The sequence below is a fragment of the Myotis yumanensis genome, unplaced genomic scaffold (assembly GCF_028538775.1).
Source record: "Myotis yumanensis isolate MYYU_CA2020_CCGP unplaced genomic scaffold, mMyoYum1.0.hap1 SCAF_1, whole genome shotgun sequence".
Taxonomy (NCBI): Eukaryota; Metazoa; Chordata; class Mammalia; order Chiroptera; family Vespertilionidae; genus Myotis; species Myotis yumanensis.
Window position 1 is genome coordinate 117,486,682 of NW_027223752.1, and position 61,061 is coordinate 117,547,742.

Consider the following 61,061-nt stretch of genomic DNA (forward strand, 5'->3'; position numbering starts at 1 on the left):
AGACTCTGAGCTCCAGATCCGGGCAAGTCTCTAGGGACCCAGACTCAAACGGGAGAAGTGGGAAGGCAGCTTTCTCTCCGAGGTTTGTAGCGGTTACAGAGCTGCTGGGGACAGAACTGAGAGCAGCCATAACTGCTCGTCCCGCCCGCCCTGTATATCCTCGGGGACCCGCCCCGCCCAAGCCCTGCCCGAAGGCATTTGCCGGATAGCCTCAGGCAAAGGCTAGATTAGCACTGCCCTAGAGATTCAGCACAGAAGCTCTCCCACTGCAGACACAGCTGACTCTCATAGCCAGTTAGCCTGGAGGTCAATTCACCCCTAGTATTGCCGACAACAATTCAGGCTTAACTACAACAAGACTGTGCACAAAGACCACAAGGGGATGCACCAAGAAAGCATAAAAAATGCGGAGACAAAAAAACATGACAGAAATGGAGGATATAGAGCTAAAAAACGCACTTTTGAGGGCTTTCAATAATTTGTAGAAACTGCTGATAAACTTGATGAGAGCCTCAAGAAATCTAATGAGACCCTCGATGTTGTGATAAAGGACCAACTAGAAATTAAGCATACACTGACTGAAATAAAGAATATTATACAGACACCCAGCAGCAGACCAGAGGAGTGCAGAATCAAGTCAAAGATTTGAAATATGAAGAAGCGAGAAACACCCAACCAGAAAAGCAACATGAAAAAAGAATCTGAAAATACGAAGATAGTGTAAGGAGCCTCTGGGACAGTTTCAAACGCACCAACATCAGAATTATAGGGGTACCAGAAGATGAGAGACAGCAAGATATTGAAAACCTATTTGAAGAAATAATGACAGAAAACTTCCCCCACCTGGTGAAAGAAATGGACTTACATGTCCAAGAAGCGCAGAGAACCCCAAACAAAAGGAACCCAAAGAGGACCACACCAAGACACATCATAATTAAAATGCCAAGAGCAAAAGACAAAGAGAGAATCTTAAAAGCAACAAGAGAAAGAGACTCAATTACCTACAAGGGAATACCCATATGACTATCAGCTGATTTCTCAACAGAAACTTTGCAGGCCAAAAGGGAATGGCAAGAAATATTCAAAGTGATGAATACTAAGAACCTACAACCAAGATTACTTTATCCAGCAAAGCTATCATTCAGAATTGAAGGTCAGATAAAGAACTTCACAGATAAGGAAAAGCTAAAGGAGTTCATCACCACTAAACTTGTATTATATGAAATGCTGAAAGGTATCCTTTAAGAAGAGGAAGAAGAAGAAAAAGGTAAAGATACAAATTATGAACAACAAACATGCATCTATCAACAAGTGAATCTAAGAATCAAGTGAATAAATAATCTGGTGTACAGAATGAACTGGTGATTATAATGAATCAGGGACATAGAAAGGGAATGGACTGACTATTCTTGGGGGGGAAAGGGGAGTGGGAGATGTGGGAAGAGACTGGACAAAAATCGTGCACCTATGGATGAGGACAGTGGGTGGGGAGTGAGGGCGGAGGGTGGGGCGGGAACTGGGAGGAGGGGAGTTATGGGGGGGGAAACAGAGGAACAAATGTAATCTGAACAATAAAGATTTAATTTAAAAAAAAAGTTTGAGGACCCCTGCTCTAGAGCATGCCTGAACTGCATCCAGCATGGCCAGGGGTGAACATGAGGAGGGGCGGTGAAGGATCAAAGAAGACAGACAAGAGAATACAGTTGGGACCAGGTGGGATCACTGTGCCTGGATGAGGAAACAATGAGCCAAAGTTTTATTTTATAGTCAGATCACACAAAGCAAAACAAGGGGATTGGCCAACATGTTTACAATGTTCTTGCAAGTTTCAAATCTGTTTTGTTACTCAAGCCTTGTTTTGGCAGCACTTGCTGCACCTCCCATAGCCCATTAGCTACCTAGGAACAAGGGAGGACTATAAGGTCAAGCCTAATTGTGCTAGGAGGGCTCTGCCCTCCAAGCTGGGACTTGTATGTGGCTCTGCCACAGGTCAGTCCAAGGCTTGACCCTATAGCCGCTCCCTACACATGCCCACACCCCTCTTTTCCTCAGATGTGTATTTTTGCTCTCTTTCTTCTAAAGTCTAAGGGTCCGGACAAAGCTTGCAACCAGAGGAATAGCAGGCAGTGGCAGCTCATCCTGGGCAAATACTTTGAACCTGTTTCTAAGAACCCTTCTTTTGTCTAACTTTTCAGTGAGCTGAAAAGCAGCTCCACCTAAGCTCACTCCTTGTCTCTTCTATCTTATTCTCTTCCTTTGTTACACTGTCCCCAGTTTTAATAAATGTACTCCCCAAATCACCTGGACTCTAATTACAAAATCTTTCCTGCATGAAGTCAAGAACCCACACATTCCAGACCATGCTAGGGCAGATACACCTCAGTCCTTGTCCTTTTCTGGTGACAAGGTTACACCCCTAACCATGGTATTGTTCAAGGGTCAACTGTATTAGTCAAATTTACTATATAATAAAGATGTAATTGACCATCACGCCCTCGCACAAGATGGCCGCCCCCATGTGGGCACAAGATGGCCACCACAAGATGGCTGGCAGGGGAGGACAGTCGGGGGGGACCAGGCCTGAAAGGGATGGCAGTTGGGGGGGACCAGGCCTGAAGGGGAGGGCAGTTGGGGGTCAGGCCTGCAGGGAAGGGCAATTGGATGGGACCAGGCCTATAGGGGAGGGCAGTTGGGGGCAACCAGGCCTGCAGGGGAGGACAGTTAGGGGTGACCATGCTGGCAGGGGAGGGCAGTTATGGGTGACCAGGCCAGCAGGGGAGTGGTTAGGGCAATCAGGCAGGCAGGTGAGTGGTTAGGGGCAATCAGGCAGGCAGGCAGGCAAGTGGTTGGGAGCCAGCAGTCCTGAATTTTGAGAGAGATGTCCGACTGCCCGTTTAGGCCCAATCCCAGGATCGGGCCTAAACAGGCAGTCGGACATCCCTCGAGGGGTCCCAGATTGGAGAGGTTGCAGGCTGGGCTGAGGGACACACACCCATGCCCCCCTGCATGAATTTTGTGCACCGGGCCTCTAGTCCTATATAATAAAAGGCTAATATGCAAATCGACCGGATGGCGGAATGACTGGTCGCTATGACACGTACTGACTGCCAGGGGGCAGACGCTTAACACAGGAACTGCCCCCTGGTGGTCAGTGTGGTCCTACGGGGGGAGCACCACTCAGGCAGAAGCCAGGCTCATGGCTGGTGAGCACAGCAGCGGTGGCGGGAGCCTCTCCAGCTTCCGTGGCAGCGCTAAGGATGTCTGACTGCCAGCTTAGGCTCACTCCCATGGGCCTAAGCAGGCAGTCGGAAATTTCCTGAGGGTTCCCGGACTGCGAGAGGGCATAGGCCGGACTGAGGGATACCCACTCCACCGCCAAGTGCACGAATTTCGTGCACTGGGCCTCTAGTCTATCCTATCTAATAAAAGAGAAACATGGTAATTAGCCATACGGCTGCTACCCTTCCCATTGGCTAAGCAGGGAGATATGCAAATTAACTGCCAGCCAAGATGGCGGCCAGCAGCCATGCACTGAAGTGAACAGGGAGGCTTGCTTGCTCCAGTGACTGCGGACTCCAACGTTCCCCGCCTGACTTGCCAGCCTCTCAGCTGCAACTCTAAGCAACTATGTTGCAAATATAGAAGCTAAACAAAACCCCAGAAACCTGCGTTAGTCAGCCAGGCTTCAGCCAGCTGGACCGCAACATTGTATCAAATACAGAAGCTAAACAAAGGCCAGAAACCTGCTTTCAGCAGCGAGGCCTCAGAGCTAAAGCTGGCCCAGAATTAAAAAAAAGAAAAAGAAAAAAAGGAGCAGTTGGGAGCTTCAGTCACCCGCCAGCCTGAAAACGGCCCTCAGCCCCTCAGCCAGGCTGGCCAGGCACCCCAGTGGGGACCCCCACCCTGATCCAGGACACCCTTCAGGGCAAACCAGCCAGCCCCCACCCGTGCACCAGGCCTCTATTCTATATAGTAAAAGGGTAATATGCCTCCCGGCACCGGGATCAGCGTGACAGGGGGCAGCGCCCAAACCCCCTGATCGCTCTGTGGCTCTGTGTGTGACGGGGGCGGGGCCACAACCTCCCTATCTGCCCTGCTCTGTTCGTGACAGGGGAAGGCGCCCCAACCCCCTCATCAGCCGTGCTCTGTGCCTGATAGGGGGGAGCTCCCCAACCCCCTGATCGCCCTGTGGCTCTGTGTGTGACAGGGTGCAGTGCCCCAACCCCCTGATCGGCCCTGCTCTGTGGGTGATAGAGGGCGGTGTCCCAACCCCCCTCCCCCAACGGGCCCTGCTCTGTGTGTGACTGGGTAGAGCCATAACCTCCCCATTGGCCCTGCCCTGAGTGTGACAGTGGCAGCGCCCCAACCCCCTGATCGGCCCTGCTCTGTGTGTGACAGGGGGCGGTGCCCCAACTCCCCTGATCGGCCCTGCTCTGTGTGTGACAGAAGGGAGCTCCTCAACCCCCTGATCGGCCCTGCTCTGTGAGTGACAGGGGGGAGCTCCTCAACCCCCTGATCGGCCCTGCTCTGTGCGTGACAGGGGGGAGCTTCTCAACCCCCTGATCGGCCCTGCTCTGTGCGTGACGGGGGGAGCTCCTCAACCCCCTGATTGGCCCTGCTCTGTGAGTGACAGGGGGTGACACCGCAACTTCCCTATCGACCCTGCCTTGAGTGTGACAGGGGGCGGTGCCCCAACCCCCCAATCGACTGTACCCTGAGCGTGACTAGGGGTGGCATCGCAACCTCCCGATCCGCCCTGCTCTGTGCATGACAGGGGGCAGCGCCCCAATTCCCCAATCGGCCCTGCTCTGAGCCCGACCAGGGGCTGCACCTAGGGATTGGGCCTGCTCTCTGCCACCAGGGAGCAGGCCTAAGCCAGCAGGTCATTATCTCCTGAGGGGTCCCAGACTGCGAGAGGGCACAGGATGGGCTGAGGGACCCCCTCTTCCCGCCGAGTGCACAAATTTTTGTGCACCGGGCCTCTAGTATATATATAAAAGGCTAAGTGACCATCCAATTGTCCGGTAGGTATGATGCTTACTGACCATTAGGGGGCAGATGCTCAATGAATGAGCTGCCAAGCTGTGGTGACTTGGCAGCGGTGGTTCTTGGGTGACACACTCTGGAACCAGAGAGGAAGGAGCCCAATTCCTTGTGGGTCCCATGATTCCACCTTCGGTCGTGGGTTATGTTGTTGCTGGGGCACTGTTGGCCCCAAAACTGGTTTACTGTACACTTGCGTTTGTGTTCCACACTTTACAGAGTGCCCTCTTGCTGTCCGGGACCCCTCAGAGAGCCAGTTTTGGCCCAATCCCACAGGCCAGGCTGAGGGACACCACCTGCGGAAGGAACCCTTCTCACTTCGCAGATGCCCTTTGAGCCGCACTACCGCCCCAGGTGTGGCTGGCAGGGGAGGGACCGAGGGAAGTTGGCTCCAGGGCATGTCCTGCCTATCTAGCCCATTCCTGTCCAGCCCCGCCGGCCACCTTCTAATTAATTTCCTTTCAATGTGCATGAATTCTTGCACCGGGGCCACTAGTATTCTAATAACAGTGAATAATGTCAGGGGGAGCAAGATTTATAAGTGATCATTTAGTAAGTTATGTAATGTCTAATCACTGGGTTTATACATCTGAAACTAATATAATCTTGAATGTCAACTGTAATAGAAAAACTTTTAAATGATTAAAAAACATTTACAGTGAATAGTAATGGTACACAGGCAACAAGATAACGAGGAATTTCATGGTCTCCTGTTGTAGTGGTCTTGTGCTCTGTTGTCAGTGGTTGTGTCTCTAAGGGGTTCTGGGAAAGGAAATTACTCTGACAATTCAAGGGTATGTTATCCTAGAAGTGTAAGTATAACGGACAGGGCTCACTTAAGGTGAAGCTTGACCTTCCATGACCTATCCAGTTTGAAGTTCTCGATCAGACCATCCTGTGTGGTTACTTTGGGTTACTTAGTATGCCAGGCCTGCCAAGTAGCCCCCTGAACGTGTCCCTTCTACTATGTCCCCTCTTTTCTCCACAACCCCACTGTCGGAACAGACGGTCAGAGTGCTTTCCAGCACACCGCAGCTGCCTGGGGCGTAAATGTATTAAACGTAAGAATTAAAAAACCCTGAGCTGTTTGACTTCCATTACAAACCAGAGATGTTTGGAATCAGCAGGGCCTCAGGAGGCCCTTCTCGATCTCCATCTGCCGGCCTGACTTCCAATACCCTCCAATACCCAGAGGCAGCTGCGGACTGCTCACTCCTCCCAACCGCACGGGGCGCCAAATGCCAACGTCTCTTTTGGAGGGCCCTCCGCGCACCCGCAGAGCCCCTCTTGTTTGTTCACGCACCCACCTGATATTTACGGCGTACCCCCACCTCCTCCCAATCGCACCCCCTGCCCCACCACCCACCCAACCAGCCAGCACTGCGCAGGCTCCGCGAGCCAGGCGTCCCCAGCAGCTGCGCGCCCAGGGGGCAGGCCGCATGGTGGTTGGTCCGGAGCGGGCCACGTGGTCACGAGATCGCCATGTGCGCATGCGCAGAATAGTCCAGCGCGCCCGTGACGGAACGACGGGGCGGGGGGGAAGCGCGACCTCGCCCGCCCGGCTCGGCCCCCGCCCCTCGCTCTGCCGCTCCGCCCCCGCGGGGCGTCCCGGGCCGCTCGTCCCCTCAGTGGCGGCCGCGCGCGGCCCGGGGTCGCCGTGAGTACTCGCGAGGCCGACCTGTGAAGCGGCTTCCACGGGGAGGGGCGGGGCGGCTGGGACGCGTGAAGGGTGCGGGGCCCGCCGCGCCGGCCGGGGTAGAGAAAGTGAGGGGCTTGAACCGGGTGGCTCTGAGGGGCTCCCCTCGGCTGGGCAGGCTCCGCTCCAGGCCGGGCGGCGGGCCACACAGTTCAGGCGTAAACCTTCTTCCCCGGGAAGCAGGAGTCCTTGGGGTCTCCGGAGGAGACAGGCTCCCCCACGGGAGGCCTCCGGGCCTGTCCTGGAAGCGCGGTGGCGGCTCGTGTTTGGGGGGCAGACCCCGCTTCCTCCCTCCACCGGGTACCCGAGATAGCGTTGTTCTGCGAGGACCGCCCTCGGTGGGGTCTCCTCCGCACTCTTTGTTCGGTGGCCTCGTCTTTCTGAGAAAAGAGCACTCGATATGGAGCAGAGTAACCCCCTTTCCCAAGACCCCAAGCTGGGAGTCAGCCCCAGAGTTAAGCGTTGCGATCGTTGACTAGATGAAGCTGTCACACCGAGAGCGCCTGTGGACCAGGGGAGGACCTTTGTGATCCAGACTGAGGTTTACTTACATTCGGTCTGTTCCCAGGAAAATCCATAAAGCATTCTCTGTTAGCTGCCGTCCTGCGAACCACGCTCGGAGCTGGAGGACGCCCCTCGACACTGCTCACACACATTTGGCCCCGCTTCTTTTGAAAAGGGTCCCTCCTTTACGTCCTCTAGATGAATCGGGTCTTTCTTGCTTAACTCATTATGAACCCCTTAAATTAGTTAAAATCACATCATGTAAAGATAGATATAATTAAGACCTGTCAAATATGCTTAAGTTTCAGTTCCTCAGTGGTTCTCAACCTTGGCTGCACCTTAGAATCACCTGGGAATCTTTTTAAAATCCTGATTTCTGGGCCTCATCCTCCGGAAATTCTGTTTCTTTGTTATGGGTGAGGCCACAGCATTAGTAACAAAGAAACAGAATTTCCGGAGGTTGAGGCCCAGAAATCAGGATTTTAAAAAGCTTCCCAGGTGATTCTAAGGTGCAGCCAAGGTTGAGAACCACTGCTCTATACTAAGCAAGTTGCTTAACCTCCCTACACCTGTAGTCTATGTATAACATGAAAGCTTTGAAATAGGTTATCTCTCAGGTTTATTCCTCTTGAAAAATATCTGAGTCTGAATTTCATGACTCACCACTCCCATTCCCCCCCTCCTTGACTTTTAAACCCATTCTCCATCTCTTGAGAGGAATGGGCATTGGCAGTAGAAAGTGGCAAGTATCTTTCACTGAAACAGCCTGGTTTGAAAAAGATGGTAGTTTCTGAATTGTTTCTTCCTGGACAAGAAAAATCCTCTCTGAACTACCTTTTCTCCTTGTGTTAACAGCAGAAACCAAGCAACAACAGCCCTTGGAGAGAGGCTGTTTCTTGACTTCCACAGTGACAAAGACCTGGAGGAAGTTAGTACTTCTGACCCACTCTGCCGTCATCCTACCACCCAGCCCAAGACAGCCTAGGCTGGACATTAGTGCCTCCTCCTTTGTTCCTCTGTGATCATCCAGATTAGCATCTGACTGTTTATTTTCAAGTCTCACAAACCCAGCCCCCAGATCTTCATATTCTGGTTCTCAGCTGCTCTTAAAGGTGAATGGAGTCTTGCTTTTTAAAATCCTTTTTGAATGATTTTGTCTATGTGTAGGTGCATTTAGGTGCTTAGATATATTTGCCCTTTGACTTAAGTATCCAGTAGACAGTTGATTAATTGATTCATTCATTCATTTAATAAATATGTGTTGAGAATCTGGCAATAGAGGCAGTGAAAACAGTCAAAACCTATGCCACCACAGACCTTACTTTGTGGTGGAAGATAAACACAATAAACATTTTGTATGTCAAAGCATGATAAGTGCTGTGAAACAAAATAAAGCAGGGCAGGGGGATAGAGTGTGCTAGTATGTTTGTGTTGGGGTTTTGCTGTTTTATATAGGATGGTCAAGGTGACCTTAGAGTAGAGATCTGAAAGAGTGAAGGAGCAAGCCATGTAGACATATGGGTGAAAAGCATTCCAAGAAGTGGGAACAGCAGGGGACAAAGGCCCTGTGGTGGGAATCTGGTTGGTATGTTTGAAAAATAACAAGGATGCATTTGTGGAGTCTCAGAGATAATCTTCCTGTTTACATTTAGAGTTGACTTTTTAGGGAGAGCCCCGGTAAGAGTCCAAGAATAGCCTCTGATTTTTTTTTTTTAAGACGTTGAGAGTACAAGAAACCCTCATGTACCCGTCACCCAGCTTCATCCATAATTGGCATTTGCCATTCTTATTTCATCTATCCCTCTCTTTTTTTGTGCTAGAGTGGTATTTTAAAGTAGATCTCAGAAATCAAGCTATTTCATCTTTAAGAACCTCACTTTCAATTTCCTTTTGCATATTGTTTTTTTTTTATGTTTTCCTATATAATAAAGAGGTAATATGCAAATTGACCATCATGCCCTTGTACAAGATGGCCACTCCCTTGTGGTCACAAGATGGCCATCAGGGGAGGGCAGTTGTGGGTGATCAGGCCAGTAGGGGAGGGCAGTTGGGGAGGACCAGACCTGCAAGGGAGGGCAGTTGGGGGCTTCCATGCCTGCAGGGGAGGGCAGTTGGGGGTGACAGGACCTGCAGGGGAGGGCAGTTGGGGGCGATTGGGCCGGCAGGGGAGCAGTTAGGCGTCGATCAGGCCGGCAGGGGAGTTGTTAGGGGGTGATCAGGCTGGCAGGCAGAAGCGGTTAGGGGCAATCAGGCAGGCAGGCAGGTGAGCGGTTGGGAGCCAGCAGTCCTGGATTGTGAGAGGGATGTCCGACTGCCGGTTTAGTCCCAATCCCACAGGGATCCCAGATTGGAGAGGGTGCAGGCTGGGCTGAGGGACACACCCCCCTCCCAGTGCACGAATTTCATGCACTGGGCCTCTGGTAGCCTATATAATAAAAGAGAAACATGTAAATTGACCATCCCTCCGCTACGCTCACCAGCCAATTAGGAGTGAGTATGCAAATTAACCTGACAAAGATGGCGGGTTAATTTGCATGCACAGGCACCGGGTGGAGAGCAGAGTGGGAGAGCTGGCGGAGAGTGGAGTGGCTTGGGGAACTTGGCTCCCCAAGCTGCCAGGCGGAGAGCAGAGAGGGAGAGCTGGGGGCTTGGAGGACTTGGCAGAGTGGGAGGCCATGGGACCGAGACAGAGCAGGAAGGGAAAACTAAGAGCATGGGAAGCACCAGGAATTCTGGGAATAGTAGTTCTGGTGGCAACACCAGGACCAGAAGTGGAAGCCCAGAGCGCGCGGAGCACCAGGAATGCTGGGAATCATAGTTCTGGTGGCAGACAGATCTAGACACTAGAGCAAAGTGAGCCTGGAGCACTGTTGCGGTTGGGGATGGAGGGAAAGCAAAGGTGAGAGACATAAGTAAAATCAGACTATCTAGGAAAAATTAAAGGGAAGATATCCTAAAACTTCCAGGAAATCTCCACCAATGAAGCAAAGAAAAAAAAAAATGCCTCTATTATTCTGTGAGCAACAAACCAAACTGAGTTGGGGTCTCAGACAATTTGCTCATCTGATTGCAAAGACAGACAGAAACTCCCAGATTGGAGAGGGCTCCCCTGAGGGCTCCTATATTGGAGAGGGTGCAGGTCAGGCTGAGGGACCCCCACACCCCCCAGCCATTTTATATATATATATATATATATATATATATATATATATATATATATATATATATAATAGGCTTCCAGTACATATATATACATATTGTCTAAAGTTTTACATATGTCTTCCTTTTCCCCAATTGACACCCCCCCCCCCCCCCCCCCCCGCCAGCCATTTCCACCCTGGGCAAGCCCCCACTGCCCCAGTGTCTCTTTCCATTGGTTATGATGCATATTGTTTTTGATGGGTCAGGCAGTGTTGGCTGGGGGACTGCTATGCTGTTTGTGTTGGCTTTGTGCCTTAGGTTGCCATAATGGGCCAGTTACCAGGCTTAAGTTGGTATCTGACAGAAACACCACAGGTCCTTGGAACACAAGGATTTAGAACAGTGATTCTCAATTTTTATGCACCAGAATAACTTGAAGGGCTTGTTAAAAAAAACAGATTATTGGCCCTAGCTGGTTTGGCTCAGTGGATAGAGTGTTGGCCTGTGGATGGAAGGTTCCCGGGTTCGATTCCAATCAAGGGCACATGCCTGGGCTGTGGGCTCAATCCCCAGTAGGTGGCGTGCAGAAGGCAGCCAATCAATGATTCTCTCTCATCCTTGATGTTTCTATCTCTCTCTCCCTTCCTCTCTGAAATAAAAATATAGTTTAAAAAACAAAACAAACAGATTACTGGCCCCCCACCTCTGGAGTTTCTAATTCAGTAGATCTCAGTAGGATTCCTTGGATTTGCATTTTTAACGAGTTCCCTGGTTGTACAGATGCTACAGATCTACAAAGCCCATTCAAAAACCTCTGATCTAGAAACCAAGAAGGTTCAACAGAACCATATTAGAAACCAAGAAGCCCTCTGTTTAAGGTTGGAGTGGGTGAGATATACAAGCAAAGCCAGAAAGGCCCAGAATAGTGGTTCTTACTTTTTTGAAAGGACTACGGGTTCTTGTTTTTCTGAGCATTTATTGGGATTATTATTGCATTTTGGTTTGGGAAAAAGTGCCAAGATGAGTCCAGGGCATTATTTTTGCCATAACAGCTCAGACTGTGCCCACCAGAGGGTATTCAGTATTGTTGAGGACTTTTTAAGTTAGCTATGATTGTCATATAAAGGTTTCTAGTGATACTGATGTTTAATAAGAGATAATGATGACTTGTAGAAGTAATTGGGGGTAAAAACTTCCCGAAGAATCTGATTCTGATGGAAGTTGGTACTGTGAAAAATGTCCCAAATGAACTGATGTAATAGAGTAGCATAAACATCTGGTTGTCTGCAAGGGTTGGTACAGTGTTATGAACTAGAGCAGGAACATTCTCCACTCCCAACTCTCCAGCTTAAATAGAACAGTAATGTCTTATGTTTCTATAGGGCTTTCAGGGTTCGTTATCTATAAAGATCAATGTGTACAAGTGTATGCACATGCATGCAAGTATGTCTCGGTGTATAAGTGTCTATACATATCTATAACTAGAGGCCTGGTGCACGAAATTCAGCCCAGCCTGCACCGTCTCGAAGTCCAGGAGCCTCAGGGGATGTCCGACTGATGGCTTTGGCCCACTCCCCGTAGGGGGGAACAGGCCTAAGCCATTAGTCGGACATCCTTAGCATTGCCATGGAGGCAGGAGAGGCTGCCACTACTGCCCCTGCGCTTGCCAGCCGTGAGTCCAGCTTCTGGCTGAACAGTGCTCCCCCTGTGGGAGCACACTGACCACCAGGGGGCAGCTCCTGTGTTGAGCATCTGCCCCTTGGTGGTCAGTGCATGTCATAGTGACCATTCGTTTCACTGTTGCGCCAAATTGCTCTCCAACATCCCCCAAGGAGTTCCAGATTGCGAGAGGGCGCAGGCCAGGCCAAGAGACCCCACCAGGGCACAATCAAGGCCGGGGAGGGATGCAGGAGATTGGCCAGGTGGGGAGGGACCGTGGGAGGGTTGCAGGGTGTATCCGGCCTGTCTTGCTCAGTCCCTATCAACCTGACCTCAGCAGCAAGCTAACCTACTGGTTGGAGCATCTGCCCCCTGGTGGTCAGTGCATGTCATAGTAAGCAGTTGAGCAGCCTTAGCATATCATTAGCATATTATGCTTTGATTGGTTGAATGGCTGACCAGACCACTGGACACTTAGCATATTAGGGTTTTATTATATACTAGAGGCCCGGTGCACAAAAATTTGTGCACTCGGGGGAAGGGGTCCCCCAGCCCGGCCTGTGCTCTCTCGCAGTCTGGGACCCCTCAGGAGATAAGGACCTGCTGGCTTAGGCCTGCTCCCGGGTGGCAGAGGACAGGCCCAATCCCTAGGTGCAGCCCCTGGACAGGCTCAGAGCAGGGCCAATTGGGGAGTTGGGGTGCCGCCCCTGTCATGCACAGAGCAGGGCGGATCGGGAGGTTGCAATGCCACCCTCAGTCACACTCAGGGTAGGGCCGATTGGAGGGTTGGGGCACCGCCCCCTGTCACACTCAAGGCAGGGTCGATGGGGAGGTTGCGGCGCCACCCCCTGTCATGCACAGAGCAGGGCCGATCAGGGGGTTGGGGTGCTGCCCCCTATCACGCACAGAGCAGGGCCAATTAGGGGGTTGGGGCGCTGCCCGCTGTCACTCACAGAGCAGGGCCCATCAGGGGGTTGTGGAGCTCCCCCCTGTCACGCACAGAGCAGGGCCGATCAGGGGGTTGGGGAGCTCCCCCCTGTCATGCACAGAGCAGGGCCCATCAGGGGGTTGGGGCGCTGCCCCCTGTCACTCACAGAGCAGGGCCCATCAGGGGGTTGTGGAGCTCCCCCCGTCACGCACAGAGCAGGGCCAATCGGGGTTGGGGCGCTGCCCCCTGTCACTCACAGAGCAGGGCCCATCAGGGGATTGTGGAGCTCCCCCCTGTCACGCACAGAGCAGGGTGGATCAGAGGGTTAAGGAGCTCCCCCCTGTCATGCACAGAGCAGGGCCCATCAGGGGGTTGAGGAGCTCCCCCCTGTCACTCACAGAGTAGGGCCGATAGGGGAGTTGGGGCGCTGCACCCTGTCACACTCATGGCAGGGCCAATGGGGAGGTTATGGCTCTACCCTGTCACACACAGAGCAAGGCCCGTGGAGGGGGTTTGGGGCGCCACCCTCTATCACCCACAGAGCAGGGCTGATCAGGGGGTTGGGGCACCGCCACTGTCACACAGAGAGCCACAGGGCGATCAGGGGATTGGGGCGCCTTCCCCTGTCACGAACAGAGCAGGGCAGATAGGGAGGTTGTGGCCCGCCCCCTGTCACACACAGAGCCGCAGGGCGATCAGGGGGTTTGGGCGCTGCCCCCTGTCACGCTGATCCCGGTGCCGGGAGGCATATTACCCTTTTACTATATAGAATAGAGGCCTGGTGCACGGGTGGGGGCCGGCTGGTTTGCCCTGAAGGGTGTCCTGGATCAGGGTGGGGGTCCCCACTGGGGTGCCTGGCCAGTCTGGGTGAGGGGCTGAGGGCCGTTTTCCGGCTGGCGGGTGACTGAAGCTCCCAACTGCTCCTTTTTTTCTTTTTTTTTTTTTTTATTCCCGGCCAGCTTTAGCTCTGAGGCCTCGCTGCTGAAAACATTGATACAATGTTGTGCTCAGGCTGGCTGAAACCCGGCTGACTGAAAGCCGGTTTCTGGGGTTTTGTTTAGCTTCTATATTTGCAACATAGTTGCTTAGAGTTGCAGCTGAGAGGCGGGCAAGTTAGGCAGGGAACGTTGGAGTCCGCAGTCACTGGAGCAAGCAAGCCTCCCTGTTCGCTTCAGTGCATGGCTGCCGGCCGCCATCTTGGCTGACAGTTAATTTGCATAAGGATATGCTGATTAGCCAATGGGAAGGGTAGTGGTCGTACGCTAATTAGCATGTTTTTCTTTTATTAGTGTAGATATAATAAAAGGGTAATATATTAATTAGACCCAATGTCCTTCCAGGCATCATTCCAGATGTCCTTCCAGACAAATCCGGGGTGGAGGGAAGCAATCCAGGGTCCGGGTGCCAGTGGCCAGAGGGAAGCCCGGGTCCCGGGTGCTGGAGGGAAGCCGGTGCCAGCAACCGGGGGAAGGAAGGCCTACTCTTGCACGGATTTTCGTGCTTCGGGCCTCTAGTGTATAATAAATGTGTATCCATAAACGTGTGGCTGTGTATATACACTAGTTTTTATCTGGTGATGAAACCAATTGTTGTCTACTTTCTACAGGACAGTGACTTGTTACCACCACAGCAGCAGAGCCTACCATCCCCAGCAGATCTCCAGTCATCTTCTGACATCACTCCCCTCCCTTGTCTCCCTTTTTGGCCTCCTAAATGCCCATCTCGTTGGCCTGGGTTCAGCTGGTGGTATGGAGGGGTGCTGCCTAGCACTGACGGAGTGTGTGTGACCCATTGACCCAATGGTGAGGACTGACTGCCCACCTCTGCAACTGATCATCCAAGGGGTAGATGGGACAAAGTACAGACCTCATCTTTTCCTGGTATTTTCCCTCCCACCTCTTTGGAAGGTAGACTGGTTCTTTGAAATTAAAGGAAGGAGAAGAGGCATGGAAACAATATTACTTGATGTGTGTATAGTTGGATTTTCTTGGGAAGGAAAAAGATAGAAAGGGAGTGATGAGACAAGAGAGTTTACATATGCTTTGGAGCTGCCTTGGGTCGCTAGATGATTCTAGAAGAGGCTAGCTTATATAGAACTTAGATAATGCCTAGGAACCAACCTTGACATTGAATTCTTTTGCATCCTTCCCTGTTCTGGCTGCCAGACCTTCAATCATAGCTGACACTTAAGAAGGTCAAAATTCCCTATTGTTTTTCTCCATCCTACCAAAAGAGAGCTAGGCCATGGTTATAACCAGATTCAGGAGAAGACTTAGATGCTCCCAAAGGATGAGGTGGGGGGAATAAAGGGATTAGTGACTCAATTATGCTATTCCAAGGGGCCTTCTTCCATTCTTTGTGGGGATCTATTTTCCACCCTGTCACTCTTCTCTGTTCCATGGGGTAACAGGGATCAATAAAGGGATATATGCTTCTTTCTCATTACTAGGACATCAAAGGCCAGTTTTGGAATGATGATGATTCGGAGGGAGATAATGAATCAGAGGAATTTCTCTATGGAGTTCAGGTGAGATTTCAGCGCCTAACATCCACTTTGGGTGGTGGAAATGTGCTTCTCTCTGGATATATCAGGAGTGAAAGAGATTATTCTGGACCAGAGATACAATGTTGGTGTGGTTTGAGCATTATCTTGTTAGAGCTGATATATCCTTGCTCTTGCCTGGGACTCATACCTTTCCTAGAGTAAACTACATCCTCTCTACATGGAGACTACCCAAATGTTCTTTTGTTGTTGTTGTTAATCCTCACCCAAGGTTATTTTTCCATTGATTTTTAGAGAGAGGGGGAGGGAGGAGGTGAGAAAGAGAGGGAAATATCAGTTGCCTCCCGTATGGGCTGACTGGGGATTGAACCTGCAACCCAGGTATGTGCCCTTGACCTGGAATCAAACCCGTGACCCTTCAGTACGTGGGCTGATACTCTAACGGCTGAGGAACACCAGCCAGAGCTACCCATATGTTCTTTGGAAATAATTATTTTATAACTTCCCTCACTAGCCAGTGGGATCATTTCAATCATTATGGGAAAATTACCCTGCCAGTGCCCTGGCCAGATGACTCAATTGGTTGGAGTTGTCTCATGCACCAAGAGATTGCGGTTCAATTCCCAGTCAGGGCACATGCCTAGGTTGTGGGTTTGATCCCCGGTTGGGGTGCATTCTAGAAGCAACCAATCAATGTTTTTTTTTCTCACATTGATGTTTTTTTTACTCTCTCTCCCTACCAAAAAAAAAATCAGTAAAAATATATTCTTGGGTGAGGATTAAAAAAAAAAAAGTACCTGCCAATGATTGCTTAATGCCATCACTACCCAAGGCATGATCTTGAGCAGGAATGTTGGACTCTTCAGATAAAACCAATCTGAGTTAAATTCTGTATTCTTCGGTCTGTTCTGAGTTTTCATAGAAGGGACACCTAAGTATACTGGTCAAGGTGTGAGAGGAAAAGCTGAGACTTAAGGATGTGAATTCCTTAAGCAAAGCCTGCAGTTGTCTATTGAAACTTCTTAGACTGGTGATGGAGGGAGACTGGTCTGTCAATGAAATCCCCAGCTAGGGCAGACACCAAGAGCCCCTTTGTATACATAGCTTTTTGTTTATATGTACTGCTACTGTTTAATTTTCCTGCTCCTGGTGTTTCTTCATTTTATTTTTCACCTCTCTCTTTACCCCTCTGTCTTCCTCCTCCCTACTGTTTTTGCTACTGACTCAGGGGAGCTGTGCAGCTGACCTATATCGACACCCACAGCTTGATGCAGACATTGAAGCTGTGAAGGAGATCTACAGTGAGAACTCTGTATCCGTCAGGTGGGATTCCACTTCAGAGATGGCAGTGAACAAGCCATTTCTTTCTGAGTACAGAGATACCTTCTACCATTCCCTCTCCCCTAGCCCTGGCTCAGTTCTCCTTCTACCTCAGTCTCTTCCCTTCTTTCTCCCTTAATGAGTCTCACCTGTGATTGTCTGTATCTCTATAGAGAATATGGAACTATCGATGACGTGGACATTGACCTCCACATCAACATCAGCTTCCTTGATGTAAGTGGTGCTAATACCTGCCAACAACATATCTAGCTGGACTTAATGGATTTTGTCATGTAGCCCAGGAGTCTTATTCCTGAATGCTATATTTGGAGCATGTATTTTCCATCCCTGTCTTTTTTTGAACATCAATACACAGACGTGTGTACTGTTATGTGCATGTGTGTGTGTTGCATAGGAAAAATTTCAGGTCTATTTCTCTCTGTTGCTAAACTGGAAACTGTTTCCCTTACTCTTCTGTTCTTTTTTATTTACTTATTTATTTTGGTGCTGTGACTCGGGTACGACCTTATTTTTTTAGGAGGAAGTTTCTACAGCCTGGAAGGTCCTCCGGACAGAACCTATTGTGTTGAGGCTACGATTTTCTCTTTCTCAGTACCTTGATGGACCAGGTAAAGGCAGTGACTTTGGGCAAGTATGAACTAATCCAAAGTCCTAAATTAAGAGAGATGAGAAATACTAGGAATCAGGCCCTTGGGCATAATCTGCAGGTCATAATCAGCATCCTCTCACTCATGTCTTCATTCCCTGTCAACTGGTAGTAAACTCTCCAATCCTTCTTGGTTAATGAAATTGTTTTCTTTGTTTCACAGGTATTATTTATTCTTCCCCTTCCCCTCAACTTCCTTACAGAAGTTGAGGATATTTGAAATTGGTCAGTCAGCTCCCAGACTATACCCTTCGCTGCAAATGTTTTCCTTCTCCACCATTATTGTTTATAGTATCGTTAGAATCTGAGGAAGCTAGTCCACTGAACTGGGGCTTTGGATTCCCAGGAGTATAGAGACATATACATACTAGGAGCTTTCTCTTCTCTTTACAGAACCATCAATTGAGGTTTTCCAGCCATCGAATAAGGAAGGGTTTGGGCTGGGTCTTCAGTTGAAAAAGTAAGAACTTTGATCTTTCTGGTTATAGACATAGGTGGATGGACAGGCAGATGGAATGTTTGTCCATCCTTGGATGGAATGTTTTCTTCCAACATGCCTTTCTGAGATATGCCCAAAAAAGACTAAAATAAATTTGGGGAGCCAAATTTATGGTTAGGCAGAGGAGCCTGTGGTTCTGGGGTATCTGGCCTTAAGACATCTTGAAGGTAAAAAGATAAGTTCATTAGTATTTAAGCAAAAGTACAACCCTGGAACTAGAGCCATCCTCTTCACATTTCCTCTTGTAGTTTTCTCAAAGTGGGGTCTAGGAGCTCAGACAGTTTTAATTTATTGAATGTGTTGAGCACCTTGCTAAGTATTTTGTATACAGAGAGAATTGAGCTACAGAGTCTACCCTCAGTGAATTCCAAAGAGAGTCCAGTGGAGATACATGTTCTAATACAAGTGAATACACAAGTTTTAGAAAGAACACAGAGGAAGGAGTGACTCAGTCTGGTGGCAGGAGGAGGACTATGAATGAATGAATAAAAGGGAGATGAATAATGATTTTCTAGGATAGATGAGAGTTGCCTATATAAACAGACTCTAAGAGTGAATAACATTGGCTAGGGCACAGTAACATGAAGCAGCATGTATGTAGGAAGCTTCAGGCAGTTAATATTGCTAGTGAAATGCAAGGGAAGAGTGGCAGGAACTGAAGCCAGAAAAGCAGGAAAGGGCCCAAATCAGAGAGGATCATGGGCTTTTATGTTGTCGGGAGTGGGAGTTTTATAGGGTTTTAGGCAGAGAAAGGACATAGTTGATTTAACTTTAACCCTTTTCGGGCCAACGTGGAGACTGACTTGACAAACCAGGCGCTAGGAGCAGGTCCAACATCGAGCTGAGGTCTAGTGAGACAGATAACTTCAACATTCAATCCCGTCAATTAATTTGGACCAGACTGTTTGAATTCCAAAAATAAAATTGGACCGCAAAGGGTTAAAAACACTATTCTGGTAGCACTGGACAAAATAGGTAGGAGGGGTTGAGACAAGAGATCAGAACTAGTTTATTAGGAGGCTTTTGTAGAAGTCCAGACATGAGATGATGAGGGCCTGAATCAAAGTGTGACTGCAGGTAAGAATAGAGATGAGAGATAGACTGGAGAGATTTATAAAGTATAGAATCAATAAGACTTGCTTTTTGGCTCTCTGAGCAGCATCATGTCAGTCAGCAAGAACAAGTACCTTATGAAGGCCGGCAAAAGGAGCAAAGAAAAAGTGGTTGATCCATTTTCTAAGAAGGATAGGTGTGATGTGAAAGCACCAGCTATGTTTAATATAAGAAATACTGGAAAAACACTAGTCACCAGAAGTCAAGGAACCAAAATTGCATCTGATGATCTTCAGGGTTGTGTTTTTGAAGCAAGCCTAGCTGATCTGCAGAATGATGAAATTGCATTTAGAAAATTCAAGCTGATAATTGAGGATGTTCAGGGCGCACCTGCTTGACTAATTTCCATGAATCTTAACTGTGACAAAATGTGCTCTGTGGTCAAAAAATAGCAGACCGTGATTGAAGCTCTTGTTGATGTCAAGACTACTGATGGCTATTTACTTTGTCTATTCTGTTTTGGTTTACTAAAAAAATGCAACAATCAGATTCAGAAGACCTCTTATGTTCAGCATCAACAGGTCCACCAAATCCAGAAGAAGATGATAATTGTGACCTGAGAGATGCAAATGGCTTGAGAGAAGTGGTCAATAAACTGATTCCAGATAGCACTGGAAAAAGACAAAGAAAAGGCTTGCCAATCTATTTATCTGCTCCATGATGTCTTTGCTAGTAAAGTCAAAATGCTGGAGAAGCCCAAGTTTGAATTGGGAAAACTCATGGAGCTTTCTGGTGAAGGTAGCAGTTCTGGAAAAGCTACTGGGGATGAGACAGGTGCTAAAATTGAACAAGCTGGATGGATATGAACCCCCAGTCCAAGAATCTGGTTAAAATTCAGACATTTAATGGTGACAAAAAATTCTATTTGTGATATATTTTTTTAATCAGTAAGATTTGAAGATTGATTTGAATATATTGTATGTGGTCATAAGCCAAGGAATAGTGGAAAGTTACTCCTCGGTTTCCATCCCAGATATCTGGGTAAATTGTAATACCACCAGTTTAAATAGGAATTTAAAAAGAGGAGCAGGTTTGTGGAATGAGGATAGATAATTAGTTCCATTTTAAACATGTTGTTTAAAGGTAACCTTGGGATATTTAAGTGGCTATGCTTAGTAGATACATATGTAGACTTAGTACTTACAGGAGAGATTAGGATTGAAGATATATATCAGTCTACGGGTGGAGATTACAACCAGTGTAGAATTGGAGATTGCTAGAGGAGAGCATGATGGAATGAAAAGATCAAGGGCAAAACACCTTTTAACATCCAGACAAAATACCCAAGAAATTATCAGGGTAAGCAGAAGAATAAGAGACCCTGAAGATAGGTCAGAGAAGTTGGAGAAGAATGGGAAGAGAATGGTGTCACAGAAGGCAAAGAGAAGAGTTTCTATAAGGAAGGCTAGGTGCCAGAGAGGATAAGAGAACTTAGAAGTTTCTGTTGGATTTAGCATCAAGATGGGAGCAGTTGTGGTGGAGTGGTGAAGGTAGGATATGTTGAAAAGTGAGTGGTTAGCAATAAAGTAGAAACAATAGTATAGATTGAGAAATTTGGATGAGGATAGGAGGAAAAGAGGGAGAGGTAGCTAGGTAGCTAGACTGAGGGGCAGAAACTTGAAACTTTTTGTAGACTGGGAAAGGAATTGCTAATAAAGGGGGATAATTGATGGATCAAGGTCCCTAAAGAGACAAAAAGGGGCTGAGAGCTGGAGCACAAACAGAGGCATTGATCCTTAATAATAGGATTACCTTGTCTCCAAAGAATGGAGGGATTGTGGTAAGGGTGAAAATAGAAATAGATTTGGTAGTTAGGTTGGAAAATTAAGAGAGCTGATATTTGGTGGCTTCTATTTTTCTCTAGAAGGAAGGGAGGTCATTTCTTGAAGGTGAAGTTAGTTGCTTAAAGAAGGTGATGAGCAGTGATTTTCAACCTTTTTCATCTCAATATACTAAAATTCTGCAGCACACCAAAAAATATATTTTCTACTGATAGGACAAAAAAAAGTATAATTTTGATTAATTCAAACCAGATGGCTATAGTTGTGTTGAGTGTTGTCATTTTAAATTTGACAATCTAAGGGAAAAGAGGTCAGTGCCCCTGACTAAATAGTCAGGTATTGCATGTTTTAAAAATTCTTGCGACATACCGGTGTTGAAAATCGGTTGAAAATCACTGACTTAGAGTAATACTAGAGAGACTGATCGAGGGCAAACAAAAGGATTGACAAGACTAGCTGAGGGCCCAGCTCAAATTGAAAATCATAAATTTGGGGATGTAATTTTTCACTTGACAATGTCAATACCTCTCATGTCCTTAGTTTTTTTCTTCACTATTCACAAGGCAGAGGGTGATACTTACTTCTCTACCACTATTTTTGTTTCACTCGCAGTACATAGTCATTCTTGGCAACAAATTCCAAGGTTCACAACTTTTGTATGCTTACCTTTGAGATCTCCCTCTAAAGGCAAAGCATCTCAGAATTTTTAAGATCTATTAGACTAGGTAATGGGAGTGGGCGTTTACCCCCTAGTTAGGTAAAGAGGTACTTTAGGACAATACATTTTTATGTGCTAAAGTCATATGGGGAGGGGATTCAGACACATTCTGCCACCACAACTACTTTTGCAGTCCCTGGGTCTGAATTTTAGATTAGTTGCCTTCCATAGTCCTATTTCTTGACCTATTCCCCTGCCTGAGCTTTCCTAAGCCCTTTTTCTTTAATTCCTTAGGATCCTTGGTATGTTCACATCCCAACAATGGAAACATCTCAGCAACGATTTCTTGAAGACCCAGCAGGAGAAGAGGCACAGTTGGTTCAAGGCAACTGGTACCATCAAGAAGTTCCGAGCTGGCCTCAGCATCTTCTCACCTATCCCCAAGTAAGTGCTTCCCTGGGAGCTAATCATCTCGAGTCACCTTGGTCTTGTCTAATCCCCCACCCCACCTTCTTGATTACCTAAATATATCTATTCTGTCCTCTCCTTGGGTCCTCTGAATTCTGTACCTTTAACTACTAAAAGTATCCACCTGTGCTCCTTGTCCTTCTACTCCTGATCCCAATTTTTATACCTCACTCTTTATGTAAATCACAGTACCTAACTGGTATGTATTTGGAAAAATATATGCTAATCTTTCCATATTTATTTTACCCTTGTCCTTATTCCCTATCCTAAGGAGGCAGAGTCAGAGAGCAGACACCAACTCCTTGTTCTTATGCAAGGGTACATTGATTTATCAGTTATCTAATAAATAAAGCATCACCCCCTCCTGTGCTTTCTGATCTTCCCAAAGGCAAATACAGGCCCAGATTTGCAGCTTCCCAGGTACTGTTGTTGACAGTCAGGACATTAGGCTCTTTGGGATGAAACTAATTCTTGCCTAGTACAATATTTAGCACTTAATCATATGTATATACCGGTAAATACACACACACACACACACACACACACAATGTGTAAGTGAAACAAGCATTCTCTCCAAGGGATCATTCCATACCTGTTAAGGGTGAAAATAGAAATAGATTACCAGAAAAACACATAGATAATGACATAAAAATCAATTCAGATGTATGATCTATTTAATTATTTTAACAGTTTTTAGATCCAATAGAACTTCCTTCATATGTCCATCTTTGACTTAGGTTACTTCACTTATCCTGTCCTAGGACCCACTGTCTCCAAACCTCTCCCATACTGAATCCCCAGTTTAATCACTTCTCCTTGCTCTCTCTCCAGGTCTCCCAGTTTCCCTATTATACAGGACTCCATGCTGAAAGGCAAACTTGCTGTACCAGAGCTTCGGGTTGGGCGCCTCATGAACCGTTCCATCTCCTGTACCATGAAGAACCCCAAAGTGGAAGTGTTTGGCTACTCTCCCAGCCCCCAGGCAGGTCTCCTGTGCCCCCAGCACTTGGGCTTCCCTCCCCCAGCACGGACCTCTCCTTTGGTACATGAGCTGGGATGGTTTTGACTTGGGTATCAGGAGGGTGGGAGTGGGATTGTGGGAGTATAGCTTCTTAAAATGAGGTGGAAGAATGGTTTCCAAGCATCATAAATCAAACCTGGGCATGTACCATGACTGGGTGGAATGGAACACATTTTTTAATAGCTGAAAACTTATTTTTATCTAAGCTATTGAGCAAGCTTCTCTGATAGCAGTCCATAAAGCAGAAAGTCTAGGGTTGGGTATCCCAATGAAATATCATTTTATGATTTTATTAGGTATGGTTAAGACTTGATAGCCGCTGTACAAACCTATTCCACGTACCTTGAAGAAGGTTAAGGATGGCTCAGCTCTTTTAAAAAAAAAAAAATTTTTTTTATTGATTTCAGAAGGAGAGGGATAGAGAGATAGAAATACCAATGATGAGAGAGAATCATTGATCAGCTGCTTCCTGCATGCCCCCTAGTGCAGATCGAGCCCACAACCTGGGCATGTGCCCTGACCAGGAATAGAACCAAGACCTCCTGGTTCATAGGTCAAAGCTTAACCACTGAGCCAGACCGGCTGGCTAGGCCAGCTCTTTTTAAGAACCTTTCGCAGAAATGTCTAAAGGTCTCTCCAGCTTTGGAATTACTTAAGCTGACTGGAGCTAGGGCTTAGCTACTTTAGGAGAATCCTAAGTGAGGGTGTGTGTGATGTCTATACAGGTGCCAGTTTTATAGGAGGCTCATGGGGTCTGTCTTTTTACTCTTACCAGGTCAGTGGTCACTGCAAGAACATCCCTACTCTGGAATATGGATTTCTTGTCCAGGTAAATCAAGTCCAAAGTTTCATTTCAAAGCCTTTTCCCTGTTGTCTGATCCATCTGATCCCCTAACATCTCCTAGTTCCTCGGTCCATTAAATATTTCCTGAGTTACTCCCAGAACTATACTAAGTATTATGTGGATAAGAGAAAAGAAGACATAGTTCCATCCTCAAGAAGCTTAGCGCATTACTGGAAAGACTGTTTACAGACCACTTATGATCAAGTGCCAAATGGTACACTGTAGATTTTAAATACCTAGGTCTGGAGATGAGAAAGTAATTGACACTAATTTCCTTAAGATCCCTAACATTCTTGCTCAAGTAGTCTTCAATTTTCCTTATAGTCCTCTTTCACTGCTCAGCCTTTACTGTTCATTTTTTCTTTTTTAAATCTTTTTATTCCTGGACATGCTTTCACTTTTGTATCCCTGTTACCTTTGTTCGTGTCATTTCTTCTGCTGGATTTCCTCTCTATTTCTGCAGTCAAGGCTCAGTGTCATCTTTTCCATAAAATCTTCTCCATCACTCCAGTTATATTAATTAATTCGTTGAAAGTGATGTCTCTTCTTACTGAGCTCTCATGATGCTTTTTATTTTTTATGGCACCTATATGTCACACACCATATGCTACCTTGAATTGTAATATGTATACACACCATATCTCCCCTATTGGAGTATAGGTTCTGAGAAGACAATTCTGTCTAATAATAGACAAACATGGTAATTGACTGTACCTTCACTACACCTCCCATGGGCTAATCAGCGTGATATGCAAATTAACCACCAACAAAGATGGTGGTTAATTTGCATACATAGGCTCCAGGTAGTGGAGCGAAGCCTGATGGCCCGGGGCTGGTGGAGCAGCGAGGCCTCACGTCCCCCGTGGCCGGCAGAGCAGTGAGGCCTCACGGCCCCGGGGCCGGCGGAGCAGCTAAGCTTGACGTTTCCGGGGCTGGCTCCGGCCAGAACTCAGCCATAGCGAAGGCCTGGGCCTGGGTGCCAGAGGCAAACCAGTGCCAGCAGCCAGGGGAAAGGAAGGCCTATTGCACGAATCTCTTCGTGCAACAGGCCTCTAGTCTTTTATATTATTGCATAATCAAGGAGACTTTCACTTGACCTGGGTACATAATAGGCATTCAATAAATTTGAGTGAAAAGCCCTTGCATGTCCCTTTACCAGCCCCAAAGTATTTGAAATGTGAATAACTTTATTTATACACGAAATGTACCTGGTTGAAAAGCCATATTAAGACAGAATGCTTTAAAAAATACTTTAGAATATTGCTGCAGGAGCTCTGGATCCATTCTCCCTTGCCAGCGCAGAGTTGTATCTGTGGTGTGACCAGTGGATAGGCTGATTATTCTAGGTAGTTGAAATGGCTTCTCAGGACCCCCTGCCATCAGATAACCTGTAATTACTACAACTAATGTTAATAGTTTGATTAATAGTTTTAAAAATACTTTCATAGAAATCATCTCATTACTCTTAATACCTCTATGAGGTGAGTAATGTTCCACTTTAGAAACCAAGTCCTACATTAACTGACTTGCCTGAAGTTATATGTGGTATTAAGTAGTGAGGAGGGAAATCTTAACCCAGGTCTCCTTCCAGGGTGGTCTTTTTTTTTTTTTCTTTTTTTTTTTACTTTTAATATATAGTCTTAGCTCTGGAGTTAGGCCATTAGTTTAACTACATGCAGCGCCCAGGAAAAGATTCTTTGCTAGGTACAGGGCTGGGAGGAAGGAGAGTAGCTGGAAAAGAAGTTCAAAATAGTTCCCATATCTGTGCCTGTGCTTCCAAAAGATTTAATAGAATCTCTTCTCTCCCCAGATCATGAAGTATGCAGAGCAGAGAATTCCAACATTGAATGAGTACTGTGTGGTGTGTGATGAGCAGCATGTCTTCCAGAATGGGTCCATGCTCAAGGTATAAACCCTTGCTCTGTGACCCTCTTCCTTGGACCCTTAGTCAAGGCCCTTTTCCTCCTCATCTCTCCTTTATTCCTTTCTTCCTGGTTCTATGGTAAAGGTGGAATTCTGTCCTTACTCCCTGAGATTCTAGAAATAATTGTTTTACTCAAAAAATAAATGTCAGCAGTCCTACTAGGAAAGATGAGGCAATGTGAATATTTTTGAAGATATAATCTCCACCCAACATTTAAAAGTAGTTATCAGATATTGACCAAGATAATTGGATATGATACTGTCCTTAAGGACTCCAAATCTAGGTGATTAGACAGACACTTCACTATCAGTGTATAGAAGAGATATGAGCAGTGTTGTGAAGCTCGAAGAGAGAGCATCTAACTACCTAGGGAGGTTACAGAAGGCTTTGTATAAGAGACAGCATTAATTCTCAAACTTATCAGTAAGTTTGACACAGTGGGCCCCAAACTCCTGCCTCATTATAGAGTTGTCTGAAGTCAGGATTATCCCTTCCTCCCTACATTACCTTTTTACTGCATCTCCCCTACCACCACTGTGTGTTTTAATATGTCCATTTAGCCAGCCGTCTGTACTCGTGAACTGTGTGTTTTCTCCTTCTACACACTGGGAGTCATGTCTGGAGCTGCAGAGGAGGTGGCCACTGGAGCAGAGGTATCTCTCATCATTGATGTTTTTATCTCTCTTTCCCTCTCTCTTCCTCTCTGAAATCAATTAAAAAAAAAAAGGCTGGGGAACCTATCAATTTCATTCCTTGGAACTTAACCTCTGGAAATGCTTTCATTTGTAAGGATATTCATGATAGTATTATTTGTAATAGTAAAAAAAAAAAAAAAAAATGGATACAACTCCCATCTATAGAGCATCCAGTTAAATTATGGTATGTCCTTACAGTGGAAATACTATTCAGCTATTATTTATGGATAGAAAATTATAACCTGCAACCTTGGTGTATTGAGTCAACACTCTAAGCAACTGAGCTATTCTGCCAGGGCTTTTTAATCACTTTCTAACTCATTGTTACTTGAAATTTTATGAGTTTATATTATCTAATGAAAAACCATAAACATACTTGCTTTTAAAAAGAAGAGCAGAGAAAAATGCTGAAACTCCAAAAGGTGAGTATTCTGGATACTACGTGTATTCTAGAACTGAGAAATCATTTGGCTTCTACTGACCCCCTTCTCTCCTTTCCCCTAAGGTGGTGGATCTGCTGGTGGCCATGTGTAGGGCAGCTTTGGAGTCCCCTAGAAAAAGCATCATCTTTGAGCCTTATCCCTCTGTGGTGGACCCCACTGATCCCAAGACTTTGGCCTTTAACCCTAAGGTATAGTTGTCAGGGCTAAGGAACAGAAACAGTAGAAAATAGTGGGAGACTATGATATGTCATTCTAGTTACACAGCTTCTTGGAGTAAGAATTAGAATAAATGAAAGACTTGTTTCTTGGGAACTCTTGAGCCCTAAGTTTTAGCTGTTTTAGTAAATAAATAACTGACTTAGTCAGAAGAAGGAGAGAAGAATTCATATTAATTATGGCATGAAAGGGAAGAATAAAGACCTTGGAGCCAAACAGACCTGGATTCCACTTGAGACTCTGTTGTTCCCTAGCTGAGTAGTGTTAGACAAGTCAATTAACCTTAATGAACCTCAATTTCCTTATCTGTAAAATGGGATAATATCTACCTTTTGGATTGTTATAAAAATGAGGGATAATATGTAAAGTATTGCATTGGATAGAGTTCTCCAGAGAATCATAACCAATAGGAGATTTATTATAAAGAATTGGCTCATATAATTATGAAGGCTCAGAAGTCCCAGGATTAGCAGTCAGCAGACTAGAGACTCAGGAGAGCCAGTTATTTAAGTTCCAATGCAAAAGCTAGCAGTCTCCAGATCCAAGTCCAAAAACAGGAAAAGACCAGTGTCCCAGCTTCAAGAAGTCAGGCAGGAGGAGCCTCCTACTTGGCTTTTTTGTTCTATTCAGACCTTATACTGATTGCATGTGGCCCACACAAATTAGGGAGGGCAATATGCTTTACTGATTCAAGGGTTAATCTCATCTAGAAACCCTCTCACAGACACTCCCCGAAATAATGTTTGACCAAATGTTTGGGCATTCCATTGTCCAGTGAAATTAACACTATTAACAATTGACATCGCCGAACCGGTTTGGCTCAGTGGATAGAGCGTCGGCCTGCGGACTCAGGGGTCCCAGGTTCGATTCCGGTCAAGGGCATGTACCTTGGTTGCGGGCACATCCCCAGTGGGGAGTGTGCAGGAGGCAGCTGATCGATGTTTCTCTCTCATCGAGGTTTCTAACTCTCTATCCCTCTCCCTTTCTCTCTGTAAAGAATCAATAAAATATATTTAAAAACAAAACACAATTGACATAATTAATCATCACAGTACCTGACTATTATTCATTGTTATATGTCACACACTATACCAGGTTCTTTACATATGTTATTTCAGAACATCTAGATTAGGGTAGTGGGGATTTTTATCTTCATTTAGTCACAGGATTACTGGGCTTCTAAGAGGTTAAGTAACTTACCCTATTACTCTCAATTGGTAGAGAGAACTAGCATGTGATACCAGAACTATCTGACATTACATCTGTTTTCTTTCCATGACGTACTACCCTTTCCCTAGGGCCTAAACTTTTTTTGTATATCTGCGTCTACTTTTTTTCATATCTTGACTCTCCATTTTTCTTCATCTGATTTTTCTCTTCCCATTGATTCCCCACAGAAGAAGAATTATGAACGACTTCAGAAAGCTCTGGATAGTGTGATGTCCATCCGGGAGATGACCCAGGTACTCTACCCTTTTCCTGTCCCCTGCCCTCTGCCTGTGCCACAAGTGTTGTATTCTGCTTGGAATTCATGGAAGTGGAGTGAAGACTTAGAGATGCTACTCAGATTCCTCACTGTTTACTTTAGTCTTCCCTCCTGTTCTGTTTTGTTTTATTAACTCTATTACTACTCTTCTTTCTTACTCTTAATGTCTCCCTCAACCTTTGCTTTTGTTACTAATTCCTTAACAGGTGGTTCATATTTAATGTTTATTTTTTCATAATTCTTAGGGAATTAGGTGAGGGAAAGACCTCTGCCCAGGGTTGGGAGTTTAAGAAGGGGGGCTTGGAGGTAAGGAACTAGACCCAGGGACCTCCATCTTCTATCCTTTTAGGGGTGGGGCAGCCACATGGAGCAGTGACCATCCTTTGACTCAAGGCTGTCCCTCACCAGACTTCCCCACCCCTGGTCTGCAATCTCTGCATGAATAGATATTCATTTGTGCTCATTTACAGGTGGACCTCTTAGCAAATCCTATATATCACAGTTTATATTAATACATAAGATACACCAATGAGGGATGATTTACTTGTCAAGAACTCCTTACTTTATGTAAAGTTTTACCACAGGATTCCTTAGCCTATTCTTTCTGACATTGATTTCATTTATTTTTTATTTACAATCAACTTTGTAGGGTGGTAGGAATTGCATAAAATGAGGGAGACCCGCCTACATGTTGTTTTGTAAGCATCTTCACTCATTTTCATATTTATTTATGAATCTTCCCAATCTGACTGGGTTCCTTGTGGGTGGAAACCCATCTCCTCCTGCCTTTGTATGGCCTTCGTTACCTACCTTGCCCTGGGCCCTGATAGTCATCTGTGGAAAGTGGAAGGGCTCCCACTGCTCCTGGAAGTTAACTTTATGGCTATTGTTTTACAGGGATCATATCTGGAAATCAAGAAGCAGATGGACAAGCTGGATCCCCTGGCCCATCCTCTCCTGCAGTGGTATGGATAGAATGGTTCATCCTTCCCAGAGTGGGGCAGGGACATGGTATTAAACGTGGAGCCTACACCTTCTCTTAGAGACAGTTTCAGCTTCCTTCCTGAGGTTATATATATATCATGGCTGCTTTTTCTTGTGGTTTTATTGACGCCAGGATTTGACAAGAACTGAGATCCTATAGAGAACCCACAAATTCTGAGATGTCTCAACTTCTTTTTAGGGGTTTCTTATTTCTCAGTAGGTTTTTGATGCCCCTTGCATGTAGAAATTAACACCATTCACGTCAAATAACTTCATTGCACCCTTCTACTCCCTTTTCCTGTCTCAAGGTCTTCCCCGGTGATGTAGACTGTCCAGAGCCTTTCAGCAAAGATTCTGACCATTCTCTACTGCCCTCAACCCCCTCCCTCTCTGATTGATTGATTGATTGATTGATTTTATTGTTGACAGTATTACAGATGTCCTCCTTTCTTCCCCCTAGTCCCCCTCCACCCAGCCCCTATCCCTCATCACACTATTGTCTGTTCTTTGGTTAACCTCTTCCAGTCTCCTTCCTCCCTTCCCCACCCCCTCACCTCCAAAATATGTCAGTCTGTTCCATGCATCCACACCTATAGACCTATTTTGTTTGATTATCAGTTTATTTTGTTCATTAGATTCCACATATAAGTAAGATCATGTGGTATTTGTCTTTCTCTGACTGGCTTATTTCACTTAGCATAATAATCTCCAGGTCCATCTATGCTGTTGCATAGGGTAAGGAGGCCCCTCTTCTTTTTTACAGCTGCATAATATTCCATTGTGTAAATATACCACAGCTTTTTCATCCACTCATCTACTGCTGGGCACTTGGGCTGTTTCCAGATCTTAGCTATTGTAAATAATGCCGCTATGAACATAGGATGCATATATTCTTTCTGATTGGTGTTTCAGGATTCTTAGGACATATTCCCTAAAGTGGAATTACTGGGTCAAATGGCAGTCCATTTTTAATTTTTTTGAGGAAACTTCATACTGTTTTCCACAGTGGCTGCACCAGTCTGCATTACCACCAGCAGTGCACTAGGGTTCCCTTTTCTCCATAGCCTCACCAGCATTTGTTGTTTGTTGATTGATTGATTGATTGATTGATTTTTTAAAATTTTTTTATTGATTTCAGAGAGGAAGGGAGAGGGAGAGAGAAATAGAAACATCAATGATGAGAGAGAATCATTGATTGGCTGCCTCCTGCACACTCCACACTGGGGATCGAGCCCACAACCCAGGCAAATGCCCTGACCGGGAATCGAACTGGTGACCTCCTGGTTTCTGGGTCAATGCTCAACCGCTGAGCCACACCCGGCTGGGCATTTTGTTGATTTATTGATGGTAGCCATTCTGGCAGGTATGAAGTGATACCTCATTGTAGTTTTAATTTGCATCTCTCTGATAATTAGTGATGTTGAGCATTTTTTTCATGTGTCTATTGGCTATCTGAATGTCCTCTTTGGAGAAGTATCTATTCAGGTCCTTTGCCTTTTTATTTTTTTTTTTTATTTTTTTTATTTTTTTTTTATTTTTATTTTTTAAAATTTTTATTGTTCAGATTATTACATTTGTTCCTCTTTTTTCCCCCCATAACTCCCCTCCTTCCAGCTCCCACCCCACCCTCCACCCTCACTCCCCACCCACTGAGTTCATCCATAGGTGCATGATTTTTGTCCAGTCTCTTCCCGAATCTCCCATTCCCCTTTCCCCCCCAAGAATAGTCAGTCCATTCCCTTTCTATGTCCCTGATTCATTATAGTCACCAGTTCATTCTGTACATCAGGTTATTTATTCACTTGATTCTTAGATTCATTTGTTGATAGATGCATATTTGTTGTTCATAATTTGTATCTTTACCTTTTTCTTCTTCCTCTTCTTAAAGGATACCTTTCAGCATTTCATATAATACTGGTTTGGCGGTGATGAACTCCTTTAGCTTTTCCTTATCTGTGAAGCTCTTTATCTGACCTTCACTTCTGAATGATAGCTTTGCTGGATAAAGTAATCTTGGTTGTAGGTTCTTGGTATTCAGCACTTTGAATATTTCTTGCCATTCCCTTTTGGCCTGCAAAGTTTCTGTTGAGAAATCAGCTGACAGTCGTATGGGTATTCCCTTGTAGGTAATTGAGCCTCTTTCTCTTGCTGCTTTTAAGATTTTCTCTTTGTCTTTTGCTCTTGGCATTTTAATGATGATGTGTCTTGGTGTGGTCCTCTTTGGATTCCTTTTGTTTGGGGTTCTCTTCACTTCTTGGACCTGTAAGTCCATTTCTTTCACTAGGTGGGGGAAGTTTTCTGCCATTATTTCTTGAAATAGGTTTTCAATATCTTGCTGTCTCTCATCTTCTGGGACTCCAATGACTCTGATATTAGTCCGCTTAAAGCTGTCCCAGAGGCTCCTTACGCTGTCTTCACACTTTTGGATTCTTTTTTCATTATGCTTTTCCAATTGGGTGTTTTTTGTCGAATCTTTGGTTTGATTCTTGCACTCCTCTGGTCTGCTATTGGGTATAATATTCTTTATTTCAGTCCGTGTATGCTTACTTTCTAATTTCTTTATCGTAGCATCGAGGGTCTCATTAGTTTTCGTGAGGCTCTGCACGAATTTATGGCAAGCCCTCAAAATTGCGATTCTTAGCTCCATATCCTCCATTTCTGTCATGTTTTTTTGTCTCTGCATCTTTTATGCTTTCTTGGTGCACCCCCTTGTGGTCTCTGTGCGCAGTCTTGTTCTAGCGAAGCCTTAATTGTTGTAGTTAACACTAGAGGGATTTGACCATCAGGCCGACTGGCGGTGGAAATCAGCTGTGGGAAAACTTCAGTCCTCAGGGGAGGCGCTAGTCCAGCCCTTGCCTGAGGCGGTCGGCAAATGGTTGTGCGCAGGGTTTGGGCGGGGCGGGCTCAACAGGGGGGGGGGGGGGGGGAGCAGCTATGGCCGCTCTCAGTCCGTCCCCAGGGGCTCTGCCTCTCTGTCCCAGCAATCGCTGCAAACCTCGGAGGGGCCGTAGCCAGACAGTCCCGCTTCTCCCGTTTGAGTCTGGGTCCCTAGAGACTCGCCCGGATCTGTAGCCCAGAGTCTGAGATTCGCTCCTAATTGAAAACGACAATCGCGCCCTCAGCCGCCAGCCCGCTTTGCGCGCGCACCCTCACCACCGCACCGCCGTACCTTTAAATTTTCCACACTGCGCCTCCGCTGAGCGTCGGAATGCTGTTGTTCTTGCTTCTAGTTGAAGAGACTCTCCTCAGCCAGCCTTCCCGTGGTTCTGGTTGATGTCCGCTCCGACTTTTAGTTGTATTTTTGAAGTGGTTGTCCACGGCGGCAGTCTCTGGTGTTTTACCTATGCCGCCATCTTCGATTCCCCTTTTTAAAAAAAAATATATATTTTTATTGATTTGAGAGAGAGAGAGGGGAAGGGAGAGGGATAGAGGGATAAGAGAGACACATTGATTGGCTGCCTCCTACATGCACGTCCCACCCCCCACCCTCCACCCCCATCCCCACCATCCCACCCCGGCCCGGGGATTGAGCCTGAAACCCAGGCATGTGTCCTGACCAGGGATTGAATTGGTTCCTCTCGGTTTATGGGTCAACATTGAACCACTGAGCCACACCAGCCAGGCCTTTGCCCATTTTTTAATTTAATAGTTTGTCTTCCTGGTGTTGAGTTGTATGAGTTCTTTATATATTTTGGAAATTAACCCCTAATCAGATGTATCATTTCGAAATGTTCTCATACAGTGGGTTCCCTTTTCCATTTTGTTGATGGGTCCCTCCCTGATCTTGATTCCTGTTCTGTTTTCTTGACATGGCTTTTCCCTTTCTTCTTAGTCAGCCTTTGACATCAATAGTTTCTCAATGCAGCATGCTCCCTCTTAGCATGAGGAATGACCAGGCATAGATCCTCCAGAATGGCATCATAAGTACATGGGTGAAACACAAAAAAACTAAACCATCCACTATAGGGAATAATGCTCCTTTGCTGACCCCTCAGTGTCTCATGCCTTTGTTCTCTCTTGTCCTCTGAATCCAGCCTACATATAGCCTAGTCTATCCTTGAATCCTCAGGAAGTTTATTCTAGTTTCTTCTGCTTCTTTCTCCTGCCCAAGCAGTAATTTTCTATCCATTCTTCACCATCCCCAAGAGCATTCAGGCTTCCTCTGAGCTCAAGTGGGATGGTCCTGAGCTCAGTTCTAAGTTTCTAAATCCCAAGGGTAATTCATCACCATCCTAATACAGATTGCTCTCTAATTTTTTTAGCTGACCTCTTGTTCTCTTCCTTTTGTTCTATTCTTTTCTCTCCCTAGATGTAGCAGCTCACCTCCCAACCCTCTCTTTCATCTGTTATTTAACTATCAGTAACTAGCTTTCCTTTTACATTTTTATATGCAAGCATTACTACCCAAGGGAATATTCAGATGGTGGCCTGGATATTTCACACAATTCAGACAACCCTGGAATCCTTGCTTGTTCTCCCAAGGGCACAGCAAGGCTGCTGCTTTGTTCACAATGGCCTAACCACACACTTATTCTGTCATTTTCTTTATTTCTGTTTTGTCCTAGGATCATCTCTAGTAACAGGTCACACATTGTCAAACTACCTCTCAGCAGGGTAAGTGACCTTTTTTTTCCCTCTAAACTTAAATATCTGATGAGAGGCAGGGAGGGGCCTCCAAACCAACCAACCACATTGGTCCTAGATTTTCCTGGTTGTCTCTGCCCATCAATAATAATATTTGGGCCTAAGCATATTTCCTTTTTTGGGGGTCATTGCAAGCCTGATTTGCTCCCTATCCCCAACCCTTCTCTCCCTGATCTCCATTTCTGCTCTGTTTTTCTGACCCCACCCCCACCCTGGCAGCAGCTGAAGTTCATGCACACCTCACACCAGTTCCTCCTGCTGAGCAGCCCTCCTGCCAAGGAGGCACGGTTCCGGACTGCCAAGAAACTCTATGGCAGCACTTTTGCCTTCCAGTAAGAGCGGGGTGGTGGGGAAAGTGGAGGGCAACAAATGTAAGGTGATGGGAGAGTTCATTCGAGATTAATGAGTTTGTGTTACCTATGTTCATCAACCAGTCAACAGTTAGTTATATTGTGGTAGATTCTGTAGAACAAGTATGTCAAACTCATGGCCCGCAGGCCGCATGTGGCCCACAACGAATATTTTTGCAGCCCAACCAATATAACGGTATGTCAGAAATGTTTTAATAAAAATTTCGTAACCTAATTTTTACAATATCCTGTTATTCATGATTATTAATAACGAACTACAACATTCACTAATGACTGATTACTGTAGTCATTTCCCTTACTCGCCTTGTACAGGCGCACCATTTCTCTCCACTAATACTAGCAGCGACTATTTTAGCAGCCGATTGCCACGTCATTAGTCGTGTACTGACTTGTTTGGTGTGTGCAACAGGAAATATTCCACTTTCGGAGAACAAGAAAAATAGGCTTATTTGTGTTATGTTTATTAATTTGTGCATTTATTCAGTGTCTGGTAAATTAATGTTCAAGAAAAAATTTTTATTAAAATGTTCTATTATTTTATGTTAATGATTACTCATTTATTTTCAGCCCTTTGTATTCAGTATGCCTCTATCAAAATAAACCTACATTTCTATGAAAATTGAAGCTTTTGTTTTTTGCGGCCCACATAAACTTAAACCTTGTTTATTTGGCCCGTGTTAGCCTTTGAGTTTGACATTCTTGCTGTAGAATGCATATGATATGGTCTTTACTCTCAAGCTACTTATGATGTAGTTGAGGAGAAATGGCATTTGCACATAAAAGGATGGTTGAAGAAACAGATTAGAGGGATTAGATTTGAAAACTACTTTGAGGAAATCAATTGATGCATAATTGTGGGAGAAAAGAGAGAAAGAAAGAGCCATATTAAGGGTAATGCAAAGGGAGTGGTGGTACCATTTTCCCAAAAGTACACCTGAATTCAGGACTGGAAGCCATATTTGCATTCAGTGATAAGTTTGTTGGGTTTGAGAAGAATTCAATTTGAAATATAGGGGAATAGGCCAATGAAAATGCTGAATCAGCAGTTGAGGGTTTAGAATGGGCCTAGCTAAAGCATGGAAGAGATGATGGGACTGGAAATTAAGATATAAGAGGTTAGTCACACATACATCTGCATGCCTGTGACTATGTCCATATGCATGCCCATCACTAATATATGTGTCCATCTTCATGTCCTGTGTGGGTGAGAATGGGTGGGAATGGCATTCTTGAAAGTGCTCCTGGGAACCTCATACTGTGAAGAGACATACATTCTACCCTGCCTTACAGTGGGTCCCACATTGAGAACTGGCATTCGATCCTGCGCAATGGGCTGGTGAATGCATCCTACACCAAACTGCAGGTGAGGCTGTGCCCCTTTTTTCTTTTTCTCCACCCTGTTTTCTGCCCCACTCAGTTTTGGGAAAGTCTGCCCTGGAGTACTCAGCTGTTTTTCCCTCAGCATCCTTAAATCTAGTCTGCGTGTGGCTTCCCTAGGGAGGAAGTTGGAAGTGTATGTATAGAATGAATGTAGCTTTTATATATTTTTACCTCCTAAGTTTTTCGGTGATTTGGGGAATGGGAATGTAGCTGTAGGCAGGAGTATGAATTGCTGATTGCAGCCATTAGATGAATTACCCTATTAGAACTTTTCAATATATGTGACTGTTCATTCAGAGTTATATAGTATCACCAGAGAATTAAATTTCTCCTATGCTCATGGGAGTGGGATGGCTCTTAAGGTACCACTGAAATAAGCATTTTCAGAAGCCTCCATGGGAGAATGAGATGTGGTAAAAGGCTTTATTGGTGGGAGTTACATTCCTCAGGTTCCAAAGTCCTATGCTCCTTAAACCAGTCCTGAAAGAGTGCAGCTGGGGTTCCAGTAGAGCCAAAAGGAGGGCCAGTGTCCAAAGTGACTGTTCCATGTTGAAGGTGGGTCCAGTGCATTTAGTCCAGATTCAGTCCATTAATCCACTGTGTGGGTCCCACGTGGCTCACAGCTTGCCCCTGCAACAGGATAGCCAGGAGCCCAGCTGCGTGAGAGAGAGAGGCTCCTTTGTTCAGAAGCTTAAATATTCAGGTATAGTGCTGCAGTGGCCACACGCATTCTGGCCACTGATTCACTCCCAGGTGTGACTGACAGGTAGGCATCTTCCACATCACTCAGACCTTACTGCGCATTAGTCCAAACTGCCTTTGTTCACTCCCTTCCCACATCTCTCTACGGGGAACAGACTTGGAGAGTGTTAAATTAGCAAAGCTGTGTAAATGGCATGCCTATATTACCTAGTCTTCTCTTTACTCCTTTTCTGTTAAATAATAACCTGGTTATTAGAACGGTATCAATAGAGACTTATTTCTTTGCCCTGAGAGACCCCAAGGAACAGTCATTGTTCCTCTTCCTGGCTATCTGTTCTGTAGTTCTTTTTTTTGGAATCTCATATATACCGACACCTGGGGACAGGAACATGGATTCCAAGGGACTGACTCAGTGGCTGTGCTATTCCTCACTCCAAGGCTTCAATATTTATTATTTCATAGACAAAGAGGTTAACTTGCAACCGATGTTCAGCCAATCAGCATTTTACGAGTAGGTGCCTAGAGCCATCTGAATGAGTGATAATGGAGGGAAGAGAGGGCTGGCTAAGCCTCGTGGCTCCCTAATATACAGTCATGGGAGGGCCCAGGCTCATATTGCTCATCCTGGTGTTTCCCTGCAAGCTGCATGGAGCAGCCTATGGCAAAGGCATCTACCTGAGCCCCATCTCCAGTATTTCCTTTGGATACTCAGGTAAGAAATACTTTCTGGCCACCTTGACTCTATTTATACTGCATCCATTTTGTGAATATACCATCTATGCTCTCCTCCTCTTCTACCATGGATACTTGGTCTCTGTCAGCTCTTTTCCCAGTCATGGATAAAAACTGTCTTTCTCAGTTTTCTCTCATTAGAAATTTGGATTCTTCCTTTTTTCCATGGGGATAGTTTTATTCATTATAGAGGCTTGGCAGTGGAAACTGGGAAATGAAACTAGGCTTTTGGTAGACAACATTTTTGGTGTTAGCAATAGCCCGTCATTATAAATTGTGTATGTACACATGTGCATGTGTGTTTACCTATAAATACACTTGAAGGCTTGAGTCCCTTCTGTTGGCTTACATTTCTGGAAACACTGTTCTTCTCCCTGTCAACTCTCTTTTCAACGTATAATTACACATTATACTATCAGTCACATTGAATGCAAGAGAAAGCATTTCATTCCAAAGATAAGGCATGAGTGAGGTCCAGAATCTGATTAGGAGATGAGTCTAGTTTTGTCCTGCTCAGAAAATGATTCTGACTTAAAACTCTCTCAATGTTCCAGGTTCATGTCTTCATTCCTTTTCTGTTTTCTTTTGTTCTTGTTCTGTATAAAAGAGAGCCACCATGTAGTTGCATGTATACCATATGAAGGAGACAGTGCTAGAGTCTTTAATATATATATTTTATTGATTTTTTACAGAGAGGAAGGGAGAGGGATAGAGAGTTAGAAACATCAATGAGAGAGAAACATCGACCACCTGCCTCCTGCACACTCCCTACTGGGGATGTGCCCGCAACCAAGGTACATGCCTTGACCGGAATTGAACCTGGGACCTTTCAGTCCGCAGGCTGACGCTCTATCCACTGAGCCAAATCGGTTAGGGCAAGTGCTAGAGTTTTTATAGATTATCATTTAGTGTCCTCCAGTAATTATAACTGTATAAAGATTAGAAACTTAGCTCCATAGGTGCAGAACTAGAATAGGCTCTAACAACATAATAAACTAAAAAAGTAGAAAAAAAAAGAGATAATATAGGTAAGAACTGAAGTCAACCAAATAAAAATAGGTACAACAGATAGAACCAAAAAAGCAAAAGTTGATTCTTTTTAAGAACTAAAAGACAAACAAAAAAACAGATACAGCTGGTTAGATTGAAGAAAAAGAGCACAGATATCTGGAAAAGGGAACATAACTACAGATGTAGCAAAATTTAAGAAGCTAATGGGACAATTTTGTCAACTTTATGTCAGTACTTTGAAAACTTTAACAAAATGGATAAATTCTTAGAAAAATATAACTAAAAAATGATTCAAGAAGAAATAGAAAGCCTAAATAGTCCTAAAACTATAAAAGACATTGAATGGTAGTTTAAAATTTTACACCACACTCCACACCACCCCCCTACACATACACACATATGCACACAAAACCCAAAAATCCTACTTGGCTCAGATAGTTTTCAAGTCAGGCTAAACTTTCAAGGAACAAATTATTTCACAATTTTACACAGAATTATCCAGAGAATGAAAACATGAATTCATAAGTCATAAAAGATTGGTAAATTTGATTTTATCAAAATTAATAACTTCTGTTTATCAGAAGACATCTTAAGAAAGTGAAAAGATGCCCTAGCCAGTTTGGCTCAGTGGACAGAGCATTGGCCTGTGGACCGAAGGGTCCTGGGTTCAATTCTGGTCAAGGGCACATGCCCAGGTTGCAGGTTTGATCCCAGTAGGGGGCATGCAGGAGGTAGCCGATCAATGATTCTCTCTCATCATTGATGTTTCTATCTCTCCCTCCCTCTCACTTCCTTTCTGAAATCAATAAAAATATATATTTTTTTTAAAAAAGAGAAAAGACAAGCTACAAACCAGGAGAAGACATTTATAATACACATAACCACAAAAGATTAGTAATAAAGATATATTTTAAAAATCCTTAGAAATTGCCCTGGCTGGGTAGCTCAGTTTTAGACCATCGTCCTGTGCACCAAAAAGTTGTGGGTTCAATCCAAGGTCAAGGCAAGTACAGGAAGCAACCAATCAATGTTCCTCTTTCTCCCCCTCTCTCCCTATCCTTCACACTCTCCCTTAATCTCTCCTCTCCCTCCCTCTCTAAAAATCAAAAACATATCCTTGGGTGAGAATTTTTAAAAAATTCTTACAGATAAATAAGAAAAAGACAACCCAATATAAAAATTGGTAAATGAGAAAAAGATTACTGGTCAAGATGGCCATGTAGGTAAATGTACTCACCTTCTCCCACAACCACGTCAAAATTGTAACTAAAGTACAGAGCAACTGTCATTCAGAACCACCTGTAATCGAGCTGAATGGAAGTCTTACAACTATGAAATTGGAGAAGCCACATTAAGACTGGTAGGGCAGAGACCTGGAAGTGCTGGTCCCACACTCGTGTGGTGCATAAAAATCAGGAGAGATCTCAGCGGTGTAGGCCTCCCCTGAGGAGTAGGGGGCCCCAGTCCCACACCAGACCTCCCCACTGAGGGTTTCAGTGCCAGCAAGACAAGTCCCAGTAACTTCTAGCTGTAAAAATGAATATGGCTTGAGGCTGAGGAAGGCTGACATTGCTGGAGTGCCAGGGAGTTTCTCTTAAAGGGCCTGCACATGGACTTACTAGGACTCACTCTTTCTGAGCTCCAGCATGGGGGAGCAGCTTGAAAGGCACCAGAGACATACGAGGAGAAACTGCATTGTTTGGCATCTAGGTGAGAGCTGGAGGGACAGCTCTCTCCTAGACAGAGTGCTGGCAGAAGCCATTCATCCTTTGATGAGCCTTTCCCCCACAGAGCTATCAGAGAGGTGCCATATCTGAAATTCCATCAACCTAGCTTACACTGTTTGCCCACCCTGGTGATTCCCTGAGGCCCTTACCACCCAATTTTTTGGCCCACCCAAGCTGTTTCCAGTGGCTTTACCATAGGAATAGCCTGTCTTGACTGGTGCTTCAGATTTTCCTAAAATCTTTCAAATAAGCAGCTTCTGACATCAGCAAGCCCTTTATTTCTTGTTAAGTGGCCCCAGGCCCAGTACTAACAGTAGCCAGCCTTGCCTGAGCACCTCTAAGCCCAGCACAAGAGACAGCCATCTGCAGGTCACTTTGTAGATTATGCCTGGTGGCCCTCGGCAGAACACAGGCAATGGCTGACACTGGCCTGCAACTCCTAGGAGATCCCAAAGCCAGTGCACCCAGTGATAGCTTCAGGCAACATTGAAGCACCACCACCCAGCCACCTCCACAAGTGATACACTGAAGTGGTGGAATCAGTGGGTACCAGAGCCCTGCTGAAGCAAGTCTTGCACTGTGTGGTGGGCCCCAGCACAGCTGACCTACCAAGGTGGTTGGAAGTTGGTGGTCAGCTGATCAACCTGAGTAAATCCTTTTAATTGACGTGCCAACAGCAATCAAGACTCAATTACAACAGAAGGGTGTACAGCCCACATGGGGGGTACACCTGTAGTGCCAAACTTGGGTGATCAGAAAGTCTGTGCTGCTGGACCCCACAGGTCACCAACTACATTAGGCCACGCTACTATGCCTAGGAGACATAGCAGCTCTACCTAATACACAGAAACAAACACAAGGAGGTGACCAAAATGAGGAGACAAACATCCCACATGAAAGAACGGAACAAAACTCCAGAAAAAAATAAACAAAATGGAGACAAGCAATCAACTAGATTCAGAGTTCAAAACACTGGTTATAAGGATGCTCAGGAAACTTAGTGAGAACCTGTTTTTATTTAAAAATAAAAAACACAACTCATTGAAATGAATAATTTACAGGGAATCACCAGTAGAATAGGTGAGGCCAAGAATCAAATTGACTTGGAATATAAGGAAGCAAAAAAAATTTAAAAAATCAGAACAACAAGAAAAAGGCCACCCCCTCCCCCCCCAAATGAGGGTAGTGTAAGGAGCCTCTGGGACAAATCCAATCATACCAACATTCGCATCATGGGGGTGCTGGAAGGAGAAGAGAAAGAGCAAGAAATTGAAAACCTATTTGAAAAAATAATTACAGAAAACTTACCTAAATTGGTGAAGGAAACAGACATAGAAGTCCAGGGATTGCAGAGTTCCAAAGAAAATGAATCCAAAGAGATCCACACCAAGACACATCATAATTAAAATGCAAAAGGTTAAAGACAAACAATTTTTAAAGCAGTAAGAGAAAAGCAGTTACCTACAAGGGAGCGCCCATAAGACTGACTGTCAGCTGGTTTCTCAAAAGAAACTTTGCAGCCCAGCTGGCATGGCTTAGTGGTTGAGCATTGACCTATGGTTCAATTCCTGATCAGAGCACATGTCCAGGTTACAGGCTCAATCCCCAGTAGGAGGTGTGCAGGAGGAAGCCAATTGATGTTTCTTTCATTGGTTTCTCTTTTTCCCTCTCCCTCTCTCAAATCAATAAAGATATATTTTTTAAAAGAAAACATTTTTAAAAAAGAAAGAAACTTTGCAGGCTAAAAGGGAGTGGCAAGAAATATTCAAAGTGATGAAAAGCAAGGACCTACAACCAACATTACTTTATCCTGTATAGCTATCATTTAGAATTGATGGACATATAAAGAGCTACCAGCCAAGAAAAACTAAAGGTGTTCATCACCACCAAACCAGTATTACATGAAATGTTAAAGGGTCTTCTTTAAGAAGAAGAAAAAAGATAAAAATATGAACAATAAAATGGTGATAAATACATATCTATCAAGAATTGAAACTACAAACGAACAAGCAGAATAGAACAGACTCATAGATACAGAGAACTTTCTGTTGGTTGCCAGATGGGAGGAGGGTTTGGGAGATGGGCAAAAAAGGTGAGGATGTAAAGTACAGCTTAGGGAATCTATACTAATAAAAGGGTAATATGCTAATTAGACCAGATAGACCCAACGTCCTTCCAGACAAAGCCGCAGTGGCTGCGAGGGCCAAGGAGGGCTGGCAGCCATGGCAGGGTGATGGGGGCGGCACCTTCCCCTGATTGGTTCGGTTGCCTCCCGCCATCAGTAGGACATCCCCTGAGGGCTCCTGGACTGTGAGAGGGGGCAGGCCAGGCTGATGGACCCCCACCCACCCACCAGTGCACAAATTTTCATGCACCGGACCTCTAGTATAGTTAGTAATATTCTAATAACTAGATGTGGTGCTGGATGGGTGTAGGATTTATTGGGATGATCACTTATTAAGTTATGTAATGTCTGGTCACTGGGGTGAACACCTGAAACTAAAAATGAATGTCAACTGTAATTGAAAATGAAAATGATTTAAAAAAGAAGCAGATGACATGAACAGGTATGTCACTGAAGAAATAACCAAAAAATGTGAAAAGCTGCTCAGTCACTATTAAGTAAGTAAAATCAAGACCAAAATGACTTACCATTTTAGCACCCAAATGGATTAGCAAAAATTAAGAAATCTGATAATACCTCTGATTGTACCAGAGTTATAGGTCATTAAGATTTCTTTTATTGCTTATGGGGATATAAATTAGTATGACTCTTTGGTGTTAAATTTGGTGATAATATAAAGCTGAGAAATTTTATCCCATTGACCCAGCATTTTCATTCCTGTATATGTGCACCCAAAGATGTGTACAAAAATGTTCAAAGTAATACTGTTTGCAACAGCAAATCTTGGAAACAACCCAAATCAGGATATATTTTAATACATTCTTACAATTGATTATTCAGCAATGAAAATGAATGAACAGTGGCATTCAACATCATGGAAAAATCTTAGTAATAAGTTGAGAGGGGAAAGTCAAGCTCAAAAGACTAGTCTATGCTACCTTTTTTATAATGTTGTTCAAAAGCAAATAAAATTAAACATGAGGCGTGTGTGATAAAACTAAAGAAATTTCAGGATGGTGGTTACCTCCCAAAGGGGATGCAGGTAGTTGGGTTAGGATAGCAGCACATAGATGTAAGTCATCGGTAATGTTTTAGGTCTTGGATTTAGTTCTTAGGTTGGATCTGAAGATATTTATTGTCCTGTCCTATATAATAAAAAGCTAATATGCAAATCAACCGAACAGTGGAACCACCAGTCACTATGACATACACTGACCACCAGGGGGCAGATGCTCAGTGCAGGAGCTGCCCCCTGGTGGTCAGTGTGCTCCCACAGGGGGAGTGCTGCTCGGCCAGAAGCTGGGCTCACAGCTGGTGAACACAGCGGCAGCAGTGGGAGCCTCTCCTGCCTCTGCAGCAGTGCTAAGGACCCCTCGGGGGATGTCCGACTGCCAGCTTAGGCTGCTCCCTGGCAGGCGGACATCTCCCAAGGAGTCCCAGACTGCGAGAGGGTGCAGGCCCAGCAGAGGAACCCCTCTCTCCCTGGGCCTCTAGTTAAATATATGATAGTGTGTCATGAACCAAATATTAGTATTAATCCACACAGGGTAAGTGCCCAATAAATATTTGTTAAATGTATACATGGATTTCATTCTGTGTGCCTGGTGTCTAAAGTAGGGTGGGGTTGGGGTAGTCTTTTTGGCTTCTTTGTCTAGGTTCCTCAATTTTTATCTTTATCACAGCCTGAGCTTGCCTCTAATTAATCTCCTATTATTTTCCAAATAGTGAAATTCTCCTGGTTCTCAGTGCCCACAAGATTCTTTCTTCCTATCTATTTTCTCCCTATTCTCTCCCTCTGTCACTGGCCTTTGCTTACCATTAAGTGCCTGAAAGCCATTAGTTATAAGATGGAGCCAGGTGTCTTTACTGACTTCTTCTCTTTCTTCATTACTTTACCAATTACTTAAAAACATCATATGATACCATCCTTCTCAAAAAGGTCAATTAACTATAGATACAAAATACCATAGGATTTTGGTATTAGAGCTGTAGGTCATTTTGTCCAATCCCCATTATTATTTAGATAAGAGAGCTGAAACTTGGAGATATTAAGTGACTTTGGAGTCACACAGCTGAGTAGCAGAGATAAGACAGAAATCCAGATCTCCTAACTTTTGGGACAGTATTCTAACCATTATATTAGACTGATAGGGTAGGCTTTGCTTGAATGACTGACTCTGTGAGGGCCCCATAGATATTTGAGCCTATATAACAGTGGGTGGAATGTATGCAAGTGTCCAAATAACTGTAGTTACTCTAGAATTTGGTCAACTTTATCTTATTGTGTGTCTCCTTCCACCCTATTCTGCTCTGCTTTGTTCTTTCTTAGCCAGCAGCATTGGGTGCCTTCTGGGAGCAGTATAGAGAGCATCCCTTTGACTAGCAGAGCCTCCAATGACTTGGCTAGAGTATGCACATTAAAATGAAGACCAGTGAGAAAGGAGATGGTAAACTCCATCTATTCAGTCCGGTTTAGAGACTTGGAATAAATATATACTCCAGACACAAAACATCCAGGGATTATTCTAGCCATCATGTTCTTAGGGTCTGGTCTTGACAAACTGTCTGAAGATCACTGGGGGAGTATGGACAGGACAGTGTGCAACATGATTGGAATGGGACAGGATTTATATTATAAGGGCCATCTCTAAAACAGCCATAGAAGTCAGATTGGAGAAACCAAGATGGCGGCATAGGTAAACACTGGAGTTTGCTGCCTCGCACAACCACTTCAAAAATACAACTAAAAGATGGAACAGACATCATCCAGAACCACAGGAAGGCTGGCTGAGTGGAAATTCTACAACTAGAAGGAAAGAGAAAAGCATACCAAGACTCAGAGGAGGTGCGGTGCGGAAGTAAAATACTAAGGTACAGAGGCGCACTCGGAGCGGGCTGGCGGCTGAGGGCGCGGTTGTCTTTTTCAATCGGGAGGGAATCTCAGGCTCTGAGCTCCAGTTCCAGGTGGGTCTTTGGGGACCCAGACTCATACGGGAGAAGCGGACTGTCTGGCATCGGTCGGAACTCAAGGGCAGCTTTCTCTCGGAGGTGCTTACAGCGGTTACCGGGACACTGAGAAGCAGAGCCTCTGAGGGCAGGACTGAGAGCAGCCATAACTGCTCGCTCCGCCCTGTTGATCCCGTGGGACCCGCCCTGCCCAAGCCCTGCAGGGAGGCTTTTGCTGGGTAGCCTCAGGCAAAGGCTAGATTAGCACCTCCCTAGAGACCCAGGAGCGAGTGTCCCCAGTGGTCAGAGTGGGACCACCAGTTTTCAGCTTCTCGGACCCTTAAAGGACACACTCAGGGGGCAGACCCAGTGAGCGCCAAAGCCCCATTGAAGCAAGTCTTGCCCCGGAGGGGTGTCTCCAGCACAGAAGTTCTCCCACTGCAGACACAGCTGATTCTCACAGCCAATTGGCCTGGAGGTCATTCCCTCCCAGTGTTAACTACAACAATCAAGGCTTAACTACAACAAGACTGTGCACAAAGCCTACAAAGGGGTGCACCAAGAGTGTCCACCTCTGGTAATTGGGGAGGCTGAACCACTGGGCCCTAGAGGACACTTAGCACAGAAAACCACTTTATCAACACAGGGAAGCATAAAAAATGCGGAGATAAACAGGACACAAATGACAGAAATGGAGGAAAGCAAACTATTGGATATAGAGTTCAAAACCACACTTTTAAGGTTTTTCAAGAACTTTCTAGAAGCCGCCGATAAATTTAGTAAGACCCTCGAAAAGACTGGTGAGACCGCCGATAAATGTAGTGAGATTCTCAAGAAATCTAGTCAGACCCTCGATGTTATGATAAAGGACCAACTGGAAATTAAGCATACACTGACTGAAATAAAGAATATTATACAGACTCCCAACAGCAGACTAGAGGATCGCAAGAATCAAGTCAACGATTTGAAATACGAAGAAGCAAAAAACACCCAACCGGAAAAGCAAAATGAAAAAAGAATCCTAAAATACGAAGATAGTGTAAGGAGCCTCTGGGACAGCTTCAAGCGTACCAACATCCGAATTATAGGGGTGCCAGAAGAAGAGAGAGAGCAAGATATTGAAAATCTATTTGAAGAAATAATGACAGAAAACTTGCCCTACCTGGTGAAAGAAATAGACTTACAAGTCCAAGAAGCGTAGAGAACCCCAAACAAAAGGAATCCAAAGAGGACCACACCAAGACACATCATAATTAAAATGCCAAGAGCAAAAGGCAAAGAGAATCTTAAAAGCAGCAAGAGAAAGAAAGTCAGTTACCTACAAGGGAGTACTCATAGGACTGTCAGTTGATTTCTCAACAGAAACTTTGCAGGCCAGAAGGAAGTAGCAAGAAATATTCAAAGTGATGAATGCCAAGAACCTACAACCAAGATTACTTTATCCAACAAAGCTATCATTCAGAAGTGAAGGTCAGATAAAGAGCTTCACAGATAAGAACAAGCTAAAGGAGTTCATCACCACCAAACCAGTATTATATGAAATGCTGAAAGGTATCCTTTAAGAAGAGGAAGAAGAAGAAAAAGGTAAAGATACAAATTATGAACAACAAATACTCATCTATCAACAAGTGAATCTGAAAATCAAGTGAATAATCTGATGAACAGAATGAACTGGTGATTATCATAGAATCAGGGGCATAGAAAGGGAGTGGACTGACTATTCTTGTGGGGGAAAGGGGTTTGGGGGATGCGGGAAGAGACTGAACAAAAATGGAGCACCTATGGATGAGGACAGTGGGTGGGGAGTGAGGGCGGAGGGTGGGGTGGGAACTGGGTGGAGGGGAGTTATGGGGGGGAAAAAAAGAGGAACAAATGTACTCTGAACAATAAAGATTTAATTTAAAAAATTTTAAAAAATTAAAAAAAAAGTCAGATTGTTCTTTCCTATATTTTGGGGTATAACCTAAATGAGAATTTCACTCAGAATCTTGCACTGAAATACCCAGGCTAAGAAGTCATGTTTAGATGCAGAGCTAAACCTAGTTCAGGCTAATGGATAAGGTGGAAATGGGTGGTGAGTGTCTATAGGAGGAAGAAATTAGCAGTTGAAATCTTGAAGCTCTCCTGGCCCTGAATTTTATTTGGGCCACAATTCTATCATAGGACTTTAGTGTGAGTGCATGATGAATTTACAGCCTGATCAGTAAAGAATCTTAGTCCAGTGGTTATCATTCCACAGCAACACCATGGCCATCACAAGACCAAAAATTGAAGCAGAGTGGAGTTAGTAATAATAGAAAGTTCCAGGGTGGAGTGGTTGATAAGGGCCCTGCTTATGGCCTGTAACGATAGCATCATTCCCCATCTTCCTCTCAGTCTCACACACACGTACGCACACACGAGAGTCTGTGATATAAGGCTGCCTGTGCTAAAGCTGAGCATAGAGATTGAAGTCCTAATCACAGGCAAAAAGAGTTGGGAGCAGGAACACACAAGCACTGTTTTGTGTCTAAGAAAAATCCAAAATGAGTCTATAAATGGTTATAAACAGGACTATTCACTGGTGGGTAAGGATGGTGAAGGATTTATGGATTTAGAGAGGGTGGAAACCAGGGAATTGGCAGCACTTCCTAAAGTGTGGGAAGACTTTCTGAAGGAAGCAGAATTCTTCAAGGTTTTTGCCATTGTAGTTATCTGGAAAATTAGTTATCCCTTAACTGTTGTGCTTTCTCCCTTTTCTCTTGAAAGACTCTGTCACAGTATTTTATGTAACTTTGAGACTAGAGCAGATCTGACTTGCTCTGCTTGCTTCCTTTCTACTCATTTCACTCAGCTTGACATTTGATCGGAAGTACTGACGTCACCACTGTTTTGGGCACCTCATTCCTCTCATTTCATGTGTTACTCCCCTATCATAGAACCCCTTCAGTGATTCCCTGATGTTCTCAGGATGAACTCTAGTTGCCTTGACATGGCCCACAAGGCCTGCTTGAACTGATCCTAGCTCACCTCTTAGACATCATCTCTCACCACTCCTCTGCCATTGACTATGCTCCGTACAAACTAAGGCATACTGATTTTTCCCTCCAGACCTTCTATATCCTGTTACCTCTGCCCAGAACATTGCCCCCTCTTCATATAAATCCTCACCCTAGAGTTCTCACCCTAGCTATCACCAGGAAGCCTTCTTCAGACCTCTAGGCTAGGCTCCTTCTCTGCCTCTGACTTACACAGTGCTCTCTATTGTCCCCATCACAACACTTGGCATATTGTTTTGTAATTACTTGTTCTTTGCCTGTACTCTCCACCAGACTAAAATTTTGTGAGGAAAGATGTCTTGTTTGTTTTATTCACTGCTGTATTGCCAAGTGTCTAGCTCAGTGCCTGACAGTAGGTACTTGAGTAAATGTTTGATTAAGGAATGGGTGAATAAACTGGGTTTGTTCTTCTATGACAGGAATGGGAAAAGGACAGCACAGGATGCCCTCCAAGGATGAGCTGGTCCAGAGATATAACAGGATGAATACTATCCCCCAGGTATTAATACTTGGCCCTGCTCCAGTGAGTCAGTACCCTTCTCCTGGGATATGTTTCGGTTACAGAGATGGATGGGGAAACAATGGTGGGGATGGAGGGTAATTTGAAGATCATTTGAAGGAATCAGGTACATTCTAAGATGAACATGCTTCCAGTCATAAGTGGCTTTAGTCATAACTATGAAAACAGAGACTGAATTTATGAAGAAATGCAGTGACAAATAATTGTAAAGATGGAAGCTGTGAACTCATCCAGACTGGTTTTGGGGGCGTGGGAGAGGGTGGCTGGAAGCCCAGGATATCCCTGATCCCACCCATTATCAGCGAAACAGCCTCTATAGAGAAAGTTGTAACCGTCTACCTGGCCCTGCTCTCTTTCTCTTCCAGACCCGATCCATTCAGTCAAGGTTCCTGCAAAGTCGGAATCTAAACTGTATAGCACTTTGTGAAGGTAAGTAGCTCAACTAGTCCCTGTTTTCTAGGTCCCCAAACTTTCATATACATATACATATATATATATATTATATATTATATATTACATATATAATATATAATATATATATATATATTATATTTTTATTGATTTCAGAGAGGAAGGGAGAGGGAGAGAGATAGAAATATCAATGATGAGAGAGAATCATTGATTGGCTGCCTCCTGCAAGCCCCACACTGGGATTGAGGCCACAACCTGGGCATATGACCTGACTGGGAATTGAACCATGACCTCCTGGTTCACAGATCAACACTCAACCACTGAGCCACACTGCTGGGCCCAACCTTTCTTTTTAGTGCAACTAATGGCGCATGATCCAGCCAAGGGTGATATTGAAGCATCATGTCTTCCCTTCCCTGCCTGGTCTCTGACCTAAGCATTATATATATATAACTTCTGGCCCCCTCTTCTCAGTTATTACATCTAAAGACCTCCAGAAGCATGGGAACATCTGGGTGTGCCCTGTTTCCGACCATGTCTGCACACGGTTCTTCTTTGTGTAAGTCTAGGAGGGTACCTTGGGGATTACTCTGAGGAGTGAGGGTGGGGGTGTCCTGGGGTGTGACTACTGTTATCTTAGACTTGCCCCTGGCTACCTGAGTGCAGCTGGCACTGGGACTTTCCCCTTGGAGGTTGGGGATGCCTATATATCATGGTCTGTTTAGAGGAAACCAGGTAAGTTGAATCTCTTCCACCCTAAGGAGAACCAAGAAAGGGTTTTTATTTATAGGATGGTCCACCTCCAAATATAGTTCCACTGGTTGACATTATTTCTGTATTGTTCTCTCTCTTATGCTCACACTTGCCCTATCTTTGGCAGATATGAGGATGGTCAGGTGGGCGATGCCAACATTAATACTCAGGACCCCAAGATACAAAAGGAAATCATGCGTGTGATCGGAACTCAGGTTTACACAAACTGAGGGGGCCCAGCCCTCGTACCACCCCGTTCCCCCAGGATCCATCTGCCCTTATTAAAGGGCTCCGGAGCAGCTGGGGAGGCTGCCCTGAGGAATCAAGGGATCATTTCCAAGGGGCAGGAAAAGGATAGAAGAGGCGGCCTTCGTAGTGGAGATTGACCCAGGAACCACTCCACATTTGGATGGCCCAGACTGACCCCTGTCCCTGATTTTCCCAGTTGACTTCACCCTGTTTGTAAATAAAACAATAAAATGGAAGGTGCTGTGGACTGGATGTGATCACTGTGGTCTGACTGGCCTTGGCCCAGCACCTGCCCCAAGCCCCCAATGTGGGGTGTGTGGAGGGGGGAGTGGAATATCATGAGGGTTGGGATTATTTAAGTTAGGTAGAGTCAAAGCTGAGTTCATCTAGTGTAGAGTACTACAGATCTGTCAACATTTTAATCAATTAGATAAAGAAGGGAAATGAACAGTTATGCAGATTACACAAACTGAGACAGATAATAGAATACAATAACACTGGTCAACTGTTCCTCGCGTTTTAAAAGGACCATTGAGGCCAAAGCAGCTCAGACTTCCCACCTCTGGAAATTAGGTCACATTAGCCCTCTGCTTTCTGCACAAAACCTATCCATTTTCCCTTGCTCTGTATCTTGGGCTTGGCCCTTAGACTCTCTTCCTCCTCCCAGGTACTTGTTTGGGATAGGGAAGTAGGGGAGAGCTGGCAGTTGGGTTTGTCTCTAACTTGAAATCTATAAAAAGATCCTAAGGAAATGCAACCTCCCATAATGAAGTAAAATTCAGATTCTCCAAGGCCAGCCAGCAAGGTGAGGGAAAACTCCTGTTTCTAGATCGAGTTCTTCAGTGAAATCCATCTCCCTGTTGAAATTCCCACTGATAACCTCTACTAGCCTTTGTGCTCCATGTACCTACAACACTTAGTTGTAAGAGATAGGTTGGACATTGATAAATAGTATGAAGTATTAATGAATAAAAACAGGAATATAAGCACAGAAAATTTTTATTAAAAAAGCATTTAAAGAAGCATTTTCCAGTACAAGCACGCCTTGGAGGAACTGTGGGTTCATTCCAGCCACCGCAGCAAAGCAACTGTTGCAATAAAGCAAGGCATAATCTTTGCTGACGGAGGATAGTGCCTTCAATTTGTAAAAAAAAAAAAAAAGTAACCTCTGTGAAATGCAATAAAACGAGGTCTGCCTCCCAGTAAATTCAATTAATAGTTTTTTTTTAAAATGAGGTCTACCTGTATAGGCTTTTTGTGTTGTTATTATTATAGCTTCTTGATTTACAAAGCCAGTGCTAGATCAGTTATTTTCTTTCATTACCTTCACCCTACTTTGGAGATACCCTTCTTTGCCTGGGTTCTTTACCTGCTTTGTAGTTCCTGACTTGCCTTCACCTGGAAGTACCATTCTTAAGGTCCAATCCCCCCTCTCCCTCCAGGAGCTGTTTCTTTACCCGTTCTTGATCAAGACTACTACATTCTGACTCTACAAGTCTTCCAAGGCTCTCTCCCCATTCTGGTTTCAGGTCTAGCAGAAACTATCTTCACTAAGTAAATGACCCCATCAGGGAGCCCACCTAATTGACATTCCTGCCTCCTGGAATGACCCTTGCAGCTTATCTGTACAGTATCAGAGACAGGTAACATTTTAGTTTTTACTAGGTAGGTGCTAGGCATTATCCTAAACACTACTAATTTGCTAACACTTGCTTACCATATGCTTGGCATTATAAGCTCTTTCCATGTATTGATTAATATAATTCTCTCAAGAAGCCTATAAAGTAGGTGCCATTATCCCCACTTTGTAGATGAGAAAATAGAGGCGCAGAAGATAGTGATTTGCCCATGTTGCACAGCTAGCGACGGACAAGCAACCTAACTCCAAAACTGCTGTTCTGGTTCTATACTAGAAATCCTTTCAGATTTTACAAATGTTTTCATCTAATCCTGACAACAAAAGGTGAAAGGTAGGTTTTCTCTAGAGATCTTAATGTGTCCAAAGTCTCATAGCTGGTTAGTGGCAATGCAGGGTCTTTAATCAGATCTGCCCAACTCCAGAATCTAAGCTGTTAACCATTCTTTTACTTTCTCTGTGGTTCTCAAACTGCTCCCACTGGTGTTTCAGCAACTGTACCTCGGTGCTTGACTACTCAAATGGTATAACAACATTTTTGCTCTATTTTTAAAAACTGTCAATAGATTTTTCTGTTGTATTTCTTTTTGAAAAAAGTATTTTTTATTGATTTCAGAGAGGAAGGAAATGGGAGAGAGAGAAACAACAATGATGAGAGAAAATCATCAATTGGCTGCTCCCACACCCCCCCTGGACTGGGGATCGAGCCCACAACCTTGGGCATATGCCCTGACCAGGAATCGAACTGTGACCTCCTGGTTCATAGTTTGATACTCAAATACTGAGTCACACCGGCTGGGCTATAAGCATTTCTTCTTTTTCTTTTACAGAGCAAGTACTAGTAAATGATGGAATGAGAAGTAATGAACAGATAGGGTATGTTACCTGAGAAATGCAAATTCCTAAGCTAGTCTCAATGGATGTTTGGTTTTTTAAAAAAATATGCATGATGATCTTTTTTTTTTTTTGCCAAAAAATTGTAATGAAATTAAGCAAGTCCTCAAATAACATGTCTTTATGATGTTGATGAGATACCATAGGAACTTAACTGTTTTTCTCGCCAATTACCCTGTGATAAAATTGGTCTACTTGCATACTAGACCTTAAAGCAGTGATGGCGAACCTTTTGAGCTCGGTGTGTGAGCATTTTGAAAAACCCTAACTTAACTCTGGTGCCGTGTCACATACAGAAATTTTTTGATATTTGCAACCATAATAAAACAAAAATTTGTATTTTTGATATTTATTTTATATATTTAAATGCCATTTAACAAAGAAAAATCAACCAAAAAAATGAGTTTGTGTGTCACCTCTGACACGCATGTCATAGGTTCGCCATCACTGCCTTAAAGTCACAGAAAGCTACTGATAACATTAAGTGAAGACTTACTGAACCCCATTTTAGTGTTTGAAAGCCATACATAATCATAGCTTAAAAAATTTAAAATGTGTGTGGTATAAAATAAATCTGATTAAAACCCTGTAACAAGAATGCCTTTATTGCAGGGGAACTTGCTAGATGGGGGCCATGAGTTTCTAGAGTGGAATCCTCCCACAGCCTGGAGGAGTTGGGGGAATATTGCCCCTTTCCCCCACCCACACCTGGCTACCTTGGAGGAGGGGGGTGTAAAACCCAGGTTTGAGCAAGACATTGTCCTTCACAGAGGCCAAGGCTATTACTAATACTGCACACAGATGTTGACAGTGGCCTCCTACCTTTCACATAGTCCTGGGTTCAAGCAACCCTACTTCATTGAGACCTGGACATGCTTAGTTAGGGATAGGGCCCAGGTCCAGGAAAAGAACTATTTTCCTCAATCAGTTCCAGGTGGAGAGTAGATGGCTGTGATTTCTGGGCTGAGAACTCAAAAACCCTGGGAGCTTAACTTTCTCTTTCCCTCTCATGGTGATTTTCCATCCATGTAGGGTGTGGCCATGACTCAGTTTGTGGTGAGGATATAGCCATCCACAGGGGAGGAGCCTCCTGCTTGATTCTGCCTTTCATTCTAGCCTGTGGGGAGAGGAAGGGAAGAATCTGGTGCTGAGTCATAACTGGGTTACTTACCAGCTCTCACAGGATGAATTCTGAGCTGGAGGTTTGGAAAATGTCTCAGCTCTGGGCCCAATTTAGGAGTGATGGGAAGGAATTCATGGGTCACAGAATTCCCCCAGAGCCCTCCTCCCAAAAAGGGTGGGAATAAAATAGGCTTAATTCATTTGTTTGGTTTTTGTTGTTGTTATTTTTAATATATTTTTATTGATTTCAGAGAGGGAGAAGGAGAAATAGAAACATCAGTGATGAGAGAGAATTATTGATTAGCTGCCTCCTGCACACCCCATACTGGGGATCGAGCCCACAACCTGGGCCTTTTCCCTAACCGGGGATCGAACCGTGACCTGGTTTATAGGTAGATGCTCAACCACTGAGCAACACAGACCGGGCTTAATTTATTTGAAAGAGCATCATTCTCTCTGGAGTATAGGACTTTCCATATATATTTCAGACCCCCCCTGCAATGAGGCCAAATATACCACCCTAAATTAAAGCATTGTCTACCAAAATGATTTTATTTAGTAGAGGGACCAAAGTTTCCTTAATCCTAGCTGTCATTTTTGGGCTAAGTGGGTCAGGTTAGCTGGTAGCCAGTGAGTAGGGAGGTAGAGACTAGAAGTATAACTGGACAATCAGTGGGTCCATGCTGCCTGTCACTACTTGAGCCAATTAAGCAGAGACAGGGTTGAATCATATGTGACTGTTTATTCCAATACTCCAGCAGTATGGGAGAGCAGCAGGTCATCCACAAAAATCTGCTCTGCAGCCCTCCATAGGCCAGCTGCTTATATAGCTTAGGACAAAGATTACATGGGGAAGTAGGAGGCTGGGGTGGGACTCCATTGTTTGGACAACAAGGTTGTTAATCTTTGCATGATAACAGGCAGTTCCTGAATAAGAATGGTTCCAAGGTTGACTCCCAGGTCCTAAGGGCATACAACTCCCAGCCAGGTCAGAATGTCCCTTCTTTATTTTATTATTTATTTATTTATTTATTTATTTATTTTTAAATAAATCTTTATTGTTCAGATTATTGCAGTTGTTCCTCTTTTTCCCCCCATAGCTCCCCTCCACCCAGTTCCCACCTCCCCTCTGCCCTTACCACCACCACCCCCCCCCCCCCCTGCCCCCAGCACTGTCCTCATCCATAGGTGTATGATTTTTGGCCAGACTCTTCCTGCACCCCCCACACTCTTCTCCCCGAGAATTATAAGTCCACTCCCTTTCTATGCCCCTGATTCTATTCTAGTCACCAGTTTATTCTGTTCATCAGATTTTTTATTCACTTGATTTTTAGATTCACTTGTTGATAGATATGTGTTTGTTGTCACTTTGTTGTTCATAATTTTTATCTTTACCTTTTTCTTCTTCTTCCTCTTCTTAAAGAATACCTTTCAGCATTTCATATAATACTGGTTTGGCGGTGATGAACTCCTTTAGCTTGTTCTTATCTGCGAAGCTCTTTATCTGACCTTCAATTCTAAATTATAGCTTTGCTGGGTACAGTAATCTTGGTTGTAGGTTCTTGCTATTCATCACTTTGAATATTTCTTGCCACTCCCTTCTGACCTGCATAGTTTCTGTTGAGAAATAAACTGACAGTCGTATGGGTACTCCCTTGTAGGTAACTAACTGTTTTTCTCTTGCTGCTTTTAATATTCTCTCTTTGTTTTTTGCCCTTGGCATTTTAATTATGATGTGTCTTGGTGTGGTCCTCTTTGGATTCCTTTTGTTTGGGGTTCTCTGCGCTTCTTGGACTTGTAAGTCTATTTCTTTCACTAGGTAGGGGAAGTTTTCTGTCATTATTTCTTCAAATAGGTTTTCAATATCTTGCTCTCTCTTTTCTTCTGGCACCCCTATAATTCGGATGTTGGTACGCTTGAAGTTGTCCTAGAGGCTCCTTGCACTATCTTCATATTTTTGGATTCTTTTTTTCCAGTTGGGTGTTTTTTTGCTTCTTCGTATTTCAAATCTTTGACTTGATTCTTGGGACCCTCTAGTCTGCTGTTGAATCTCTGTATATTATTCTTTATTTCAGTCAGTGTATGCTTAATTTCTAATTGGTCCTTTTTCATATCCTTGAGAGTCTCACTATATTTCTCAGAGGTTTCTAGGAGATTCTTGAGTCGCCTTATAACCATGGTTTTGAACTCTATATCCAGTAGTTCGCTTTCCTCCATTTCTTTCATTTGTGACCTGTTTCTTTGTCTCTAAATTTTGGCTGCTTCCCTGTGTTGATAGAGTGGCTTTGTGTGCTAGATGTCCTATAGGGCCCAGTGGCTCAGCCTCCCTAATTACCTGAGGTGGACACTCTTGGTGCACCCCTTTGTGGGCTGTGTGCACAGTCTTGTTGTTAAGCCTTGATTGTTGTTGGTATCACTGATAGGAATTGACCTCCAGGTCAATTGGCTTTGAGGACCAGTTGTGTCTGCAATGGGAGAACTTCTGTGCTGGAGACACCCTTATGGGGCAGGACTTGCTTCAGTGGGGCTTTGGCGCTCACTGAGTCTGCCCCCTGAGTGTGTGTCTTATGGATGTGAAGAGTTGTAATCTGGATGGTCTCACTCTGACCACTGCATAGACTGGCTCTTGGATCTCCTAGGGCAGTGATGGCAAACCCATGTCACACGTGTCAGAGGTGACACACGAACTCATTTTTTTGGTTGATTTTTCTTTGTTAAATGGCATTTAAATATATAAAATAAATATCAAAAATATAAGTCTTTGTTTTACTATGGTTGCAAATATCAAAAAATTTCTATATGTGACACGGCACCAGAGTTAAGTTAGGGTTTTTCAAAATGCTGGCACACCGAGCTCAAAAGGTTCACCATCACTGTCCTAGGGGGGGCAAAGTCATCCACTGCCTGAGGCTACCCAGCAGGAGCTACAGAGAGATCTGCAGATTCCTCCTCTTTGTTTGGGGTTTGGAGGTGCCCAGATGAGGCACAGCTGTGAAGTAATGCAGGCTGCTGATGAGCCTTAGGCCTTTTGGAAGCTCTGGGTTTCTCTGACCCAGCCGCAGTTTGACAGGTTTTTAGGCAGAGAAAGGCCAGGCCATTTGTATGCAAAAGCCTCTGCCCACAGCTTGGGTGGGGTTGTAAATTGGGTGGGGCGTGGTCTCAGGGAGTCACAGGCGGTACAAACAGCAATTGTTGCCATTGGCCCTCCCCCAATAGGTCCCTGGGTCTCTATGTCCCTCAGCCCCATGCAGGAACAATGAACGCTGCAAGCACCTCTGCGAGAAAGCTGCCCTCACATTCAGGCCCAATGCAAGACAGTACAGTTTCTCTCTGTATGTGTCTGGGTCCCCAGATTCTTGCCCAGAACTGGATTTCAGAGCAGTTGGGAGCTTGTATCTCCCTCCCAGTTGAAATAGACAACAGCGTACCCAGCTGCCAGCCCCTTTCCTGCACACCTCTGTACCTCCACAGTTCCATACCTCTGCACCTCCTACCAGACTCAATGTGCTTTTCTCTTTCCTTCTAGTGGTAGAATTTCCACTCAGCCAGCCTTCCAATGGTTCTGGATGCTATTCATTTTGTCTTTTAGTTGTAGTTTTAATGTGGTTGTACGCGGCAGCAAGTTCAGGTGTTTACCTATGCCGCCATCTTGGTTGTCCTCCAGAATGTCCCTTCTTTAACCAACACAAGGCAGTCATGGTTAACAGAGCATGATTAATATTTCCCATAACTATAGCTAGTTCCCAGTATTCTATCTTTGCTCCTAACAGAAGCAAGGTGCCAAGGAAAAGGCAGACTGGTTGATTTGCAACAGGACTTCCTGGGGAAGGGGGCACTTGATTCATTGTTCACTGATACCTTTCTTGGTCAGTCCTCCAAATCTTGATTACTTTTGGGAGATGGGATCTGCTTACATTCGCATCTTAGGGAGCCTGAGTTCTGGCTACACTTGTAGGGAAAAGGGCCTCCAAGGGAGTGGTTTGGTGGACAGGTTAACCTGCCCTAAGGAGGCTTGTCCTGTGAGCCCTAGCAGTCCTGGACTAGAAAAAGATTGCTGGTGGTTACTTCAGCTGACAGGGTCATGTTGGCTGAAGCAGTATTTCTGCTTCTTCCCTCTTGCTTCTAAGTGCTGATGGGGCATTTCTTCAAGGGGGCACCAGATATATGGTTGCATTCAGAACACGTTCTTTACTGTTTCTTTCCCCTGGAATGGCCTTCCTATACCCATCTCTGTCCTGACCAACCCTCCATCTCTTCCTCCATGAAACCTCTTTCCCAGACAACCTGTTTTCCCTTTATCCTTAACTCCAAAAGGCCAATTTTCTCTTCCATCTAGGATTTTCTGGAGGGAACTCTGGAATTAAGATTTTGTGCTACCCTGGTGGGCCTGAAGAGATCTTGGGAGTCTAAAGGAAGACATTGAATAAATGTAAATGTCTACTTGGTCTGGCTCTGGAAAGGGCATATAAAGTCCAAAGTTAAAATACTTCTGCTTTAAACCTGACATTCAGGGCCTATAGGCTGCTCTGGAAATCTGTATTGTCCTGAGAGAGAAATAATATTGCTGTTTCAGGTACAGGCCAACAGGTCACATAATGGTAAAGCCTATAACTAGGGCCAAAGCTCATCTTTGGGCTCCAAGGTTGGATCTAGTATCGTTTGCTGACACACCTACCCTACCAGTAACTCCAAATGGCCTTTGAGAGTTAAGCCATTAAACTCCAGATTATGTGGTTCTGTGGTCTAGAATCCAAACAGGTAACAGCAATCTATATCTCATTCACACCCCAGACCAGTGAATCTAGCGGCTACCCCTCCCATCCTGCTGGGTCAGGGAGCACAGTGGAAGGACTGGCTCTAGGGAGAGGGGCCTGGCTTCCAGGAGAGTCTGTTCTTCCTCAGCTTTCCAGTTTCCTGTAGTCCTGGGATTACTTGTTGCTGGGTTGATAGAAGTGAAGTTTCAGGAGGATGGCCAATAGAAAAGCAAACTGAGTTATTAGATTCAGAAAGATGTCCTGGCACTAGTCACAAGAACAACCCTCCCGAACAAGTCAATTCCCAAAGAAAGAGGATGCCTAGTGGGCCTTGTGCTGACATCATCTGATCAAACCCCATCCTATGAAGCAGGAATTGTCTTCAGTTTACTTTTTAAAAAAATTTTCTTTCCTTTTTTTTTTAATTTAAATTCTTTATTGTTTAAAGCAGTGGTCACCAACTGGTGGTCTGCAGACCACTGGTGGTTCGTGAGGTCCAAAAGGTTGGCAACCGCTGGTTTAAAGTATTACATGAGTCTCCTTTCCCCCCATTGACCTCTCCCTGGCCACTTCTAACCCCCAGCACATGTCCTCATCCCCTCCTGTCTCTGTCTATTGTTCAATTTACTTTTAAGGAACTGGACTCTTACACATTAAATTCCAGGAATAGTCATAGGGCTAGTGAATGGAATTGTAACTATGATATAACAATGAAACACAAGCTTTCTTCTATACTATGCTACTTTTCAGCAAAATGACAATCAACTTAAACTCAATGTGACAAATTTTCACTATGCATCTAATGTGAGCAAGGATATGCTGCATTTGTCTCTGCCAGAGTTTCATGGACAGCATTTTTATAACTATTGGATGATCAACATCTGTAACCAACAGTTTGCAACCAACTCTCTAGTTTAATAAATGTGCATTTCAATCTTGGAAATACAGTCAAACCTCAGTTCTCAAACATCTTTTATCTCGACCAAGTTGTTCACAGAAAAAATGTCTCGGTTGTTGAACCAAACTTCGGTTTTGGTTTTCGACCTGACAACCTTTTCTTTTTTTCTTTTTTTTTGGGGGGGGCGGGGGGGGGGGTTAGTTCTGAGCGGTTTATTCTCGTTGTTACAGTGTCCCACCACGGGATTATAAAGACGCGTGTACAGGTAAATGATGGGAGGCACACGCGTGTCCCCATTCTGAAAGAAGGCATGTTACATGTACAGAAAAATGCAGCAAACAGTAAGGTGTTCAAAGGAATTTCTGACGATTCAGATGTGACATGTTTACAAAGAAAGCATGTTTTAAAATAATTAAATAATTTTCATATTATTATAAAAGTATTGAGATAAATATCAGAAGACACCAAAATCACAAGAATGTTTTCCTATGCTATTGAGTCAAAGGGTAGTTCCATTAAAAGTCCCAAAATAGTATTTTGTCGCTATGAAAAACATCAAATTACCAAAATATGTGAAATAAACATGCGATGCGTAAGTGGTACCAAGACCTGTCCGAGGCTCCCAGCCCCGCCGTCCACGCCAGCCCCCGGCCCTGACAACCTTTTCTTGCTGATACCTCAGCATGACAGCATCTGTCTGGCAACAAGGAGAGAATGCTTTTGTTGCTGGCGAAATTTTGTTGCTAGCACAATTTTAAAATGTAAGGAGGCCATCAAGAGTGTTAATGTTGCTAAGGGTGTGAAAGAAACGACCATATACAATTGAAGAGTTAGAAAAACTTATAGATTTGGAAAAACATTTAAAAAATATATTTTTATTGATTTCAGAGAGGGAGAGGGAGAGAGAGAAATATCAAAGATGAGAGAGAATCATTGATTGGCTGCCTCTTCCAGGCCCCCAACTGGGGATTGAGCCCCCCACTCTGACATGCACCCCTGATCCAAATCGAACCTGGGGTCCTTCAGTTCCCAGTCCAACGCTCTTTCCACTGAGCCAAACCAGCTAGGGCTGGAAAAACATTTTTATCCAAAAGCAGACTGACAGCATTTCGGAGGCAGTGATATATGAGCAAGCAAAGATGTTGCATGCTGAAAGACACCCCTGGAATGTGTGCTGAAAGAACTTTGTTTAAGGCTAGTAGGGGGAGGTTTGATAAATTTAAGAAAAGAAGTGTTTATTTATAGATTAAACAGTATATAAGAAAGGTTAAAACGGAATCATTTGTGGGTCTGGAGAGGATTAATTCAACTTGCATTATTTCTGATGGGAAAAAAATGATTTGGTTTTCAAACAAATCACTTCTTGAACAGCCTTCCAGAACAAGTTATGTTCAAGAACCAAGGTTCCATCGTATATCTAGATTTAGAACTTTAAAATGCAACATAGTACAACATCGACCAGATCACTATCCCCCATACCTCCAGAGTTGTCCACCACTAAGGAGCCAAAGAGGGCCACGTACACCATTCCTCTCTCTGAATAGGGAAGAATAGG

General features: G+C 44.5%; 2 protein-coding genes across 9 annotated transcripts; both read left to right on the forward strand.

The window, feature by feature from the left end:
- The first annotated feature begins 6,569 nt into the window (after window positions 1-6,569).
- Window positions 6,570-50,437, forward strand: PARP6 (poly(ADP-ribose) polymerase family member 6). Of its 8 annotated transcripts, none has more exons than XM_070430934.1 (24): window positions 6,570-6,700; window positions 8,099-8,355; window positions 14,578-14,773; window positions 15,421-15,498; window positions 16,703-16,797; window positions 16,968-17,028; window positions 17,333-17,423; window positions 17,855-17,921; window positions 21,807-21,956; window positions 22,812-23,022; window positions 23,777-23,830; window positions 25,656-25,751; window positions 26,330-26,422; window positions 26,970-27,095; window positions 28,521-28,586; window positions 29,507-29,574; window positions 34,159-34,207; window positions 34,457-34,569; window positions 35,899-35,971; window positions 37,333-37,402; window positions 48,689-48,768; window positions 49,155-49,218; window positions 49,675-49,759; window positions 50,081-50,437. In XM_070430934.1, exons 3-24 carry the CDS (start codon window positions 14,771-14,773, stop codon window positions 50,181-50,183), a joined length of 1,896 nt encoding a protein of 631 aa, XP_070287035.1. In that variant the 5' UTR covers window positions 6,570-6,700; window positions 8,099-8,355; window positions 14,578-14,770; the 3' UTR covers window positions 50,184-50,437. The 8 variants fall into 8 exon arrangements, 7 of the variants coding, with proteins under 7 accessions (XP_070287035.1, XP_070287046.1, XP_070287026.1 ...); XM_070430945.1 differs by having other exon boundaries at window positions 8,102-8,355; XM_070430925.1 differs by lacking the exon at window positions 6,570-6,700 and having other exon boundaries at window positions 7,730-8,355.
- LOC139020909 (small ribosomal subunit protein eS1-like) lies at window positions 17,935-21,791 on the forward strand. The gene has a single exon (XM_070430983.1). The coding sequence runs from the start codon at window positions 19,124-19,126 to the stop codon at window positions 19,409-19,411; it is 288 nt and encodes a 95-aa protein (XP_070287084.1). The 5' UTR covers window positions 17,935-19,123; the 3' UTR covers window positions 19,412-21,791.
- Window positions 50,438-61,061: the final 10,624 nt, after the last annotated feature.

What these genes read in the sequence shown, in the direction of transcription:
- LOC139020909 (XM_070430983.1), top strand. Translation starts at nt 19,124, where the DNA reads ATGTCAGTCAGCAAGAACAAGTACCTTATGAAGGCCGGCAAAAGGAGC.
- PARP6 (XM_070430934.1), top strand. An exon ending in CATCCTACACCAAACTGCAG is followed by an intron (nt 35,972 to 37,332) that starts GTGAGGCTGTGC and finishes TTTCCCTGCAAG; the next exon opens with CTGCATGGAGCAGCCTATGG. An exon ending in TATTTCCTTTGGATACTCAG is followed by an intron (nt 37,403 to 48,688) that starts GTAAGAAATACT and finishes CTTCTATGACAG; the next exon opens with GAATGGGAAAAGGACAGCAC.